This window comes from Micromys minutus (assembly GCF_963924665.1).
Source record: "Micromys minutus genome assembly, chromosome: 22".
Classification (NCBI taxonomy): domain Eukaryota; kingdom Metazoa; phylum Chordata; class Mammalia; order Rodentia; family Muridae; genus Micromys; species Micromys minutus.
In genome coordinates this window covers 40,226,163-40,298,251 of record NC_137957.1, presented here as the reverse complement: position 1 = coordinate 40,298,251, position 72,089 = coordinate 40,226,163, and the positions used below count along the sequence as shown (strand labels likewise).

The 72,089-nt window shown below is 42.4% G+C and overlaps 2 protein-coding genes and 1 pseudogene across 8 annotated transcripts in view; 1 reads left to right on the top strand and 2 right to left on the bottom strand.

Moving 5' to 3' along the window:
• SLC25A3 (solute carrier family 25 member 3) overlaps positions 1–532 on the bottom strand; it is a 7,152-nt gene extending 6,620 nt beyond the window's left edge. For both annotated transcript variants that reach the window (XM_080934956.1, XM_080934957.1), the window contains exons 1-2: positions 387–532; positions 18–166 (exon numbers count right to left, since the gene is read on the bottom strand). In XM_080934956.1, coding sequence (XP_080791082.1) covers positions 18–162 — 145 coding nt within the window. In that variant the 5' untranslated portion in view covers positions 163–166; positions 387–532. The remainder of the gene's footprint in view (positions 1–17; positions 167–386) is intronic.
• Positions 533–20,684: 20,152 nt separating this feature from the next.
• Positions 20,685–43,530, bottom strand: TMPO (thymopoietin). 5 transcript variants are annotated; one of them, XM_080935630.1, is made up of 9 exons: positions 42,997–43,530; positions 37,550–37,676; positions 35,915–36,073; positions 30,797–30,894; positions 26,105–26,224; positions 25,912–26,007; positions 25,445–25,555; positions 24,580–24,668; positions 20,685–22,845 (listed from the first exon to the last, which is right to left on the bottom strand). In XM_080935630.1, exons 1-9 carry the CDS (start codon positions 43,270–43,272, stop codon positions 22,563–22,565), a joined length of 1,359 nt encoding a protein of 452 aa, XP_080791756.1. In that variant the 5' UTR covers positions 43,273–43,530; the 3' UTR covers positions 20,685–22,562. The 5 variants fall into 5 exon arrangements, with proteins under 5 accessions (XP_080791756.1, XP_080791757.1, XP_080791758.1 ...); XM_080935631.1 differs by lacking the exon at positions 26,105–26,224; XM_080935632.1 differs by lacking the exons at positions 25,912–26,007; positions 26,105–26,224.
• A 3,252-nt stretch (positions 43,531–46,782) lies between these two features.
• LOC308434872 (serine palmitoyltransferase small subunit A-like) lies at positions 46,783–46,995 on the top strand (annotated as a pseudogene). Its single transcript has one exon. The product of its transcript is annotated as a serine palmitoyltransferase small subunit A-like (transcript).
• Positions 46,996–72,089: the final 25,094 nt, after the last annotated feature.

Sequence of the window (72,089 nt, the reverse complement as noted above, 5' to 3'; positions counted from 1 at the left end):
GCAGGGTGTGACCTCACCTTCCACGGCGGCGGCGGCCAGGTGGCGGGAACGCCGGGGTGGCCCCGGGGGGCTGCGGGGACCCGACAGGCCATCGTGCACCAGCTGCAGGTGTGGCGCGTTGAAGGGGTTCGCTCGCGCCAGGTGCGCCACGGACGAGAACATCCTCCTGCGGGAAGAGACAGAGGGTGGAGGTGAGAGAGACCCGGCGCCGGGAAGTGTCACAGGAGCCCCGCGAGCATGCGGGGCTCTGCGTCCTTGAGGAGGTCACAGTTTTTTCCCCAGGGACGCAGAACCCGGCCGGGCCCACGGCCAAGGCGGCGGCCACAAGGGACTCAAGGCTCCGCGCCCCGCACCCTCCGCGGCGAGGCCCGGCCGCCTCCACTTGCCTAAGATGGCGAACACCCAACCGCTCGCTGGGCAAGGTTGCGGCTCACAGAGGCCGAATGTCCTCCCCGCCCGAAGATCCGTGCCCTTCGAGCGGCGTCACCGTGAAGCGTCACTGCGCCACGGGCTGCTCATTTGCGGAGAGGAGCACGGAGCCCGGACGTCATCGCGTCCTCCTAGCAACCTTATCCCCGCCCCCGTCCACCCCCAGCTCTTCCGACCGGGCTAGTGCGCAGGAAGATTCCTACTGCGCAGGCGTACATTCAGAAGCTTTTTTTTTTTTTTTTTTCTTTTTTATTATCTCTTCTTTTAAATGTGGAGTCTTGGCCTTGTACGGGCAGGCGACCTACTCAATCTGTCCCTTCACCTTCAGGTGTTTCTCCTTGGCGCCAGGAAGTTTTACAAGTCTTTAAGTGGTTGCCCGCATAAACTTTTAAAGACCGGAATGCTTAAGTGACGTTATTCAGGTACTGAAGCTAGGATATCACTACAAGGTCTTATGTCGGAATTCCTGCCATCATCGGACTTTTTAGAAAAAAATTCCACTCACTGACTTTACACACAGGCATGCCTAAATTTTCCACCAGGTTCTGGTGGAAAGGATATACAGGAAGAACTCAAACCATACATTAAAAACTGCATCTGCCTTACAGCAATGTCCATGGCCCCTGAACTCCATCCATGCCTCCTTCCTGGAGGCACAGGGCATGCGCAGAAATGCAGGTAACCGATTGATTGATTGTGCTTAAGACATTTAGAAGATCTTTACTCTCATGTCAACAAGCGGGGACCCAGTTCCATGAGGGAGAGTTTAAAAGGAATCAAACCTGTTATAATTCTTGTTTTTAACATTTTCCTGGGAATAAATTTTGCCTCATCTTTATTAATCCTTTTTATGTAACCCAAGACACTTAGTAGAGCTGGCTTGTATACTGACCACTGTAGTTACACTAGGTCAACCTCTGCATTCAGTGCTCTGCTGTGTCATTTAAAAATTCTTACCGTTTACAAACAAAAGGCTCCACATTTATTTTCATCTTGCCCTCGGTCCTCCAAATTTAGTTGGTCCTGGATGGAAGAAATACTTTCAGGGTTTATAAAACATCAAAAACATATCTAAAAGTTTACAAAACAAGGTTAGAGACAGTGCTTGCTACTCTTTCGGAGGTCTGGTACTCGATTCCTGGTACCCACCTTGAACAGCACACAACAGCCCGTGTGATTCTAGCTCCAGGGAATCTGACACCATCTTCCGGCTTCAATAGGCACCTGCACTCACATACACATACTCCTACACACATACACACACACACACACACACACACACAATAGTTTTTTTTAAAAAAAACCTTTGAAAATCAAATGTATAAGATATTTCTCATAAAAACTTAAGAGGTATATTAGTGATATTTCTGCCGCTATGATAAAACATCATGACCAAGGGAACTTAAAGGAAGTTTTTCTTTTGGCTTCCACCTCCAGAGGGATAAAAGTCTATCATGCTGGGGAGGCATAACAGCACACAACAGACTAGAAGGAGCAGGAAGTTGAGACCTCACAGATTCAATGACAGACAGGAAGCAGAGAGCAAACTGGAGGCAGGCAAGGCTTTTATATCTCAAAGCCCGCTCTCCCCAGGTAAATAATGCTGGAAACCTTCCCAAAGGGGCACCATGAAGGGACCAAGTGCTGGGGACTGACTACACCGGCATTTCTCATTCAAACCACCCCAGGGCTGTAGACATAGCTTCGTGATACAAGAGGCTGTGTGTTCCGTTCCCAGCACCAAAACAGGAAAACAAGGTGAGCATCCAGCCAGCTCAGAGAAGGTGCCTGCACCAAGCCTACAAAGACGATTAGATTCCCCAGGCCCACAGACTACAAAGTCATCCTCTGGTTTCTATATGTGCAGCAGCACCATGGTTCACATGCACCTACCACACACACACACACACACACACACACACACACACATACACATACACCGTGTACACGTAGAGTTTAAAATGCAACTTCCCACTGAATTTTTCCCTCTACCATATAAAACCTGGGGCTAAAACGTAGGCATGTACTGCTTGGTGGCAAATGCCGTTACTTGCTGAATCATCTCGATAGTCTCCTGAACTTTCTCATTTATCATGCTAGCACCTAAATACTATAGGTGGGTATATATTAAGGGAAAGTTAATCCTTATTAGTAAGGCCCACCAACACATGCAAAAATGACAAGAATGGGGAAGATAAACTTAAGAAAACTCAGATGAATTTTCATTTACTTGGGAAGAAGGACTCAAAGGAGCATTGAAAGAACGTGTTTCTTCAAGACTGGTATACTTACACAATGGAGTACTACTCAGCTATCATAAACAATGACTATAAAATTCTTAAGAAAATGGCTGCATCTAGACAATATCATCCTGAGTGAGATAACACAGTCACAAAAGAACAGACATAATATGCAGTCACTGATAATTGGATACTAACCCCAGAAAGCTCTGAACACCCCAGAAACAACTCACAGACTGTGTGAAGTTCAAGAAAAGAAAAAAAAGAAAGAAAGAAAAGAAAAGAAAAAACCATTATGTTTACTTCTTACACACCAAGCAAAACTTTGACTAATTCCAGGTTACATCCTGTTTTACATGTACTTTATGTTCATTGTAACTTGTAAGATCTTAATTTACAATATCAAACATTAAAAAAAAAAAAAAGAGTGGTCGACCTCTTGTCAGTCAAGTTCTACCACTGAACAGATGTATGGTGTCTGTCTCTCTGCAGGTGACAGCAACCCGACCGAAGTCCTGACACACAGGTAGAACTCAGATATCAGAAGTGTAAGGCTAGAGCTGGCTTTGCTGTAAGATGGAGTTAATTAACAGACTAGCAACTTCCACTGGCCAAAGAAAGGTCACAGATTCACTGCTGTCTCCTAGCAACCTGTTACACTCCCTCCTTCCAGACTGGCAAAAGTCTCAGGAAGAATTCATCAATAGAAAATATAGGAAGGGAAGTAATGACAGATAAGGTAATAAATACCCCAACACCTGTTTGTCTTAGGCCCTCACTTGCCTGGCTCACCCACATAATTTGATCTCGTGTAGACAAGCAAGTCTCAAAGGTTTATACGGTGATTCTTAGACTATAGTAACTGCTTTTTAATCCACTCCTGCCTCTGCCCTCCTCTCCCAACACCAGATAACCTGTTACAGTTCGTTAATTCCGGTGCCCTTCACCTCGGTATAATAAATGCATCTGGCCCTAAAGCTGGTAGGCAAGATCCAGGGCTGGCTGAGAGAGCTGTGTTTATCTGTTCTGGCAACAAGGTGACCTTCATGTGGTAAAGGCTGCTGTTTCACTCCTGCTCCCCTTGTGTTATATAGGTTTTTCTTATACATCACCCCAAATCAAAGCCACACAGGGAAAGGAAACCTGAGTTACAGCTTTACCAAAGAGGACAAAAGTCACAGGACTGGTCTGATAGAGCAGCAGGTAAAGGTGCTTACTGTGAGAATTTGAAGACCCAAGTTCAATTCCTCTGACTTCTACACACACACACACACACACACACACACACACACACACATACACACATACATGCCAGCACAGGGAGGAAGTAGTCAAGGTCATTGATGACTATAACTGGAGAGCGATTAGCTCTTAGGAGAGGTGGTGATAAGACGTGGAAGCTCTACAGGGCGAAAGTACAGTGCTTTTAAAGGTCCTTCCTAGCAGGAGGAAGGAGAAGCATTCACCATCTCAATATCGGCAAACCAGAAACCAAAGAAAACTCCACATTATTAACTTTGCAATAAGCCACAGAACACAGTCCAGCTGAACTGGAAATCATGGGAGTCATCAGCCCCAAATCTTTAGTATTTTGTTCTTTGTCTGCTTTGTATTTTGAGACAAGGTCATCCTATATAGCCTTGGGCATCCTGAAACTTATTATGTAGACCAGGTTGGCCTCAGCAGAGATTCATCTGCCTCTGCCTCTAGAGTGCTGGGATTTAAGGCATGTGCCACCAGGCTTGGCTATCCCTGCATCTTTAAAGCCCTTGAAATGGCTAGATTAGATGGCTTAGTGGTTAAAACCACTTGCTGCTCTTGCAGAGGGCCGAGGTTCAGTTCTCAGTACTCACACGGGGTCTTATAACCATTAGTAACTTCAGTTCCTGGAATCTAGTGCCCTCTTCTGGCCTCTGTGAGCATCAGAAATGCACAAAGTGTACTTAAAATTGATGCATGCAAAGTGCTCATATACATTTACATATAGAATTACAAATAAGTAGATCTTAAAAAAAAAAAGTTCTTAGCCAGGCGCATACCTTTAATCCCAGCACTCAGGAGCAGAGGCAGGCAGATCTCTGAGTTCAAATTCAGCCAGGTCTACAGAGTGAGTTTAAGGACCACCAGAGCTACACAGAGAAACTTTGTCTCACAAATAAATAAATAAAAATTCCTTGACCATGGCATTGATCTCAGTGATCTCTGTAAGAATGTAGCACTGCTTTAGTATAATATTTTGGGATTTCTAGTAAGTTCCTCTGGGACTTTCAGATGATAACAGCCCTTGTCCCACAGAGCAGAGGCTCAGCTAAGGGACAGTGCTGGTGCTGAGTTCAGACATTCTAAATGTGTATTTTAGAACTGGAGAAATGCCACAAGGTTAGTGGGGTGAGACCCAGTGAGATAGATTTAATCCACAAACTACTGATTTCCAGACTTCCGAATTCTCCATTTAGGATGCTCATCTATATGGCTTTGTAAGAGTCTAGGAATTGATGTCAATTTAGAGATAGCATCTGATAATTCATTTGGAGGGTTTTTTTTTTTTTTCTTCTCTTCTTCATTGAATAGCCAAACTTGGAAATGAATCCAAGTCAATTTGAGAAGCACCAGGTGTGTATTAACCAAGGTTATATATCATAACAGAACCAACATAATAAATATATTTACAAATGAGATTTTTAGATTGGTTTACTCTACATGGGCTGGGGAGGCCAACAAGGGCTGTGTGTGTAATGGAGAGGAGATACTGAGACTGGATGCCTCAACAATCCCAGGCTGGCACTGAAAATCTGGACAATTCCGGGCGAATTTCTGTTCCTTCATCAACTGAAACCCAGAGAAACTACATCACCATGTCAGTGAGGGATGGCGACAGCAGCAACAGTGTAGATGCACTCAACAGCAAGGAATGGCAGAGCTTAGGCAAAAGCAACACTGCTTTCCCCTCAGACCTCTTTGTATCTAGCTCCTGCTAGAAGTTTCTATCTACTCTGAGGGATGATCTTCCCTACACAGTGTACCCTCCCAGGAGGCACCCTAAAAGATTCTTAAAATAGTGCATCCCATAGGTGATTCCAGTCAAATTGAGAGCCAAGAATTTACCATTACAAAGTAGAAACTCTATATCAAAATTTTGGGCTATATAGCAGGATATTCCTTGAGGAAGTATCTGTGCCTTCAAAATTTGCATGTTGTAATTTGATACACACTCCCAAGGCGATGGTATTAATGGGTGGAGATCTAGGCTGGGAAGTGGTGTTGAATTTCTTTAATTCCAAAACTCGGAGGGTAGAGGCTGTAGTATCTCTGTGAGTTCAAGGCTAGCTTGGTCTACAGGATGAGTTTCAGGACAGCCAGAGCTACAGAGAAACCTGTGGTGTTTTGAATAGGAATGGCCCCAATAGGCTCGTATATTTGAATGCTTGTTCACTAGGGAGTAGAATTACTTGAGAGGGATTAAGAGGTGTGGCCTTGTTGGAGTGGGTGTGGCCTTGTGGGAGGAAGTGTGGTGGGAGCTTTGGGGTTTTAGAAACTTAAACCAGACCCAGTGGGTCTCTCTCTTTTTGCTACCTGTTGATCTGGATGAAGAACTCTCAGATACTGCTCCAGCACCGTGTCTCCTGCATGCTGCTATGCTTCCTGCCATGATGATAATGAACTAAACCTCTGAACCTGTAAGCCGGCCTTAACTAAATGTTTTATTAGGGTTCCCATGGCCATTGTATCTCTTCACAGCAATAGAACATAGACTAAGGCAAGCTCCTTGAGGTGATTATGTGGCAGAAGAATAGAGAGAGAAAAACAAAAAGATAAAAATACAAAAGCTAAATAATAGAAAGACTGGAGCCCTTCCCCACTATGGCTACAAGTAAGAGGAAGAGCAATAAAAGCTGCAATATCCAAATTCGGAGGCTGGTACTTGCAAGTGACCCATGAAGGGTGTGGTGGTTTGAATAGGGAGTTTCGTTATTAGGAGGCATGGCCTTGCTGGAGTAGGTGTGGCCTTGCTGGAGTAGGTGTGGCCTTGCTGGAGTAGGTGTGGCCTTGCTGGAGTAGGTGTGGCCTTGTTGGAGTAGGTGTGGCCTTGCTGGAGTAGGTGTGGCCTTGCTGGAGTAGGTGTGGCCTTGTTGGAGAAATGTGTTACTATGGGGCAGACTTTCAAGTCTCCTATGCTCAAGCTACATCATGTGTGAAACGCCGTCTTCTGCTGCTGCCATCAGAGTAATGTGTAGAATTCTCAGCTCCTTCTCCAGCACCAAGTATGCTTGCACAATGCCATGCTTCCGACCATGACAATAGTGGACTAAACCTCTGAACCAGCCCCAATTAAATCTTTTCCTTTATTAGAGTTGTCATATCATGGTGTCTCTTCACAGCAATGGAAACCCTAAGACAAAGGGTCCCACAGCTCCTGTGATTACAAGCCTCTTCTAAACATCTCAGCTGTCTGACCCACTTCCGTTCTCAGGAATATTTTTCTCTTTCTTAATAAGTGGTTCGTATTTCTGTCACTGTTCAGGTATCCCTGGGCCAATTCTTTGTTCTAGGACAAAAACCTGGAAATCTCAGCAGGTGCCCTCTAACCTTTGATCCATGTCTATAACAAGTAGGCTTCATGTATTGGTTAGGTGTGTTGGTCATAGGGTTTAGGGTGGCAACATTGTCCCATTTGCCTTTCTAGTTATGCCAGAAGATGCCATTCCATTTTAAAAGCAGAAAATACACCCTCTATCAGTCACTAAATCTGCTGGCTTTCCGGCCCCTAGGACTCTGAGAAGTAATTTGTATTATTTATAATTACTGTCTTAGGGTTTTACTGCAGTGAACAGACACCATGACCAAGGCAACTCTTATAAGGACAACATATAATTGGGGCTGGCTTACAGGTTCAGAGGTTCAGTCCATTATTATCAAGGAAGGAGCATGAATGTGCTGAGTGTTCTACACCTTGTTCTGAAGTCAAACAGAAGACTGGCTTCCAGGGAGCTGGGATGAGGGTCTTAAAGCCCACACCCACAGTAACACACTTCCTCCAACAGGGCCCCATTTACTTCAACAAGGCCACACCTCCTAATAGTGTCACTCCTGGGCCAAGCATATTTAAACCAACATGATTACCCATCCTAAGGTCTTTTCTAATAATACCAAAGCGTCTGGAAAAACTCAGCCTTAAAGAGCCTTCTGATGAGGAATGCTGGGATGTATCAGTTCAGAGTGTTAGGCTGGAACCCCTACTCATCCCTGCACAAGCTGGGGAATCCCCATCTCCCCCCCCACCCCACCTGCAGGGATAAAATTCCCAGGCTCACTTAGAGAAAACTTCTCCAGGATAATATGTCATCTCTCCAAGTTCCTGCCACCTTCCCAAGAGTGCCCACTAAGGAGCTCAGGTTTTGACTATGTGTGGATATAATCCAAGCTACTAATTGACCTAAACTCTATAAAACCCACTTGCTTTAACCTGGATGTGCACTCTCCACCTATGAGATCAGTGAACCCACACAAGAACTACCTCTTAATAGTCCTGCCTTCATCTACATTTAAGATGGGCAAATTTGGCCAATATCTGCATGACAGAAGGAAAGAAAAGGCCTATCACAGAGGTTTTTCTGTTCTTTCACAGGACTGAAGTTTGTTTCCCAGCACCTATGTGGCATGGCTCACGGTTGCTGGAACTTCAGTTCCATAGGATATGACCCTTCTGGCTTTGGCCTTGGCGGGTCCCTGCACTCATACACATAAACACACACATACACACACTACTTTGAATCTTTTTATGTGTATGAGTGTTTTGCTTGTATGCATGTTATGCATACCTGTGCACCACATGCATGCCTGGTGTCTGAGACAAGAAGATGCCAGATCCCTGAGCACCAGAATGATTATACACATGTGAGGCATAATATGAGCCCTCTGGAAGAGCAGCCAGTGCTCTGAATAGCTGCCGCGTCTCTAGCTGCAATCACATCTTTCAATTTTCGAAAAGAAAATGTTAAATAGTGAACACAAAATAAGACAATAAAGTTATCCCAAGGAGTAGGAATAGTTCTGTCCCTCCCCAAGCACAAGGGTCCATATCAACTTTTTGCTCCTGCTCTGGGCCACTATAAAGTAATGTGTATTATGCATTTGTCATAATTTGAACCCCTTACCACTTATGGTACCTTTTTTGTTGTAGATACTAAGGGGTCTACTACAGATGCAGCCAGTCATGGCAGCCAGCTGCTGCACATTTGTAATATGACAGACCCTCAAGAGAAATCCATTCACTTGGCTCTTGCATCTCTGTACTTAAGAGGCAGTTAGTTGGATGGAGTATCATCAGAGAATCCACATATTCCTTAGAAAACAGCAGCTTCAAACGTTGCTTGAGATGGACTAATGTGCCTTATTCTGTCGAGAGAAACTGAATACTGCTGACAGTTGCACAGTTACAACTAGCCCATATGCCACTAGCAATTATTTAATATTTCCATAATTTGTGCTGCTCTGAAACACTGTAAGAAAAAAAAAAAACCTTCCAGTATTTATCCTTTTGATTTCAAGATTTTCAGATTAAAAAAATATTTAAATTATTATTCATTTCAATTACAAAATAGAAGAACACAAAAATCAAAGTAGACCAGTTATCCAATTTATTTAAACAGGGTAGTTTATGCATTTGGATAATTTTTTTCCATGTTAGAATAATCAGATTGGAATTGGGAATTAAATGAACAAACTCTTATTAGATTTATTACTTAAACCATACAGCCACAAATCTAATGATGAATTTTCTATTTTATTTGTTTTTGAGACAGATCTCACACTATATATCCCTGATGGTCCTGTAGCTAGCTCACTATATAAACCAGGATTACCTTGAACTCACTGAAATCCATTTGCTTCTGTTCCCCTTCCCCTCCAAGTACTGGAATTAAAGACAAGCACCACCAAGCCCAGCATTGCATTTTCTACTTTTAAAAAATATATAACAACTTGGGCCTGATAGTGCATGCCTGTAATCCTAGCTATTTAAGAGGCTAAGACATGAGGATTACAAGTTTGAAAACAACCTATACAACTTAGAGATCGTATCCCAAAATAAAACAAAAGTGTGGCGGTGCATTTTAGTGGTAGAATGCTTGCCAAACCAGAGTAGCATCCTGGGTTTGATCCCTACTATTGGGCCAAGGACCAACCTCAGCTTGGAGAGGGATTCAGAAGAAAGGGTGTCTAGGAACTATGAAAGAACAAGTCATAGTGTAGGTAACCAGCCTATGTTCTGGTCCAGTCCGCTTTCCACACTGCTCTCAGTTTGAGACAGCTTTGTCTTACAATTCTAAAATAGACTCTCTAAACAGCTCAGCTCTTGGAGAACAAAAGCCCAGCCTTTTATTTACATATAAATCTAGTCATTACTCCAGGTTCCCTTTTGATTATCTCATAAACCAACATCCCAAGAGGTGAGCCCAGCCCCTTGAATCTTAGAAAGGCACAGCAAGCACACTTTTTTTTTAACATTGCAAATGAATTCAGAGATCCCTTTTGCCTTTATAAGCAGTACCAATAAACTAGTTGGGTGGGATCCCATTCTAAGATTTTCATTTCCACCATTTCTGGGCCAAACCTAGCTTTGTTCCAGGCTGAATTTAAACTCAGGAATCTGCCTGCCTTTGTTTTTTCTGACAAGCTGGTTCACAGTGCAGCAGCCTCTGTTCTTTTAGGTGTGAGGGCCATATACAATCCATATTGCGTCCTCATATTTTGCATAGTTGAAAATTATATACTTTTTTATTAGATACTCTGTATTTACAAAAATTATTTTTGAACTCAGGTTTTCAGAGTTCTTTCCCACAGCCTTACGAGCTGTCCTGAAGGTCTCAGCATTTATGAGTTTGCTGAGACATTAGCCACACCCTTTCAGTCTCTGACAATCATGGAGGCATTAATCTTGGCAGAGGGTACATTTCTCAAAGAAAGAACACGAATATGTACATTATTATACAAAGAAGCCTTAAGCCCACTGCAACCACCAATACTTGTAGAGCGCACAGGCTTTTTTACAGGGGTGGGAGCCATGTCAGGCCTTCCTTTGCATGGCCAAGGTGAACTTGGCACTACTGCAGATAAAATAAAATGTAAAAGTGTGTGTGTGTGTGTGTGTGTAAAACTGAACATCTGAAGGATATAAACATGGATATTATTTTTTAGGGTGTTCTAAGTTGCTATAAATTCCACGTTGTCCTAGTTACTTTTTCTGTTATTATAATAAACACTATGTGATGGCTTAAATGAGAATGTCCCCCATAGACTTACGTATTGGTCCCAGTTGGTGGCACTGTTTGAGGAGGTCTAGGAGGTGTGGCCTTACTAGAGGAAGTGTGTCATTGAGGCAGGCTTTGAGACTTTAGAGATTTGTGCCAGTTCTCGTTTTCTCTCTCTCTTTCTACTTTATGCTTAAGGTAAAAGATGTGAGCTCTCAGATTGTTGCTGCTCTATCCACCATGCCTCCCCACAACTAATACTAATATTCTCTTATCCCTCTGGTACCATAAGCCCAAATAAACCCTTTCTTCTATAAGGTGCCTTGATCATGGTATTTTACCTTAAAGTTTATCATCAAAGGAAGAAGCCAAGGCAGGAAATAAAGCAGAGTTCATGGAGAAATGAACCTGCACTCCTTGCTCATCATGTTCTTTTATGTAGCCCAGAACCATTTACTTGTCCAGGCGTGGCATCATCCAGAGTGGGCTGTGCCCTCTCATATCAATAATTAATCAAGAAAATGTCCCACAGGCATTTCCACAGGCCAAATATGATGGAGGCCATTCTGTTGTTTCCTCAGGTGACTAGTTTGTATCCAGTTGAGAAAAACTAGTCACCTCACTTGTATAGTGATAAAATCCAAGATTCCTTACACTGTGTGCTGCTTATACATTTGTGGCATTGCATGGACCAATTTTGATACTGACTTTTGAACAAAGCCATTTCCTGCAATTTGGATATGGCTTATATGGTCTGCAATGTTCTGTATGTGCTCAGCCAGCCCATGGAGTGGCACCATTAGAAGATGTGGCCTTGTTGGAGTAGGTGGTCACTATGGGTGTGGGCTATGAGACCACCCTACTCCTAGCTGTCTGGAAGCAAGTATTCTGCTAGCCTTCAGATGAAGATGTAAAACTCTCAGCTTTCCTGCATCATCCCTGCCTGGATGCCGCCTTGATGATGATGGACTGAACCTCTGGACCTGTAAGTCAGCCCCAATTAAATGTTGTCCTTATAGGAGTTGCCTTGGTCATGGTGTCTATTCACATCTGTAATACCTTCTTCTTCCTTCTTCTTTCTTTCTTTCTTCTTCTTCTTCTTCTTCTTCTTCTTCTTCTTCTTCTTCTTCTTCTTCTTCTTCTTCTTCTTCTTCTTCTTCTTCCTTCTTCTTTTTTTCTTTCTTCTTCTTCTTCTTCTTCTTCTTCTTCTTCTTCTTCTTCTTCTTCTTCTTCTTCTTCTTCCTTCTTCTTTCTTTCTTCTTCTTCTTCTTCTTCTTCTTCTTCTTCTTCTTCTTCTTCTTCTTCTTCTTTTTTTGGAGGAAAAAAGAGATTTAAATTACCACAGTGTGGTGATGAATGCCTTTAGTCCCAGTACTCAGGAAGGAGGAACAGATGTCCTTAGTTGAAGGACAGCATGGTCCAACCTAGAAAATTCCAGAAACAGCTAGGGATACTCATAGAAACCCTTGTCTTGAAATATCCAAGGATATTAAAATGACTGTTATGGAGCTTGCTGTGAAGACCAGGCTGGACTCAATCACCTTACCTCTGGCACCTGAGTGCTGGAATTAAGTCACCTCTTGAGTGTGGTGTCTGGCAATACAAGTCTGCAGCAGTGGAAAAAAATCTTTCAGAAGTCACGGGTTTTCGAAAACACAGCTTGGGCATTTAAATGCTGAAAGATGCCTGGCAACTTTCTACTAGACGTAGAACAATCTGAAGGACACCCTTAAGCATAGCAACCCTAAAACCGACACACACAAAAAAAAAAAAAAAAAAAAAAAAAAAAAAAACCCACATACACAAGTGGGTCTCTGCAAGTGGGAGGCCAGTCTGATTTATATTCAGAGTTCTATGTTCAGATTTATATTCAGATGGCCAAAGTAATATAGTGAGACTCAAAGCCCACAAGACACAAGTAAAAATGAATTTACTCCTTTGTTTATTGTTTACTTATTATTTTGGTTTTTTTTTTTTTTTTTTTTTTTTTTTTTTTTGAGATACGGTTTCTCTGTGTTGTCCTGGCTGTCCTGGAACTCATGTTTAGACCAGGCTAGCCACAAATTCAGAAATCTACCTGCTTCTGCCTCCTGAGTGCTGGGATTAAAGGAGAACGCCACCACTGCCTAGATAATTTTTTTTCTAAATGTTCTTCTTAAATTTATTTATTTGTTTTATGTATGTGAGTACACTATAGCTGTCTTCAGACACACCAGAAGAGAGCATCAGATCTCATTACAGATGGTTGTGAGCCACCATGTGGTTGCTGGGAATTGAACTCAGAACTTCTGGAAGAGCAGTCAGTGCTCTTAACTGCTGAGCCATCTCTCCAGCCCCCTAATTTTTTTTTTTTTTTTTTTTTTTTTTTTTTTTTTTTTTTTTTTTTTTTAATGCTCTACAATTCACTCTTAAATTCTGTGAAGGGAAAAAATAAATCAGGTCAAGGCAAGGTAAAATCTCATATGTAAAAGAATATGACTTGGGTATGGTGGAATCATCTCAGCACTTGAGACGCAGAGGCAGGCAGATTTTTTTTTAGTTCAAGGCCAGCCTAGTCTACAGAGCCAGTTCCAAATCAGCCAGGGCTACACAGTGAGACCTTTTTTCAAAGAAATAAACAAACATATAAGCAAAAACATATACTGGGCTGGGGATGTGGCTCTGTTGGTAGACTAGTTGTCCAGCATGCATGAAGGCCTGGGTTTGATCCCCCACACTATAAAATGTGGTGGCTCACATCATCAGTCCCAGTACTTGGGAGGTGAAGGTGACAGGATCAGATGTCCCACTTGTAAAAGAGTTGGAAGCTAGCCTGGGGTATCTGGTTTCTCTGTGTAGTCTTGGCTGTCCTGGAACATGCTCTGTAGACCAGGCTTGCCTAGAACTTAGAGATCCATCCTCCTCTGCCTCCCAAGTACTGGGACTAAAGAACCGTGCCTGGCCTAAGATCTTGTCTAAATAAATAAATAGATAGATAAATGAATAAATAAAAGACCAAACAGAGACAGGAAAGTTGCTTTTTCTTCCAGAAGCTACTCAGGAATTTAGCATTTACTTTCATGCTGTTTAGTTCCCCCTGGCCTGGAACAATTTTTTCTTCCTAGCTTATGGCCTTGGCATTTTGAAAAAACCCAGGCGCTCAGAGTAAGTACACTGTGAATAATGCTAGCTCACCCAGGTTTCTCTGACATTTCAGGACGAAGTAATTTAGATCGTGCTCGATGGCTGGGATGGCGCCTGGTTCTCGGTGACTTGCAAGGAGCCCTAGATCCTCATTGTTGCCTGTGAGGCGAACGCTGATGAAGAGTCCTCCGACAGGCCTTTTCATTGTGGTGTTCGGTTTTCCTCTGTAAGAGTAGGTAGTGTCTGGAGGAGGGGATTCTGGGACCACAAAATGTTCTGTTCATTAACCCTCCCCTCCCTAATTTTCACATCAATAGGTGATTCTGGTTCTGTTGTTTTGACACCAGCTGGCTTCTCAGTTATGGTAATTCCTGCCTTAGCTTCAGGAGTGCTGGGATTGAAGGCATCCTATGGCGGACTGCCCATACGACTCTTACCTCAATCAAAATCATTAACTGTCATCTTAGGGTTTCTATTGCTGCAAATAGACACCATGACCATGGCAACTCTTATTGGGAGTGGCTTACAGATTCAGAGGTTTAGTCCATTATTGTCATGGTGGGAAACATGGTGGCTCACAAACAGACATGATGCTGGAGAATTCTATATCTGGATGGGCAGGAAGCAGGTCTTCCTGTGACTGTGAGTCACTGACCCTGGGCTTGAGCTTCTGGGACCTCAAAAGCCTGCCTCCTAATGACATGACCCACTTCCTTCAACAAGACCACACTCCCTAACTGTGCTACTCCCTATTGTCCGATTGAGGTCATTTTTATTCAAATCACAACTGTAGACCTTTGAGTCTGATTCTTTTTTTTTTTTTTTTGACAAGTCCCTGTTATTTCTGAAGCACTTATTTTTGTGACACATCACAAAGTCACAGTCAGTTTACCATACAGAGCTTACCATACACCTGTCCTCCCCACATCTTCTCTGGAAACTCTTCCTCTGCCTGAACCTCTCTCAGAATTCTCTCTGCCTACCAGATGTCCCACCTTCTATTCTACCCATTCCTGTAGACCATAGTTTTGTTTTGTTTGGAATTGACAGGTGATATATCTCAATACAATACTCATAATGTTCTCTCTACAAAGGCTTTAACTCCAGGTCCAGGGACTCTGATGTCCTCTTCTGGCCTCTGTGGGCACCTGTACTGACTATAAATCCACATACAGGAACACACACACACACACACACACACACACACACACACACACACACACACACACACACACACGCATAATCTTTAAAAACAAAAACCACTCAGATCCTACAGGGGTTGGTTTTACGCCTCAGCATATGTATAGGAAATGTTCGGAAAATTCCGTCTGAATGGGTAATAAGCGCACCTCAGAGAGACTGGCGATATCAGTACAAGTCCAAGTTCAAGGATCACCGCAAAGCAGTTTCGGTCTCTGCATTCTTCTGTTGGAGCCACTTAATCACATGACTGACTCAGCTTAAAACAGATTTCTTTGCCCTGCAGTTTACTGATATTGGATTGGAACCAGGCTAAAAAGATTCTCGTTCGTGTCCCTTTTTGAATTTAAAGTTTTCATGACTGTACAAAGCACACACTCACGTGCACACACACACAAATGTAAAGGTCAGCAGATTTGTAGTAGCTGGCTTTCTCCTTCCACCATGTGGATCCTGGGGATCAAAGTCTGGCCATCAAGCTTGGTAGGAGTCACCTTTACCCACTGAGCCATCTCTCCAGTTCCAGCATTCCCTTTCAAGGTGCTTTTTTTTTTTTTTTTAAAGAAAAAAGATCTATTTATTTTATATATAGGACTACACTGCTGCTATCCCCAGACACACCAGAAGAGGACATCTGGATTCCATTACAGATGGTTGCGAACCACTATGTGGTTGCTGGGAACTGAACTCAGGACCTCTCAAGGATCAGTGTTCTTAACCACCGAGCCATCTCTCCAGCCCGGTGCTGCGTTTTCTAAGTGGTTAGAAAGTGAATTTTGTAATTGTGACTACTTTTACCACCACAGTACCGTCCGTAGAGTCTGGGACTCCCCTCCGGTCACTGTGAAGCTTCATGAACCCAGCATCTTCCCTAAGTGCCTTCTGCAGATTTTTGCAGCAGGGGCGTCAGCTGCTGTCCTGTTACTGCCTCTGAATTCTTTGACGGAATCCCCCAGTGTCTATTTAGCCGATTCCTTTACGAAACATTTTGTTTATAACCAGCATGATATACTTACTGCAAAGGAATTAAATAATTCAAAATGTGCAGTTAAGCAAAGCACCTTTTTATATTTTTATATGAAAAAAAATCTATTACAGTCAAGGTCAACCAAACACAGTCTTTGACATTGTCCTCAGTGGCGAGCCTCAGGTTGCATCTTCCTCAAATGAGGCTAATTTCTAGAGAGCAGAGCAGTCCTGTGAGTTTTGAACAAGACTAGGCAATAAGGGTTCCGGCTGACAGTTCAGGGGGTAAAAGACTTTGCCAGAAAGTCTGAATTTGCTACATGAAACCCATGTTAAGGTGGAGAGCTTGCTCTCTGGAGCCCATAAGGAAGTGCAAAGCAGTTCAATAAAGTTGTCCTCTGCCTTCCACACACAAGCAACCTCCACACATACAATAATACTTTTTTAAAAATGGAAGAACTAGCTGGGAGGTGACGGTTCTCACCTTCAATCCCAGCACTGGGGAGGCAGAGCAGGCAGACCCGAGTTTGAGGCCATCCTAGAATATGAAGAGTTCCAGGACAGCCAGGGCTACACAAAGAAACCCTGTCTCTAGGGAAAAAAACCAACACCCCACACACACACCAGGTGGGCTGAGGAAATTTGATGATGACAATCTTTTATATCTTATCCATTGCAAATATCCAATGCCAAGTGTTTCCCAGCTTTTCATGTGCACAGTCACAGGAACCCATGGGCATTTAGGTCCCCTAATGGTGATGGTACAGCCGCTTTGTACCTATCCTAAGCAGACCACTCCTCTGCAGCTCGGGGCCCTACCCCTCCTCTTCCTAGAATCTTTTCTTTGGATTCATTCTTCCTTAATCCTCTCAAGTGTAGCTGTGTTGTAGACTTTTTATTATTATGAATAGAAACGATATAATAAAAGGTTGATTAGTTAGTTTCAACTGATCTTCCTGGCTGTCCTGGATCTAGCTCTCTAGACCAGGCTGGCCTTGAACTCAGAGATCCACCTGTCTCTGCCTCCCAAGTACCATCACTGTTTGGGCTCAACTGACTTATTATTTTAGTTTTTATAAAAGATTTATTTACTTATTTTATGCATTAGTACACTGTTGCTGTCTTCAGACACACCAGAAAAGGGCATCAGATCCCATTACAGATGGTTGTGAGCCACCATGTGGTCGCTGTGAACTCAGGACCTCTGGAAGAGCAGTCAGTGCTCTAACCACTGAACCATCTCTCCAGCCCTCAACTGACCTTTATACTAATCTACCTGTGAAGCAACTTTATTGAAATGACAGACATATAACCATGTTGGCTTTTCGTTGTCGTTTGGTTCTGAAATAGAATTCAGCTACACAGCCCCAAATGGCTGGGAGCTTGCTATGGAGCTCAGACAGGATCCTTTTGCCTCAGCCTCCCAAGGTCTGATTTTTAATCGTATTTTTGACCTAGTACATAATGAAAACAAAATTAACAGGAACTCAATTCTTACTTACAACTGATAGGCCATATTTAACAAGGCTTCCCCTACAGTCACCAGAGGAATGCCTACCATGTAAGTTATACAGTGACACCTAGTGTACCCTTTTGGTAAAATCCTTTAGATCACAATCTTGCCTGAGCCTCCCAAGTGCTGGAATTACCACTTAGCTCTATATTTTGTTTGAGATAGGATCTCACTGTTTGTCCTAGAACTTATGTAGATCAGGCTGGCCCTGAGCTCACAGAAACCCATTTGCCTCTGCCTCCAGAGCAAACGGGATGAGAAGCACCTGCCACTACAGCTGGCACAAACTGTACTCTGAGATTCTGATGTGGAGTCTGGAGAGGTGGCTCAGTGGTTAGGAGCAATCAGTAGATTATGATGCATTTCCCCCAATGAATAATGATGTTGACACTCTTTCCATATGCCTCAGAGATATTGTGTACATTTAGGAAATGCAAACTCGGGTTCTATTTAATAAATCTTTTCCTTTAATCTTTAATCACCTATTTTGACAATTTGTTACCCATAGTGACCCTGAACTCTGGGTTCAAAGAACAGCTGGGACTACTGAAACTTGCCCCTGGTTCCCGGCTTTTGGTTTAAAATATTTTTAATGATTTATTCTCATCTCATATGTATTGGTGTTTTGCCTGCACATCTGTTTGAGGGGTAAGGTCCCCTGGAACTGGAGCTAGAAACAGTTACCACCGCCACCTATTACTTTCTACTTTGGCTTTAAGAATGTATTGTTTGGTTTGGAAATTAATACACCAGGAGAGATGGTTGGCTGGACTCAACAGCCCATAGAAGGTCTGCTGCATAGGTCTCATGTCACCAAATGAAAACAACTTCTGGAGACACATAATAGTCAGCGTCAGCGGATGCTTAACTTCCACCTCCTGCAGACAGTGCTATATACCATCTAGGTGGTCACTAGCAACTTCCTCATGCTTGTCTCCATGACCTACAGTGCTTGGTACAACAGCAGCATCAGGGAACCAGCTGTGTATGCCCTGGTGGGTACCAAGCACTGTTTCAGCAGGTACCAAGGTCACAATACTTTGAAAAAGTTTCAAAACCAAAGTCTGCTTTTTCTCCAAATTTGGTCTTCCTGTAGAATTCCTGCCATGACCAGCCTCCTCCCCACCCCCTCCCCCGCCAAGCAGAATAAGTTATTAAATTAACCACATAACCTCTAGGTCCAGCTCTAACCAAATCTACCAATTACCTTTGAAAGACTGAGTTTACATACCATCAACTAACTCAAATGACTGACTCAGATCAAAACAAACCCTTCAGACAACCATCTAGAGTAGTGCTGGTGCTCTACCGATATTCCAAAGGCTTGGGAGGGCATGGTGGGAGGATCCAACGTTTGAGGCTACCTCTCAAAAGTTTGTTCTAGGACAGGAGTGGTTGGTACATACTTCTAACTCCAACATTCCAGAACCCAAAGCAGGAAAGAGGAGGACCTTAAAGTTGAAGCTACTCTGGACTATACTGTTAGTACAGGGTCATTCAAGTTACAGACAAAAATGATCTGGAACAAACCCAGGGTCTTATTACATACTATAACCACTGAGGTACATACCCGGCCCGTCCACATAAAAAAGACATTTAAGACAGTCTCACTGTGTAGCCCTAACTGGTCATGAACCTACCGTGATCCTCCCATGTACTAGGACTACAGGCATGTGCCGATGCTTATTTCCTAAGAATACTATCCATGGCTTCTTAACTACTGTATAATACCTAAAACTTTTGAGGCAGTCAATTTACACAAGCACAGAGGATCCCACCTCCTGAGGCCATGGAGAGCTCAACGGGAGCAATTCAAGATTCCAGACTGATAACACCTGTCAATAGCCTTTCCCTGCTGAGACTCTATTACTAATAAAGGAAGAAAATATGTGTTAAAAAAAAAGGAAGAATGTGATAGCGAGATTTTTTTAAAAAGCTGTTTGGAAGACACAAAACACAAACAGAAAATAAATTGCAAAATTAAGGAAGGCTTAAATGTTCATAAAAAGAGTAAAACCAAATGTGATTACTCAAAACATACTTAGCCCTGAAAAGCACATAAGGGGCTTGGAACCTGAAGGACTATCAAAGGTAAAGAAGGAGCAGGGCAGAACAGGATCTGTAGCTGTGCAGACTATGTTATGCACGAGCACTAGCCTTGTCTTCAGACACCAGAAGAGGGCATCAGATCCCATTACAGATGGTGTGAGCCACCATGTGGTTTCTGGGAATCGAACTCAGGACCTCTGGAAGAGCAGTCGAGCTGAGCCATCTCTCCAACTCCCAAATCAACTTTCTAAACCCCTCTAGGCTTCCATTTTCCTCTTTGAACAAGTTAAAAAAAAAAAAAATACCCCACTGAATTTATCATGATGTTAGGGCCTAGAAGAGCTCTCTGAACATAGTTAAGAATCCGAAGAATACACTGAGATTCACAAACTTAAATAGTCACCACACAGGGACACATGAATGACAAAAACAGCACTCTCATCTCACAAACACAACAATCCAGAGTGTTACGCGAGAATACTTGAGGACTGTAAGCAGGAACCGGGTATGACTGCACTGAGGAGGCAGATCTCTGTGAGTTTGAAGCTAGCCAATGCCACATGATAATTTCCTGATCAAAAAAGGAGGGATGGGGTGGGGATCAACCATAAACAGAGAGGTATGATTGGAAAGGAAATATAGACTGGAGAAAGACTTATACTGTATTACAGGAAGGAACAGGTGCTGCGGGAGGTTCTGAATGCTGTTCTCTAACAGGACCCAACTACTACAATAATTAGAAAGCAGAATAGGTTACAATGAGAGCTAAAGCTTAATCTACAAATAAATACCACATGATAAGTGCTATATAGAAATCTTAATTCCATGCTATCTGAAAATCATTTATTCAACAACAAAACTAGAGGTTAATTACTTTATTATTGAATTATATTGTAAAGTCTACATCTACGAATTATTAAATGCTTTGCATTTACATCAAGGACACATTTATTCTAGTGGAATAAAACAGACACAGACAAAAGACCAAATACACAGTTTTTTAAAAATAATGGCATGTTTTACCTGGCCCACCTTTTGTTATACTGGACCATGCATCCCTATTCAGACTGACCTTACATATATGTGAAGTCTGATTAATCCCCTACATTTTTAAACACCAACTGGGGTTTCTCACAATTTTTAATTATAGACAAGAGACAGAAAGCAATATGAGAAGCTATGTTTGAAAAAAAAGGAAGGAAGATGGCTGTCGCTGTCGAGAGGAAAAGTTGAGTAAAACATGCCCCCGTGGCTCTTGTCTCAAAAGAGACAGTTTGACTCTGAGAGGCAAGCACTTCAGATCCAAGTTGGCTCCCCATGTGCCTCAAAGACCAGACCTACATGTTCTGGTCTCAACGGCATGTTTACTTAAAATGTCTATGAAATATCTAAAAGCTAAATACAGTAAATGTTAAGTCAAAATTGTGTGCTGGTCTACATATTCATATTCGGCTTCCTCTGTAAAAATTAAAACTGTCTTTACATTTTGGATGTTATTAAAAATAATTTACATTTTTAGTGTGCTTTATGGTCAATGACTAGAAAATTGCAACTTAAATGATTGAGTTAAAAATGTTTACACTTTACTTGATTTTTTTTTACTACAACTTAAATTGACTGAAACTTCATCTAAGCCATACATGAGGTAAATTTTAGCTAAAAAAGAAGACAACCATAAGGATATCATTAATCATTTCAGGAGTACACATAACAATAATGCCCACCTTATTTGAAATTACAAATTAAGCATTAGCTACTACATATGTGATTTAAAAGCAAGTTGTTTATACTTTTAAATCAAATTACATCGGGAATTATATGCCTAAAACAAACAAAAACCTCAACACCCCAATTCAGCCCCAAACAAAGCAAAACAAAACAAAAATCCCTGGCTGAAAATATATATATATATATATTTTTTTTTTTGGTTAAAAGAAGACAATGAAATCCAACTGAAACAGAGGAGACCAGTGTTCAGTTTCTAACTTCTAAACAAACACCCCCACACTTATTTACCTAAAGAATTATTTTGATAATAAGCTGGACTGGTGGGATAATGCTCTGCTGTAAATAAAAAGCCCAGGATCCCAATGGGAGCCTCATAGCTAGCCAACAGCTCGCAAACACGAGCAGCTAGCCGAAGGTCCCCTGAGCAGGTATCTGTGCTGCTCTACACGGTCCCTGTGGAAAGCCAAGTGTACTGAACGGTTTTAATGAAGCAGGACTTTCATGATATGAAAACTATTCTAGCGAGTAGTGTGGCAGGGCTGCGGCAGCAACGCCACACGGCAGGAGTCACAGAAGAGCTTATTGCTGTGCCTTCCATAGACAAGCCACTGTGTAAGGAGCACAACTGAGTGACCGTTTCTCACACTGAACTGCATTCACATTTGTAACATTTTTACTCGCAGAGAAAAAGTCATAAATCTTTTCTGTAAGAATTCCAAGTATTTAATGTGCAGCTTCACATTACATCACCATGTTTTGCCTTCTTCTCCAGATACACAACACAATGCATTTTCCCCAAAAGTGAAATAAGATCTCCACATTAAAAAAATAAAGCCTACAAAAAAGTTCTGGAGCTAAAAAAATTATTCATATGGCACAATGTGATCTCCAAAGTCCAAAATATTGAAATGAGATCCATGTAAGCATCCTGTTTGCTTTTCAATGTAGCTCTAACTTTTTACTGAGGTGAAATCACAACTTAGCTCTTCAGTCAACAAGTGGACACAATGTTTTCTACAGTTATTAAAAACAGGAGATCAAGCTGAATGTGCCGAAATGTTTTCTTCAGTTGGATATTTTAGAATCTTGAAGAAAATTAGTGAAGGGATTTCCTTGGTTGGTTTCCATAGCTTGATAGACCAAAAACAAAAAAACTGCCACAACAGCAAACAGCAACATTTTTATCCACATGGGAACGGAGCGTCCCTTCTTTGTCTTTTCCGACTTGATGTCTGCCAAGGGGACGTACTTAGGGACGTACTTGGATGAGAACGATTCTTCCATCCTGAAGTCACTGAGCTCCAGCGGCCGGCCTGCAGCACCTTTGATTGGTCTGCGGCAACTGGCACTATTCAGAGTGAAAGAGAGAATTCCAGGTGACTCAAGTAAACAACAAAACCGTAGTGTGAATTCTAAACACACTGAAAAACGCAGCAGCAGAAAGACCGACAAACAAAAGCAAAGGATCCGCTTATTACACGATTTTCAGTATTTTCTTCTGCTCTGTGGAGCTGGGAGGTGAGCTGGGGCCTTGCATGCTCAGTGGACATTCTTATTATGGAGCTACAGCCCCAGCTATGTTTTTAATCTTAAAAATTAATTTCGGGCTGGAGAGATGGCTCAGCTGCTTAAAAGCTAGACTTACAACCAAAAGGCTAAGAGTTTGGTTCCCAGTACCTACAGCTGTCTCTCCAGCTAACTTTAGCCAGACATGGTGATACACACCTTTGATCCTAGCACTTGGGAAACAGATGGGCAGATCTCAGTCTGAGGTTAACTATCTATAGAGCAGACTCCAGAACCGCCAAGGCTGTTATAAACCATGTTTCCAACACTCCAAAAACCATTAGCTGCACCATTTATTATTCTCTAAGCCTGTCTTAAAGGCTGAGCATTGTACTGTGTGCCTGTGATTGCAGCACTTGGGAAATGTGTCATGAGATCTGCCTCATATACATGGCAAATCCAAGATCAGCCTGGTGACTTGAGAACTTGTCTCAAAAAAGATAATAAAACTTAACAAAAACCAATATACTCAGATGGCTCAGTGGGGGCCACACACATGCCAGCAAGCCTAACAAACCGAGAAAACCAGCCCTGACCTTCAGGTGATGAAGCTTGTACCTGCCCACAAAAAAACACAAAAAAGGACTATCTAGATTTAGAGTGGGCGTTTGTGTGTGCAAAGACAAAACCAGGCTTACAGCATATACCTGTAATCTCAGGATTTAGGTGAAATCATGAGGATCAAGGTTCAAGGTTATCCTAAGCTACACAGTCAGTTTCACAGACAACCTGAACTATACAGGCAAGACTAGGACAACAGCTTTGTCAACCAAATGCTTGCTGTTTAACATGAGGACCTGAGTTCAATCCCCAGCGTACAGGAAGGAGCATGTGCACACATTTTTGGCTCCGCCAGTGAAAGCATTTACTGCTTGTCTAACAAGTTTGATGTCCTGATTTCAATTTTCAGAACCCAGGGTGAACTCCCAAGAGATGCCTTCCTACTCACACATTACTCATTAATAAGTTGGACAAGGCAGCTCTGGAGAGGCAGAAGACACAAGAATCGCTGGGGACTTGCTGTCCCCTCAATCTAGCTGAACTGTTATGATTCAGATTTAGTGAGTGAACGAGTCTCGAAATAGAAGAAGCAGCCCGGACAGGGCTCAGTGAATCAGTGAATGAACTCTTCTGGTCACATCAACAAGCATCAGGTTCAGTGAGAGATGCTGTCTTCAAATAGTAAGTGGGGAGTAAGTAACAGAGGAAGTTACGTGACACCCAAAGTCTACCTCTGGTTTCCACAAGTAAACATGAAAGTTAAAAATAAGCAAAGGAGTGTGTGCATGTATAATTTAGTGGCAGAGAGCTTGATGTATGTATGTGGCCCTAGGTTTGACCCTAAATACTAACAAACCCTGACCCCACTTTATCCCCAAGAGTTACATGTAATAAAAATAAATTTTGAATGACTCACAGATGTGAACCACTTGATTTGAGAACAAAGCTACAACAATGTTGTGATCAAGAACTAAAAGTTCCCTAGAATGTATTAAGACTCAATCTATCCAGGTACCTAATTCCCGTTGGAGTAGATGCTTCATAGGGGAACATTTCCTTAAGAATATCCCTCTCTACTCTTCTTTCCTCTGTTTTTTCTCCCACCTAGTAAGAAACAAAGAAACAAACACAAGTTAAAATTTAATATAAATATGCAGTAATTCAAATACCCAAAACATCGTTAGGGGAACAAAATGCCCTCTGGCCTAGTTTTGATATCATCTACGTATTCAGAAGCCTCCAAGACTCTTCACATTGCATCACTGGGATGGTATCTAAATGTGGTTACTAAAAGGAAATACCCAGCAACCCAACAAGGCTTGTAAATTCCCTCAAGGAATTTACTTGTTTTGCATTAAAAGTGCACTCTTCTTAGGAAGCTGTGATATGTAAAGGATAAAATATAGAATTTAATAAATAGACCTCTATCTTGTTTTAATAGTCAATTAAACCATTCCATCTTAAAAGAATGCTTAAGATTAAAATTATAATAAGCCATGCAGCCAGCATTTTAAAAATCGGTTATACAGGAGTCTACCGCACAAAGGTACTTGAAGGTCTTTTCAACAAAAGGGCAGCTTCCCTCACAGCCCAAGTAGCACTTTATTTTAAACTTGGATCCATGACAGAAAGAGCCTATGACAAGCAGCACACCAACACCCCGGCAACCAGGAACTGAAGAGCCACACAGCAGCAGGAATATAGTGTTGTTAGTATGCCATCTGTATTAATTTCTACTTTCACAACTAAATTTGTCTTTAAACCATATATGCACATATATACATTAAACCTCCCAGTAAAGTTCTGTCTCCTCCCACTTAAAAACAAAACAAAACTCTGAAAGATGAAAGATAGCATTGGGCTAAGTTGTATCCATTTACTTCCGCTCTTGTCAATGGTTTCTTTGGTGTTCTTCGGGTTATGTCTGAGAATTCAGTGATTGGCAGAATAGAAGATGCATGCTTGAAATTTCCAGTCAACCTATTGGCCACCTGCCAAGATTCAAATTATTCAGACTCAGAATCATCCAAATATAGCAAAGACACAAAATAAAAAAAAGATAATTCACTTCTGTAATATTTGATTTTCCCCTAATAAAAATTTAGGTAGTGGGATCTAGAAACACATTTAGTGTTTCACATGTGAAACCTTAGAATTCTTCAAATATTTAGTAAAAAATAAAATTATCCTCATGGTATTTAGGATTCTTGTGTAATTAATTACACTTATTTGTAAAATGACTACTTCGAATATTCAAAAATCCAGAAGCTTGGATTCACCACCTCCCAAATTCCAACTAAGGTAATTACAAAGAACAGCACTTAGATAGGTTATGAAACATATTTACTAAGGATTCGTTGCTTGAAGCCTTTATAGTTTCAGCTATGGGAGTACTCTCTGAAATTACTGCACCATCTATACGAAAATGCTGTGAAGTTTCCACCTGTTAGTTTGAAAACAGAACAAAAACAATCAATGTGAAGCAATCACTAAGGCCCTACCAATCTGCAAACCCGACTCAGCGGCAAGCCCTGCTTCACCCTTTTCCTTGGAGTTCTTCTTGACCCTCTTGTGGACTCCCTAGTTAATGCCTGCAGAGGTCCGCCTTTTGAAGATCCACTTGTCCATTCAGTTTCAGTTATTCCAGCTTGAGAATAGCTCTAGTCAAGCATCGACACATTAAAAAGTCATACCCTAACACAAACCCCTTAACAATGACCATTTTTAGCACACCAAGAAACCAAGAACTCTCTAGACATCAGCAATTACAACAATACTACACCCTCAAAACATTTCTAACTAAAGGTACTGATTTTGCTGCCTTGTAACCACCAGAAAGTAAAAGGCAGTAAAACACTCTAGTCTGCGGAGAGTATTAATAGCTTACACTGGCTTCTCCTGTGACATACTGCTTGGTATGTCAGCCTAGGAGCTGACTCTGGCTTCCAACAAAAAGCAGACCAATCTTCATCTATATACATGGCATTTGTTATGATTGGTTTCCAGGAAGAAAAGGAAGAAAGAAGGAAGGAAATAGAAAGAAACTAGTTTTGATGGCAGTACTTAGTGTGAGAGATCACCGTTTACCACGTGAGATCCTGGGAAAAAAACAACCAAAAACCAAAACCAGCAAACTTCTAGAGCTGTTCATAAATCAGACATTCTTTCCACATGATTTAATTATTTTAGTAGAATGTGTTAAACTGTAATTGTACTATCCCCTCCCTACAGAAAGCAGACAGCAGTTGCCTTCCAACCCCAGACCACTTTCCCTCATTTAAACAGTACTTTAGTGGCTAAGCGCAGTGGTACAACATATGTTACATTAGCTTTAAGAAAGCAGAAACAAGAGAACTGGTACATTTATAAGACAGCCTAGGGTACAATACTGAGACTGATTTAAAAAAGAAAAAGCAACTTAGAGATGGCTTGCCTTACTTATCATGGTTAATAGTACCAAACCAACCAACCAACCACAAACCAAAAACCCTTAGGTCTTTCACACTAGGTCAAGGGCACTCCAGCAACAGCATTTAAGCTAACAGTGCATGAACAGCAACTAAGTTGCTCTTCACTCAGATCCCGAGATAAGCTGATTTGCTAGCAGAACTACCATTCAAACTCTACAAAAGCACAAACAGCCCCCTAAGCCAAACTCATGTTTATTTAGACAGACTGACACTGTAAGAGTTTTTGTTTTCTTTTGTGGTGAGTTGTTTGCTTTTATTTTATTAGAGACATTGTTCCTTTATGCAGCCCTGGCTGTCCTTGAATTCATAGATTAGCCTGCCTGTCTTGAGTGCTAGGATTAAAGGTGTGTGCTAACACTGCCCAGCAAGAGTTTATTTAAAAAAAAAAAAAAATATATATATACATATATATATATTAATTGTATGCATAAGTTTGTATACATACACTTCAGAGGCCATTAAGAGGGTCCCCTGGGGCAGGAGACACAAGCAGCTGTAAGCCATGATGTGGGTTCCTTGCAAGAGCTCAACCACTAAGCCATTTCTCCAGCACCAGCATCCTAAGATTTCTGATTCACAATCAGAATCTCAGGGCTCTATTAGTTAGGGACTCTCTGTTGAATGTAAATTAATGTCAAAGACACATTATGTAAATTAAACACTATGTTAACCAAAATAAATTATAATCAACAGTCAAATAACCACATCTCTGCTCTCAATCCTGGTGACACCTGTCACCCTGCTCTGGCCTCCAGCTCACAATTCTGTGCCTGCTTTGCAGTGCTGCAGCTCAAAGCACACACTGCCACTCACAGCAAATGACTTTGAGAGTGTAAGTAAAAATTAATAAAATCATCATTCAGTGGCAGAATTTGGAAAGATGCACCAATCAATCACACAGAGGACTATCTCACTAGGAGGTACGTAATGTGAGATTCACAGTCAACCTATCAACAGCAACATGGTCCCTAGAAAAGTCCTGGTTTATCTTGGTTACAAATAGAAACAAGATCTTTTCTCACTGAGTTCTGATGAAGCTACTAAGTGAGGGAATCAGTCAGAAGACATTAAATTGCTGAGGCACATAAATCCAAACAAAAGCACACACTAAATACTTTACAAAGCGCCTTCACTTACACATCAACAAACCGAGACAAAATATTACCTGCAGAAAGCTGCTTGCCTTGGCATAAAGATCTCAGAGTGAAAACAACTCACATATTTGTCAAAAGGAAAGAAGCTGAATAAAGTGTAGCACATCCATGAATCTCAGCATTCAGGATGCAGTGTACTAGGAATGGGGACAGGGGATAGTATTTTCATTTGGGAATGAACTCTAGGACAGAGGAAAGGAAGGAATGTTTGATGCAATGGGCAAAGGAACAAATATAAACAATCTATGTAGAGTATTTCCTATGTAACAAAACTCCAGCAGTACATTAAACTATTGCCTAAAAAAGTAAATATTTTAAGCACAATATTTTACTTTATATCCTAGTAATATAAATGAAAAAAATTACATCGAATTGCATTTAGCAGCCTTAGTGTTATTCAGAAACATGTAAAATGTAAGAAAACTATTAGAAGGACCAAGATGCTCAACATGAGACACGGGTAAGAGCCAAAAGTTTACAACTTGTATTTGTAAGCTTGAAATGCTATCATGTGCTCACAAATTCTTAGGGACAGAGGAAAGACACAAAGGAATGACAGACTCTAGACCCCACCTACTTGTCTTCCAATGGAGCTCTGTAGTAAAGCGACTGTAGGGCCTGCAGGTTTGGGTATGCAGGGGATAATGACTTGTATTACACTTGATCAGGAATATAAAAATCATATATAAGTCGGGCAATAGTGGTGCATGCCTTTAATCCCAGTGCTCAGGAGATATGAGGCAAAGGCAGGTGGATTACTAGAAGTTTGAGGCTAGCCTGTTCTACAGAGTAAATTCTACAGCCAAGACTAAATAGAGAAATCCTGTTTCAAAAACATAGCTTAAAAATTCATTATCCAGTGTGGTTGTACACACCTTTAATCCCAGTATGAGGCCAGCCTGGTCTATAGAGCGTGTTCCGGGACAGCCAAAGCCACACAGAGAAACCCTGTCTTTAATCTGGCCCCTGAAGGGTATTTTTTTTTCCCCTAGTTGTCTTGTATAAACTTACTTTAAGGCAACAAAGAAACTCAGCAAGGAAAGTTTCTCATAGAGTACTTAGTTAGATATCAAATAACATGACTGAGAAGTCATCACTTCCTAATTGTAAAGTCATGGATTTAGGCAATATTATCCACAGCTATTAAAACCTTTAACTGAAAAGACCAACACCTGAACTATTTTTAATAATTTTAATATTTAAGGAAATTCATGTTTTCTGAAATGATCAAAAGCAAGGCTACAACATCATTTATGAGGTATTCTTGTCAAAGAAACTAAATCTAAATCCAGACCAACCCTTTAGGTCTATACTGTTAATATACTAGTCACCTGCTACATACTTCTATTTACTTAAATATTAGATATAATAGATATATCTATTTAGATAGCCCACTGTCCAATTATAATAGTTTAAAAAAAAGGCTACCTCAAAACTGACATTTTTATTGTGACTACAACAGCGGAAAAAAGGTCTCTGCACTGTCACATGTGGGTCTTGTCCCCAGTATACCAGATTACACAGGATATCAAGAAACAAAACACTTGAAGACTACCTACCACCTCCAGAAAGTAGGAAATACTGACATGGTCAACTATGGTCACCAAATAGAGGATGGAGAAGCAGCCACAGTGGGAATTAGTATAGACTTATTGTTCAGACTCATCAACTTAATTATGCAGTAAACCATTTTTTTGGCCAGGATCTGTGGAACATTCCTGTAATTGTAGCATTTGGGAGGTACAGACAGGAGGGTCAGGAGTACAGAGACCCTGCCTCTCTCCTCCGATCACGCAAAAGAAAGTAGGACCTGGTAGTGCACACCTGTAACCCCATCTCTCAGGAAGCAGAAAGCGTTAGGAGATCAGCCTGTTCCAGCAGGCCAGGGCTTCATTGTGAAACACTGTTTCAAAAGCACAGCAGAAACCAGAGGCAGACAGAATAAAGAAAAGAAACGAGTAACAAAGTAACACATTTTCAAGCTAAACAGTAAAGATGAGGAACTTAGGGTGTGAAGCCTAAATCAGAGCAATGATTTCAACAATTTTAACAAACAAGGTATCTATTAATGCCTTATGCTTATTCTCTCCCTGTTCCCTTTTGAAAACTCTACCTTGCCCCTTCCTGTCCCATCCCTCCAAAAGGAAATTGTCCTCTTAAATAATGTACCCTACTAGCTTCCAAGTGTAAGAAGTTACAAATAATCAAAGTAAATTCAACTGAGAAATCTGGACACAAAGACAAACAAAACTTTCCCGATTTTTTCAAAGTTGCATCAAAAAAAGGTTTATTTTATCTTCTAAAACAATCCTCTCAAGGGTGGAAAACACTGGCCTAGCACACCTGAGACTCCAGGTTCAAAACTGCTGCGCCCAAATTAGAAACCGGCAGCGTGACTAACCCTAGACAGCTTAGCACAATAAACACCAGAAGCTATGCTGATGACACATCTCAGAGATATGTCCCATATCACTCAACCATGAAACTGAGTCTGTGGAGGGAGCAAGCTGCTCTGTGAGCCAAGGGATGTATCAAAGGTCAAGACATGGGACGGATGATACTGGTCAGATGACACACCTGGACACAGTGATCATAAAACTACAAATACCTGATTATGCTCAATCCTTCTTTGCTTGAGTGTTACTGGCGTCTTTGCTCTGCCCTTTAGCGGCTCTCTCTTCTCAAGCTTGAGCTCTATTTTAGAGTCTGGAAATAATATTAAAGAATTATTATTTGCAGGGTTGCTTAAGTTACATCTTTCTAATATTACTTCGGAACCCCGGTTGTAGGCCGAGTACACGTGACAGTCTGTTTTAATACCTCAGAGAAAAACTGTTTACCTTAAAGCCCTTTTATAGAAAACATGACAGCCCAAACACTTTTGTAAGCTTAGTCCGTTTCTACCCTGTACCACTGTTAAATCTGGTTACTTCTCCCTACACTCTTTCCCACTACTCCTATCTCCAGAACAAGATTTTATCTAGAGGCGTTTCATTAAAAACCAATGCAAATGTGGAAGTGATTATTGTTTTGTCCTTGTAATACATTACTGCTATGTAATAAAGGCTACCTATTAAATATCAACAAAGGGTGAATTCTAAAAAACGAGTGATTGAATAAATAAATGGTAATTTTCAACGATGTGACTGCAATGCTTTAATGTCAACCAAGTCTCTCCTTAATTAGGGGTTGTAGCTCAGTAACAGACCATATGACTGGGGTGCTAGGCTCAATCCCCAGCACCAAAATAAAATTATAAAGCCTCTTCAGTTATTAACAAAATAGCGTATACATTAAAAAAAAAAGCTTAGTATTCTAATTTTTTAACCTTGGTTTTATCGTAATTTGAAGACCTACATGCTCTTTAAAAAAGCTGAACTTCCCAGCAGCCATGGTAGCCAACATCTGTAATCCCAGGACTTGGGGCTGTAGGTATAGCAGGATCTCTAGTCCAAGGTTAGCACGTGCTACACAGTGAGACTGTCTCAAAATAAAACAGGAACTTTTCTACTACTGTGGCCATTTACTATAGCAAAACAGGTCTAAAAATTGGCTTTCTTAACAAAGAAACTAGAATCAACTCTTAAAGCTTAGTTTTAATACAAGCTTAATGCAGCCATGATTCAAACTGATCAAGATAACTTTGTGCTTGCTGGCTTCCAGTCTAACCCTAGTTATATATACCTGCCATTCTCCCTCCCCCACGATAGTGATAATAACTCAAGCAGGTCAATTAAGACCAACCAACTCTATCCCCAGTGCTGTCACCAGATCTATCAACATTATATTTGGTACACTCCTCAGTATTATAAAATCTACTTTTGTCCTTTCTTAACTCAGAAGAATCAAAGAAACCTTAGACAGCAGAGATAAATAAGATACCTATCAGCAAGCAGAAACTGATGAGACAAATAAGCTATGTGGTTACAAATCAAGTTCTTGCTCAAATCTCAATCTTAACAGCCTATTAAGTACACTGTCCTCAAATAGTGAAAAGGACATATGACAACTAGAATATTTTTGGTCACTACTGGAATGTTTCAATGATGAAACGGAAAAGGCATGTTCATTCACTTATATGCAACTTGTTCAAACTCCGAGAATAAGGCACACATAAAACATGTTTCTGGAGACCACACAAAACTGTTCAAATTTAACATCTTTATTGAATTTGTAGAAGCATTCTACAGGAATACATGGCTTTAAAGAAATCACACAGCACTTAACAGGTACATGTATACATGTACATTTTAGAAGACAAGTAACAAAGCTGCAGCGATGGGATGTGTAGTCTAAGAACATGGTAGTAGTAGACATGTACACCAAGACTGTATCTGATTGTGCTTGAACTATTTTCCATGACATCTCTACAACTAGGACACCTTACCTTATAGCCATACAAATGAAAACAGGGCAATACATTGCTTCACACAGACACAGACATTGGGGTGTAGTAAAAATTCTTAGGGTTTTTAAAAATATACCTTTTAGGTTTTAGCATCCAGATCTGAAATTTAACTATGCAGGACATACAAAATACCTTTAAATACATGTAAAAAAAAGCCCCATCTTGTAGTGTCTAGTTCTTCTAACAAAACAGTCATGTTGAGTGAACATGAGGAATACCAGAATCTACTTTTCATCCCCTAGCTGTGTTCCTCCAATGTGGTCCACGTACTTGTATAACCAGGAATTGTTGGCTACCTCTTCTATCAGACATAAAACTGTACGTTGCTTTTTCTATTCATTTACTAAAAATGTGCATAAACGTGTTTATACATAAATATAGGTATGCAGTACGCCTCATCAATTGTTAACAAAGGATCTCTAGATTTAAATTCTCATTAAACTTTAAGTGGCTGTGAACTGAGCTCAGGGTCATATGCACGCTAAGCGTATGCATTTTACCACTGATACCCACACACTCTTGTCTGCGACTCAATCACTAAGTCTGTGCACTGGCACTTAAAGAGTTACCCTGACTTAGAATTAAGTTTGTTGCAGACAGAAGTATGAACAAGAGTGTGGACAGATGTTAGAGTGTATAGACGCTTAGCTAAGAATTATGATACAAAGGTCACCTGTAAGATGTCTTGCTATGTAATGAGGGGACAACAAAAGGACTCTTAGCAAAATAGATTTATATAATGAAAGTAAGCAGCAGAAAGAGCAGACTAAAATCTCAAGAGCTGTGAGACTTGGCATGCTTACACACTGGATTTCTCAAAACTAAACTCCTATGAGCAGGGAGGGTAGGGAAAAAAAAAAAATCAGTGTTCCAAGTGAGTAATAGTGTTTAACTCGGACCTATTCTCGTAAGGCAAATAAGCTTTCTTAAGCTTCAACTGCACTAGGTGGCTATGGATGGCTATGGATATAGGCATACTGTAACTCAGTGAGTGGGAGCTTAACACCTGCAAATTAACTATCAGGAGTCTAAATCCTTAGGAAGGTTCAAACTCTCCAAGTCAAAGTTTCTCTTTGTTCTTAATCTTATTACTGTTTATTTCCACGCTTTTTAATAACTTTGTGTACTTCCCCTCCAAATAGTGTTCCACCTTTAAAGGGGGCAACAGTTAGTTTATTCTTAGAAGCTGGATTAATCTTACAGTCCTTTAACCACAGATAGCGCCGACCCATAGTGGAAGACCCCATGGCATGGGCAGACACCCTCACTTCATCAAACGCAGCATCACAAAGATACGAAGCCGCATCATAGGTTCTGTTCAGAATCTCGAGTGCCTGCTGTGCATCACTAGCATCTGAATTAATAATCTGTGCAGCCTGACTTATGTCAGCTTGCAGAGACTTAGCCACGAAGGCAGTGTGGGCTGCCATCTGCAATGCTGATGCTGCAGCTTCGTAAGATCTACAGAGAGCTAAGTCCAAATGTTTATCACAAGACTCAGTGGAGGACGCCTGAGTGGCTGCTCGTGGGGTGGCTTCAGAAATAAGCCCCAGGATTTCATCATCTACTTTTGGAACTGATAGTATCCGAGCTGCCTCGCTGGAAGAAACTGGGTATCTGCAAGCCAATGACGGCAGCTGCCTATCAATTTGCCGCCACTCCTCCTCGATGACTTTTAAGATAGATTCGTGGAGAGGAAAGGATGGTTCTGAGGCATCTATTTTATCATGTTGTACTTGCTTAGACACTTCTATTCCTAAAGCAGTAAGAGAATGAGAGACAACACTTTTGGCAAAAGAAGACCTATGTCCGGATCCAGGTGGATTCTGAAAAGCCACATGAGAGCCCGAATCCCCTTCCTTTACTGCCTTCTCACTGAGTCTAGGGACTTTTCGGGGAGGAGATAGGGATTCAGATTCTTGATGGCTGGACTGGCTAAGTCTCTTACATATGTTTTCTACATCCAGGGTGGGTACAGAATTAGAAGTCCCAGGCAAACTGCCGAGCCCACCCTGGACTAACAGAGAATTGACATAATCTCGGATTGCCTGAGCAAGTGGTGGGGAAATGACCTGTGACCTCTCTGACTCCTGCAGTACTTCTCTTTCACTAGAGAAAACTGACTGATCTGAAACACCAGGCTCTTCAGCACTCGATGGCTGAGTTCTTCTAGTCTTCCCTCCACGGCAAATATTTTCTACTATGTCCTGACAGTAAGTAGTAGTGGTTTCTCTTATCAGTGAAGGAGAAGCTGCAGCAGAGACCAGCCTGGCAGCAAATTCACGCTGAGAAGATGGTGAAGCGCTTTTCTCTACACATCTATCATAGCTAGACTCTGAAGGAATAAATAAACTCCGTCCAGGGGCTAACTTCTGCGTCTCTCCCTTCCCGGACAAGGCTGCACAAGTCTCCCTAGGTGGGTCTCTCTCAGCAGTATGTACTCTCTTAGCTGCCTGCAGTTCAGTCCTGCCCAAAGGAGGGCGGGTGGAGATTTCAGGGAAAGAAATACCCTGAAAAAATGCACCAGAGGGAGTAGATGCAAGTTCAGAAAAAGGAACACAATCCCTAGCGGACTTCACTTTCTTGTGTTCTTTCTTCTTTCCTGTAGAGGCAAAAGAGGCAGGAAGTTTAAGCATGACTGGTTTGGGCTGGTCTTATTTGCCTCCTTGCTAAAATAGTGTTGTTGAAGAAAAGAGCCCTATACTTCACTCTCAGCAATTAATCTGGTATACAGTGCCTTGGAAGGCAGAGCCAAACTAAGTATTTATAAGCTCAGCAAATTATGAGTTAAACCTTTTTAAGTATGAAATTCTGCATTATTCTAACTTTAAAAAGAAATATCCTTCCTATTCTAGTCCCAAAAATATTTAAGAGATCTTTTAAATAACTCATGTGTATTAATAGAAATGATATATTTAAATGTCAGCACTGTATATTAATCATAAGGAATAAACACATAATCATGTAATATGGAAAAAAATTACATGAAACAAAAGTGGCACATAGAAGACTCAACCTATTATTTATATAGAATTAAAATAAAGTAGCATGTATCAAACTGACCATTAAATATAAAAATGGATTAGTAAGATAAATATCTATTTAATGATTTCTTCTGTAGATGTGATAATGGAGAAAAAGGAGAACTTTGCCTTTACAAACATATCATTTTGAAGCAAAAGTTATTAAATAACTATTTAAACAGCAAGTTAAATTATGTATACCTGATCAATACTGCTTTAAATAATACCTTTTCCATGGTCAACACTACATTAGGAAAAAGTCCCACACGTTTTTTAAGAGCATTTGAAATGTTACCTTCATCATTGTCACTGTATCTGTCAGAGTCGTTACTTCCGTTCTGTCTTGTGTTTTCTGCAGAGGAAGAAACTGTTGGAAGAGGAGTAGAGGATCTTGATTCTGTTCCCTGCTCCCTCAGTTTCAACAGCTTTTTCTCATACAGCTTCCTGGTTGTTCCTGTGTTAAGGGAAAAGTTCTATTATATTGGCATCAGACTATCTTTTAAAGATTAAAAGGAACAAACAAAAATTGGTGTGTTGCAGACACCTAGAGAACAGACACTGGATCCCTCATCCCTCAGAGCTGGAGTTACAGGCCCGTGAGCCACCCAATGTGGGTTCTCGGAATAAAGCACTGGTCCTCAGCAAAAACAGTCCAAATTCTTAACTGGGACCATCTTTCCAGCCCCCACAGAAAAGTAGTTCTTAAACAACACACTTTCTGTTTCAAAGTAAGTAATTAAAAAATAGTACATAATGTACTCTTTTTCAAAATAGTCGTTTCTCTGGGACGTCAACACAAGATTATATTGTTTATGTGAGTAGGTGTTTTGTTGGCATGCATGTCTGCACACCATGTGCCTGTATAGGCCAGAAAGCAGTGTTGTACTAGTGCTCTTAAATGCTGAGCCAGCCCTACAGCTCCCCGAAGAGCTTATATCAGATGGAAACCTTGATCAGAAAGACTATACCTCACAACACTGAGATCAAAATGCTTATAAACAGTCACTGAACTAGGGGTGTCAAATTCTATAAATCTTACTTGAATATCTTTAATTTCTACTTTACCTTAGGTATATATAACATTTGGATAAGAGGTCTTTAAGACAGACATCTGACATATTAACATGTAATTTAGCACATTTTCATGTAATACATATCCTAAGTGCACACTTTTAGCAGGCTACACAGTGAGATCTAGACTTGACAGACAAAACCAACTCACTGTCTCCAACTATAACGGCTACAAAACTCACCCAATCTCTATACCGTGTTCAAATTTTCACACAGCCCTCAAGTTCTGTGTGGATCTCTCAGTCTTGACGTTACTGCCTAAACCCTGTAGGAAAGGCATCACCAACCTGGCAAACACACTGCTACCCAGAAAGTCAATGATGGACCTAGTGTATTTAGTTCTTCAGTCAGACTTCGATCCGGGTATTACACTCTACATTACTCTCACTCACTGATGCAGATGACCTGGCCAGATAAGATCCATAGGCTGACAGAACAGCCCAATATGAACCCTGAATCAGTATCAGAATCAGTATCAGCAATTGGTAACTTTTCATATTATCTACCAAAACTCTTCCTTCCTTACTGAGAGTTAAGGAAACTAAAGTGTTGATTAGTTAAATAAATAATGACAAACGGCCACAGAAGATCCACATTCTAACCATTAATAAGAGTAAAAAAATGATTTGTGGGCTGGAGAGATGGCTCAGCAGTTAAAAGCACTGACTGCTCTTCCAGAGGTCCTGAGTTCAATTCCCAGCAACCACATGGTGGTTCACAACCATCTGTAATGGGATCTGATGCCCTCTTCTGGTGTCTAAAGAGAACAATGTAATCATATAAAGAAAATAAATGAATCTTAAAAAAAAATGATTTGGGGCTTACTTCTTGGCAAAAGTATTTGACTCGATCAACTTACCCACAATGGGACCAGGATTCACTCCATATCTCACAAGCTGATCCAGAAGTTCTTCATTAGAGAGCTCAGTCACATCCAGATCTTCTTTATCTTCTAGCCTGGGCTTATCAGTTTTCTTTGTGGCTTTCTGTAAAGCAAGTACAATTATATCCTCTATAAAGTACTCATTTCCACAACACTCTCTATGCAATCAACAAGGTGACTTATTATCACATTAGCCACAGTAATCTGATTAAAGTAAAACCCAGTATTTGGGGCGAGAGATGGCTTAGCGATTAAAGCATTGGCTGGTCTTCTAAAGGATCCAAGTTCAATTCCCAGCAACCACTTGGCAGCTTGCAACTGCCTGTAACTCATACTCCAAGGGGTCTGACACCTTCAAACAGGCATGCATGCAGTTAAAACACCAATGTACAAAAAGATAAAAATAAAACCACTGCTCTTGGGGGTTGAGGCAGCTCAGTGATAGGGTGCTAAATACCTAACTGAAGAGACAGTAATGGCACCCAGTGTCCAAAAGCAAATTAAAGCGGAATAAAATAAATTAACTTTTGACAATACATCTAATATGAACCTTACTGACACACTCTTAGAAGTCCTAGAATTAAAGCCATGCTACCATGTCTGGCCCAATCTGATTCAAGTGTCAGGGGACCTGAATGGCTTCCTAGGGCACTGGACACAAGTGGTACATAAACATACACGCAGGCAAAACACCTACATTTAAGTCATTAAAAAACAAAACAAGGGCTGGAGAGATGCCTCAGAGGTTAAGAGCACTGACTGCTCTTCCAGAGGTCCTGAGTTCAATTCCCAGCAACCACATGGTGGCTCACAACCATCTGTAATGGGATCTGATGCCCTCTTCTAGTGTGTCCGAAGACAGCTACAGTGTACTTAAAAAAACTTCAAGTAAACAAGAAAAACATTTTGAAGCAGGCAATATACTTGCAAAAAGTGAACTGGAAAGTTGGGGTCCACCAACAGCCTACTTGATATTAAAACTTAATATATAGGGGGAAAGTTCCAGGAAAGTAAACCACCCAACAAATGTTAAATTTATTAAGAACAAATATTGGGAAGTGGGCAGTTTGGTATATACTGTTAACAAAGCTGTTTCAACCAAGAAGTATTAATTGTGTGGAATTACCATCCTTAAGGTAGCTTTAACTATGTGTATGCTGTCAGTACCTGTGGAGACCACAAGAGGGTATCAGATCCCCCGAACAAGGAGTTACAGATTGTGAGCAACCTAGACAGTGCTGAGAAACAAAACCTAAGTTCTCTGGAAGAGCACTCAGAGCTCTTAAAGACTGTAATCCAGGGTGGACTCCCAGCAATCCCCCGGCTTTGATCTCCTGAGTTCTAGGACTAGGCATGAGCCAGCATATCCAGCTATAAAATATTGCATTGGACATGTTATGTATGTAGTTGTATTTCATTCTTCTGTACTAGTCAAGTTAGGCCCAGTCTGAACTGTGGGAAGGAAACCCTGTCGTAAAACAACCCAAAACAAAAGAACCACCCACCCATCTGTCATCAGCACAGGCACAGTGGGGCATACCTGAGCTCAGCACAAGGAGCCTGAGAAGAGGATAAGTTTAATGCCAGTCTGAGCTATATAGCAAGAATTCCTGTAAGTAAGTAACCGAATATGCATGCCTGAAGTGCTAGATTCAACCCCCCAGAACAGAACAACCTCCCTTGACAGGCTCACCGAGATTGTTACAATGCTCCACTGGACCCCACAGCCACACCTGCATGCTTGGCAGGCTCTGACAAAAAGGCAGATTGCCAAGTGCACAAATGTTTACTTTTGTGCCCACTATCTAGGTGATTTTAACACCTAAAAATACTGGTATCAAGACAAACAATTAAAAAAAAAAAATCACACACACAAAATCACAGCACCCATTGTATGCATCCAAGGTAAAATTCTATGATTGTAATACATATATAAAACAATCTTATGATTTCATGACATTATCCTTAATTTAGAAATATTCAGGAAGGCTGGGATGATGGAACATGCCTGCAATCTAGTTTATAGCCTACCAAGGCAGGAAAAAAACCCGTAACTTTTATACATGTAATCTTAAGTGTTCTACATTTCTTCTGAAATCCAAGATACCTTCCCTAAGCTGGACTTCAAAGTGGCAATTCCTAAACCACAACTCACTTAATTCATGTACTAATTGCCAATATTAACATCTCAATTATCAGAGTCCAATCAAAGTTATACATTTAAAAATATTTAAATAGTGCAGGTGGAGAATACAAACCTATGGTTATGAGACCCACTGAGAGAAAGGTCCCCAACCACAGAGCTAGTTTGAAAATAGCATCCACGAGTCTCTTCTCCACCAGGTGCTGGGCATCAATGCTACGTCTAGAGCACTCTGAACTGCACTCTTGATGCAAAGTCTAGCCCCAGAGTATGTATTCACAAAAAGGTAGGATCTTTCATGTAAAGGTGAGCTGAGCTGGGAAGAGGAAACACGAGTGAGCACTCAGGAGGCTGAGACGGGACTGCACCACTGAAACTCAATGTCAGAAATGAAATCCGCACACACCAGAACTCAAACTAGAACAGAACTGGTTTTGTTTTGAGTGGAAGTCTCATGTGTGAAACCATGAAAGCATCATCCCACTATGTGACAGATGACTTTGAACTCCTGATCCTCCGGCCTCCACCAGGTGATCTGGGATTTAGTTTTTACACACAACCAAAAGCTTTGTGGCTTAATACACTTGAACAAACACTTGGATGATTTAATAGAAAACCTATCCCATCATGTGCCATTTGAACTGGAAAATGTACTAAGGTAGTTTTAAAGACTTGACAAGGGTCTGGAGAAATGGCTCAGTGACTAAAAGCACTGGCTGCTTTTCCAGGACCCAGGTTTGATTCCCAGCACCTACCAGAAAGCTCACAACCACCTAACTTCAAAGGATCTGTTGCCCTCTCTAGTCCTCTCGGGGAGTGAGAGCTCACATACATATGACGGGCATACATCCATACATGCAGGCAACACATCCATACGCAGATAAATAACAAAGAGATACTGGAGAAAAACCGGTAAGGGAGGGAGGGATACACTTCAGCAGAGTGTGGTGACCCATGCTTTTAGTCCCAGCATTTAGGGAACAAAACCAGGCAGATCTCTTGAGTTCAAGGCTGGCCTGTCTACAAAATTGAGTTCCAGGACAGCCAGGACAGTTCCATAGAGAAATCATGCTTCAAAACAATTTCTCATTCCCCACCCCCTTTAGGCTCTTGTTTAGAAACTGTCTCATCAGGCAGCTAAGATCAAATCCTTATGATCTATCTGGTCTCCACATCTTGAATGCTGGGATCACAGAATTGAGCCACCAAGCTCAGCTAATAAATTTTACTTAAAGTGATTGTGTGTGTGCTCACATTCCAGCACAGATGTGTGTCTTCCAGATCTAAGACACGCCACTGCTGTGCCCAGCTTTTTATGTGGGTGCTGGAGGTCAGGTTCTTGTGTTTGCACAGCAGGTCATTTCCCTAGCCCCCTGAATGGCTTTAAGCCCACAAAAAGCATGGAATCTGTCCAGAGATCCACCAAAAAAAATCACTAAAGAAAAAAAAAAATATATATATATATACACACACATAAAGGAGTTTTATTCAGCTAAAGAATAAAATGTCATGTACAAAAATGAATGAAACTGGAGATTATGTTAAGTGAAAGTTGCCACTCAGAGCCAAGCATGGTGGTACACACGCATAATCCCAGTACAATGTCATTCGGGGCTACAGTGAATTCAGTATCAGCCAAGGTTACATGACCTCCTATCTCACCCCCCCTTCCAAAGACAAATATTCTACACACTCCACATACATATCTACATAATATGTGGACTCGAGATTAAAAAAATACATGTGACATGTAAAGCTGAAGGGAGTAAAAACGGACTAATGTGGGAGAAAAGGGTGGGTAGCAATGGGAGAACTTGATACACATGTAAATTAGAAAGTTAGGGTGAAACCCATTATTTTTGTATAAATAAAAATTAGAATTACAGTAACATGGGGACTCCAGAGATGGCCTAGAGGTTAAGAACGCTGGCTACTCTTCCAGAGGACAGTGATTCAATTCCCAGAATCCACAAGGATGCTCACAACTGCCTACAACTCCCGTTCCAGGGGATATAGCACCCTGAGACACACACAGGAGAAACACCGGTGAACATCCCACACTTTTATTCATGGACTAGTGCTTACCAGACACTAGTTTGTGCCAATCTTAAGACACTTAGGGAAATGAAAGCTCAGGGTAGAAGTTTTCTCAACTAAATTCACACCTGCGTTTGGCTTAGCTTTCATTCTTGTTCGAGCAATCAGGGAAAAAAAAAAAAACCCACAGAAAGCAAAATTAACGCTAAACAATACTTTGGAAGAAGTTCCACCCTAGTACATGCTAAGCAAAGAAGAGGCTTTGAGTTCAATTCCCAGCACCAAAACGAGGCAAGCCACGAAACCAGTAAGCAGTAGTGACACCAATCAAAGCATTCACGTGTCTTTCAAAGATTTTAAGTTACACCAAATCAATGGTCTTAACTAATTTTTAATGACTTAAAATTCTGTTAACGAAATATAAACCCACAAAATATTATTTAAAACGCACCCAAAAAGCCAACAACGACAAAAAAAGCAAAGCAAAAAAGGTACACACTGCCGGGAACCCATCATACGCTTCACTGGTCTGAGACATCAAACTGTAATTGATACACGATAAACTTTTTCTCTCTTTGCTTCCGGATCTTTACTTTCTCCAGCAAAATACTGAAACGGTACACAAACACTTATTAGCTGGGAATCTCCAGTATGTCTACGAAAACTAACTTTTCCAAATGCAGCGTAAGGCGTTCCATTTACAGCACAGCTAACCCACTTACAGCAAGGCATACTGACTGGAAGAAGAGTAAGACAAACGAGGGAACAAACGGTTCAAAAAGCCCTCCATCTGTTTTTAAAAAAAAAAAAAAAAAAAAAAAAAGGCGGGAATGCCTTTATTTAAAAAAAAAAAAGGGGGCCAGAAATGACATGTCGCAAACTGCCCTCCAGGGTGCGCTCTGACACTGTTGCGAGTCACTTCGGCGCTAAAGCGGGAAAACGCTAGAACTTCACCTCGCGTGCTGGGGCCAAGCCTGTCGGGCTTTAGAAAACGGCTCGGAAGGCCGCGTCTACACCCACTTCGGACCGAGCACGCGGGCCCGGAGCCTGGCGGTGCACCGGACCGAGCAGCAAAGCCGCGGCGGCTCGCCCCAAGGACTCCCCGCTCCGCGTCCTCCCAGGCAGCCTCGCGACCGGGGCGCGGGGGACACGGGGACCCCGCGCGGGGCCAGCCCCGCTGCCGAGCACGCGCCGCGGCCGCCAAACGCCCGTCTCCGTGGCCCCGATCGGGGGCTCGCCTTACCCTGCCGACGGCGCCGCGGCCGCGACCCACGGAGGCCCCGGAGCCGAGCACTGGGGTGGGCTCGCGCTCCTCGTCGCTGGAGAAGTCGGGCGGCCCTTTGCTGTTGGCTCCCGCGGCGAGCGGCGGCCGGTTGCGCGCCGTGAGGTGCTGCAGGTAGAGCTGCACGTACACGTCCTTGCGCTGCTCGCCGGCCGGGAGCGTCACGTTGTTGGCGACCAGCTCGCTCTTCAACTTGTCTTTGGTCAGGACCGAAGGGTCCTCCAGGAACTCCGGCATCTCGTCCCCCTCCCTCTCTCCTCCTCGGCCCCTCACAGTCGCCGCCGCCGCCGCTCACGCCGGCGCGCTCGCTCTCTGGTCCCGGGGGCTGCGGCCGCCGCCTCGGGGAATCCCTGACCGGGAGCAGCGCCGCGAACACGCCGCGGAACTCGGACACAAAGCCCAGGCCGGCCCCGCCACAAAAGCCCCGGGCGCGCCACTGGTGAGCGAGTGCGGCCAAGCCTGGAGCCCGCAGCGAGCAGAGCCCACACACAAGCTAGTGCGTGGGGTGGGAGGGGGTGGGGGAAGAGCCCGTCTCGCGCACGCCCCAACAACGCGCGCCGCCATTGGCGGGCGCCGGGAGGAAGCGCGGCGCCGATTGGCTGGGCGGCTCGCGCGGGTTCCAGCGGCCGCGGCGCAGGGCGAGAGGTGCAGAAACGCAGTTTAAAAGGCGCTCGGGCGGGAGATCGGGCGAGGGGCCCGCTGTTTGCTCGGCTCTCCACCCTTCCCCTCGGACGCTGATAAGGGATGGGCGGTACTGGGTTTGCGCGGTGTTTCCTCTCCCGCCCCCTGCGCTGGTGAAGCCTCGCACGGACCTCGGTCGCCTTCGGACGGGCGGAGTTCTGCGCCAGCTTTTGAGGACCCTTTGCCGGGGCCCTGGCTCCCTCTCGGGACACAGAGCCCCCCGAAGAATGGCGGCGGCCTGGCCTTCCCCCCGAATTCTGCCCCTTCAGGGGAAGCCTGGAAACCTGGCAGACTGTGAAGCGGGGATCGCAGGAAGTCAAATCCCCTCGGTTCGCAAACGCTTCTTTTGTCTGGAATCCAGGGAAAGCCAGACTTCCCCAGCTGAAGGTTTTCGTACTGCTGGAATTTGTTACAAAATTGCATTTTAAGTCTCCCATTCGCTTCTTATTGCATTACTAAAGGCTTTGGTTTCAATAGTTTTCGGGTCTTAAAACAAATCCTTTTGTATTTTTAAATGGTCTAGGTTAAGACCAGCACCCCACCCCCAAACACCAAGGATCTCACCGTAACTTTATCAAACCTGATGTTTGGTAATGGAACAAGACGAAATGCAACACTTAGAAACTCCATAATAGTCAACTTTATATGCACGCAGTGGTGAATACTAGGTTTTTTTAATTCAGAGGAGGTCTATAAAGCTCATGATATTGATTCAAGTTAGAATATGCCACATTTCTGTTTTCTAGAACACAATGGTGACAAATTTTATATATGGGCGAACATGATCGGGATTTGTATATGTAAAACGTCTCAATAAGACTTGTAGTTAATAAATGCTAGTGAAAACGTATAACGAATGCTTCAATGTATATACGTTTTTGAACAATGTAAATGTATACCCACACAGGAATTGTTTCAGGGTACTTCTCAGGAGAGGAAGTAGCTGACCGCAGATTCAGAGTATCTTAACCATTTCCTCGGTGTCTAAGCTCTAGATTATGTTCTATAAAAAGTTAAATTTTAAACATGAACAAAATTAATACGAACTGAAAAATATTTAAGCAGTGTTTACCTATTTCTACCTGGTTAAATGGGAAGAAACTGAAAAGCATAACCTTTAGTAAAAATGGACCTATAAAGTTGAAGATAAGTTTTATTTGGTGATTTCAAGGCAGGGTTTCTCTGTGTAGTCCTGGCTGTCCTAGAGTTCACTATGTAGACCAGACCCGAACTCAGATCTTTCTGCCTCCTCCTGAGAGTAGGCGTGTGCCACCACTGCCTGGCAGAATATTATTTTAATGATAGATTATTTTCTTAGAGGGAATTTTATTGTGTTAGTTTTCCTTTTAAAAAACTCAGCATTGTAGGTCCTGGGCTATGTCGACAATACAGAGAGCCCAGCACCCGGGAGGCAGAGGCAGGTAGGCCTCTGAGTTCCAGGCTAGCCTGGTCTACAGAATGAGTTAGTTCAAGGATAGCCACAGGGCTACACAGAGAAACCCTGTCTCAAAAACAAAGCAAAAACCCAGAACACAGTATTCACATGTGTCTAAGCAACAGTATTATTAAGCTCAGTAATGTAAACTAAAAGTAGTGTTCTAACAAGTTTTTTAATATACTTTTTTTTTATACCTTATAAAAGATCCTTCACTCATACACAGCATTACTGGGTACACAGAGAAGTGTTTTATTTTCCTGTGGAATTGAGCTAATCATCAAAAGCCTGGTATTGCAGACTATTAACCTCAATCAATCCATATGGATTGACCCAATGTGCAGTATATCTTAGTTTTTTTTCCCAGTAAAAGTCTAAAATTAAAACCAGAGAACTGACATAGAACGTACAAAGTCCAGAACTTTTTTCTCTGTGCCAGACCACAGAATCAACAAGTGTATTTTATGATCTTTGAAATTATCCTGCAATCTTTGTAACTGAAGAATTTGACTGTGATCTGCTTGTACTGTAGGAAACATTGGTGTTCTGAAATGGTTCAGTCACCAGGGCTAGAGAGTTCAGGATAACCGTTGTCCTGTTGGGTGAGACTACCAGGGTAAGCTAGGTTGATGGAGAAGGAGGTATCAAACTCTGATTTTATTTTTTAGTTCCCCCCCCTTTGGGCTTTTGCAGCAGAAAATTTCCAGGGAGTTTAACCCTTAGAGACAATAACACATTCTGTTTTTCCCACCATTCCACACACAAAGACTAAAACAGGGATTCACCTTTTCAATCTGATTTTTTTAATTTACAATTTATTTTTAAATTTAATTGATTTTTCTTCTTTATATTTTTGAGACAGATTTCTTTGTGTAGCCTTGGCTCTGCTAGAACTCATTCAGTAGACCAGAATGCCTGAACTCACAGAGATCTGCCTGCCTCTGCTTCCTGGGGGCTGGGATTGAAGGTGTGCCACCACATTCATTCTCATTCTTATATTTTAGTTTTTTCAAACAGGCTTTCTCTGTGTAATCGCCTTGGCTGTCCTGGAACTTGTTTTGCAGACCAGGCTGGCCTCAAACTCTCAGATACCTGCCTGTCTCTGCCTCCTGAGTGCTGTTTTTATTTTTGGTAGTTTTATTTGTGTGTGTCTTCTTGACATGTGTAGGTATGTGCTGGTTCCTGAGGAGCACAGGGGTACTCGAAGCTCCTCAATCTGGATCCACACGCAATTGTGAACAGCCTGACATGTGTGCTGGGAAGTGAATTTAGATCCTAGAATAGAAATGCACACTGCTCTCAACCACTGAGCCACCTTTCCAGTCCCAGAGGTGGTTTTAAACCCAGTAGCAATCTGTGATTCCCACAGAACTGCACTGCGGATATCTGAAATCGTTCCCTAAGCCAAAGCTTCACTTAGTCTGTTGGGTTGCCTCCCCCAACTTTTTTTTTTTTTTTTAAGTTCCCTAGACACTAGCAATAGGGGAATTCTTGAAGAAGCTAAATTTCTTAAGATTCCTGATTGTTAGGAGCAATGGGCGAAGGGTGGTGGCGGGCGGGTCCCAAGGCCTGGGGCTTTAGGAAGTGAGCGGCCTTGTCCCTGCCTGGCGCTGCTGCATCGCGGGAGGCGCATGGCCGGCATGGCGCTGGAGCGAGCATGGAAGCAGATCCTTGGTTCTACTTCCAGTACCTGCTGGTCACTGCGCTGTACATGCTGGAGCCCTGGGAGCGAACCGTGTTCAGTTCGATGCTGGTCTCTGTTGTGCGGATGGCGCTGTACCGGCTACGTCTGTATGCCCCAGCACATCAGGGCAATACTGCATTACTTTGAAATTGGACAGTGACGAGGATGTGACCAGGATCCAGAGGTTCCTGGGGAAGATCCACCTTGTGAAGTTGGGATGAGACCTCGCCAGATGTGAGATGTCTACGGATGTCAACATAACCAACCTTATAAATACAAAGACTGAACTTCATGAGTAGAACAGGAAACATCATCCTGACTCATGTGCTGTGTTCTTGCTTTGTGATTATAAAAGAGGCTCTTATAACAGTAGCTTTTATCTGTTTTAACATTGTAGCCATTTGTACTCTGATATCAGTATTTTCTTAACCTTTGTGACTGTTTCAATATTATCCAGTGAAAGCTTTTCCTAATGTAACTTTGAGTACATCTTAATTGCCTTCTATCTTTAAAACCTAAGGTCATTAGTTGGGCTTTACTGTTCTTGCTATGTATGGCATATACATCTGCCTGGATATATTTCTACTCTTGACCAAAGTTTTGTAAGAAACAATGTAGAATTTGGGGATGGAAGGGAGGATACTTTGAGAACTTACTTATGTAAGTATCTGCAAGCTTGACCTCGGAGGACCGGAGGACCGGAGGAAGCTCCCTAGACTCTTAAGAGCTTTTGCTCTAAAACTATTAAAGTGTTTCTTAGTAATGAAAAAGTAACGATCTTGCTAACATTAATACAAGGAACATTTCACCTTTTAGATATTAAATTCTCATGTGAACTTATTTCCAATCAACTTTGGCGGTTCCTGTGAGGATGGATGATCGGTCGTGATCTCGTGTGATGTTGAGGTATACAGTGGAGCTTTTCAGAGAAGGCATATCTGTTTCCTCTGAGGCGATATTGACAGTGTATAGGCTTAAGAGTTAATTTGATGATTGTCACAGGTGCTGTGATAAGATACAATGAGATGAATAATTCAGAGCATTGCCAAAAGAAATGTACACTTGATTAAAAACCCCTACACTTTGTATTTTTTAAAATGGTTTTTACTCCTTAGATGTAAAATGACTATTTTTTATGTAAACTCATTAAATTCGAAGAAAAATGAAAAAAAAAAAAAGAGACATGATTGTTGTCATCAGCTATCAAAACTTCTGCGTTTCTAGACTTTTCTCACCAAATGGTAATTGGAGATGCCCATGGGTATGCCTCCGGAACCTATCTTAGTGAGGAAAGTAAGTTTTGTTTTGAACTCTGTTGTAGAATTCCAAAGGAGAGATCACCTATCTTTCATATTCTATATAAGGTAAGGGCAGGAGGTTAGCCTAGTAAATCTGTTTCTAATTAGGACTTCCAAACCTACCTCTAAAAGCCATATGTTCAGCCCTGGTTATCCTGGAACTTGATTTATAGACTAAGCTGTCCTAGAACTCACAGAGATCCACCTGTCTCCTGAGTGCAGGGACTAAAGGTAAGCACCGCCACTACAGACACCCCTGCCCACCCCCATACTTCCAGCTTTTTCCTTCCTTCCTCCCTCCCTCCCTCCCTCCCTCCCTCCAGTTTTTCAAGATATAGTTTGTCTTTTGATGCCCTGGATGTCTGGGAACTTGTGCTGTAGAACAGGGACCTCTCTTTTAGAGACTGGGAGCTCCTGGCTTTCAGTTTCCCTGGAGCTTCCTATTAGTCTGTGCAAAGCCAGCATGAGTGATTTCAGAAGCCCCAGTGACTGTGTCTTACCACCAGCCTGCCCTGTATTCGGCCTCATCGCTTCAGTGGTTAGACTCTCAAGCTTCATCAATAATTGCTGCCCTTCTCAGTCTCTCTGTTTCAGGATCCCAATTGTTAACTACTAAACATTTGCTGTTTCCTAATTAAAACTTCAGCACATCTGGGAGGGGGTCACCTGTAATTCCAGCACTGAGGAGCCTGAGGCAGGAGGATGACAACTTAGATGTCAATTAGAGCTACATAGCGAGACCATGATGATGTAACAACAAAAGACTTAATATCTTATTACCTAAAATAGTAATATATATAAATGTAACAAATGATACCTAAAGCCTTGAGAATCAGTAGAAAAAATATTTTAATGAAAAGGTTTTTTAAAAAAAGCCAACGAGGTGGGTGAAGGGGATAACATTTCAAATGTAAATACAGAGAGTATCTAATAAAAATAAAATAAAATAAAAGCCAAGATCTGGTGCAATTATTTTGCCAGAAAACTTTTACTTATTTTCTGTTGATGTTGGTTGAACTGGTTCTGTGAATTCCATTTAACCATATTCCCATTTCTGATTCTTTATTTTTTCAATCATTTGGTTAACTGTCCCCTTTCTCATTAACTTGTGAATCCCTGTTTTACATGGGGTTGGTTGCAGATTTAAGGATATTACATTACTATCTCTAAGGGCTTATTTCTGCAACCAGGTTCCATCTCCCACCACCTTGAGAGCCTTCAGAGTCACCACAGACAGGCCCAAGCCTCAAAACTAGCCTGTGGGGACTTCCCATATTTAAACCATAACAAATACCTGTGACAACGTATCCATACGAGAAAATGCTTGCATGGCCATAAAAACATTGACATTTTATTTGAGAATATGTGCTAGGCAGTGGTGGGGCACATCTTTGGAAGGCAGAGTTAGGTGGATCTCTGTGAGTTTGAGGCCAGCCTGGTCGACAAGTGAGTTAGGATAGCCAAAGCTATACAAAGAGAAATTTTGCCTCAAAAAAACCAACCAAAACACACTCACACATACACACACAGAGGGGTGTGTGTGCGCGCCTGGTATAGCACTTCATGCCTTTAATATCAGCAGTAGGGAAAGAGAAGCTAGTGGATCTCTGTGAGCTTAAGGCCAGACTGAACTACATATTGAGTTCCAGGATAGCCAGAGCTACACAGTAAAACCCTGTCTCAGGAAAGGGAATGATAGCACTTTTGTTTATGTGTTTGTAATTTTCACACTTGGAAGACTAATTGTGAGTTCAAGGCCAGTCTAGGCTACATAGCCTGTATCAAGAGAATCAAGGGCTGGAGAGATGTCTCAGTGGTTAAGAACACTAACTGCTCTTCCAAAGGTCCTGAGTTCAATTCCCAGCAACTAGATGGTGGCTCACAACCATCTGTAATGTGATACCTTCAGTGGGTCAGTGTCTTTGCTCCCCATGCAGAACCAACATAAGTAAAGGTGGTAGCAGAGAACTGACTCCACAGAGTTTTCTCTGACCTCTCTGTGTCCTCCCACATCAGGCATGTGCATACACACAATATAAAACTATTCACGGACTGGAGGGACGGTTTGGCAATTAAGCCTGGAGTTCAGTTCCCAGCATCTATATCCAGCAGCTCACAACTGCCTGTCCCTGATTCATAGGGACCCGGTGGCCTCTTCTGGCCTCTCATGCACAAATCCACACAGACACACATTTAAAAAAATTAACATACATATGAAAACTTGATAGGCATTCTCTGAGGAAATGAGCCAGTTCAAGACAAATTAAAGTATGACAGCAGGTTCACTGGGGGCAGCAAGTTCACATAGATCAGTGAAGTCAACGTGCAGGGGGAGACGGGGAAGAGAGAGAAAGCACACAAGTGCAGAGAGAGAAAGAGGAGAGAGGGAGACAGACAGACAGACAGGAAGAGAGACAGGGAGGGCAGCCCCTGGGCTGGGAGATTCAGGGAAGAGGGCAGGTATGCAGGCCATGTCCTGTAACAGGTGGGGACTGAGGGACACTGGGAGAGCCTGGAGCCAGGTCTGGTTTGGTATGTCAAATATGCACTGTGGCTGCTTGTCCCTGTCTGAAACCCAGCATTAGTCATTTGCTGTCTGTCACCTTGACCTTAAACTGAGCAAACCAGCTTACGACTTGAACGGTTTGTGCTGGTTCCCACTTTCAGAGATTTCTCTCTCTGACTGGCTGGCGCCATCTCTCTTAGGCCTGTGATGAGGCAGAAACTTCACAGAAACACAGAGTGGAGGAAAACTCACTTCATGGCAGCCAAAAGCAGAGAGAGGAAGTCGGGAGGGACAACATACACCCTTCAGAGGGCTGGAGAGGGTTCACTGGCTAAGTGTATTTGCTGTTTTTGCAGAGGGCCTGGGCTCAATTCCCACCACCGGCACGGTAGCTTACAACTGTTCTTAACTGCAGTTTCAGGGCACCTCTTTTGATCTGAGGGTACCAGGAACAAATGTAACTCAAGGGTCTATATGCAAGCAAAGCATTCTTACACAAAATTTAAGAAACCACAAATCTAATATATATCAGTCTGCTAGGCCCTGCCACCTACTAACTCATTCAGTATGCTCCATGGATCAATCCCACTGACGAAGTTAGTGCTTTCAGTGGGGCCAGCAGTGGTGGACAGAGCTTCAAGCATATGGACCTTTGGAGAACACGTTGTCTCAGCACCGCAAGAAATACTAGATTAGGACTGACCCTAACATCCGCAGTACTTCCACTGAGGGAGCACCAAGATGGCCTGGCATGCTGCTGGGCAGTAGCGGTGCACGCCTTTAATCCCAGCACTCTGGAGGCAGAGGCAGGCAGATCTCTGTGAGTCCAAGGCCAGCCTGGTCTACAGAATGAGTTCCAGGGCAGTCCGAGCCTCAGAGACCCTGTCTTAAAAAGCAAAAACAAACAGACAAAAAAAGATAGCTTAGCAGGCTCCTGAGGACCTGCTTTTGATGCCTAGAACCCTCGAGATGGAAGGAGAGAGCTGCCTCAGCCCACGTCCTCTGACCTACACATATTCGCTCATGCACCTAAAAAAGTTCTACTGGGCAGTGAGACACAGGTGAACTATTTTCTTCCTTTTCTATATTTTCCAAGATTTCTGTGATCAACACATATGGATCTATATCATAAATAGTTTTCTTCTAAACTACTGTGAGAGGGCTGGTCAGCCGTCTTAAGGGGTACAGCACTTGCTGCCAAGCTGACAGCCCAAATTCGATCCCTGGGACTCCCATGGTACAAGGAGAGAACGGGTTTCCATAGGTTGCTTTTCACTTCCACACAGATGATGGGGCAAGCATGCCTCCCACCCTCAAACAAACAGTGAGATGTTAGTTAAGAAACACTAGTATGAGAGCTGAGTGTGGTAAAAGACATAATGGAGGATCAGCAGGAGGCTGAGTCGGGCAGAGGAAAACCAACCAACAAAATCTAATTTCCCCTCCAAAATAAAACCTGAGAAAATGAAGGACAACAATCAGTATTCAAAGTCTGTCTTCCATGTTGCATGTTTAAAAAAAAATTCCCTCTAATCAGCTCATTCAGAGAGTATGTTTTAGGTAATTGACTTAAAAGTAATCTCAGAAGAAAGGTTATTAATTAGGTGAATACATAACCAGATTATACTGTATTAGTAGATAAATCCCTTTTTAGGATAAATAATACTAGACTTTTTTTTTTTTTAATGAACAAGCACAAAGCCAGAGAGCTATTATGTGAAAATTCAGGGGTTGGGGAGATGGCTCAGTGGATAAGAGTGTTTGATGTTCTTCCAGAGGTCCTGAACTATTTCCAGAATCCATGTGAGGCAATGTACCACCTGCAACTCCAGATTGAGGAAGCCTGAAGCCCTCTATGACCTCCAAAGGCACACTTCCCCAAACACACACTCACACACACATACACACTCACACACATCTTTTAAATAAATATAAGTAAATATACAAGTGTGACTGAAGATTCAAATATGGAACTTTGAATTTAGTGTTCTTGAGTTTCTCACCACATGTCATTCCTATATAATAATAAAATGCAGTGTTAGAAGTGTTAATGCTTCTAAATTATACTAATCCACCCAATTAGCCATCCTAAGAAACTACACAGATTCAGCTTTGGTAAAAGAGCTAGGACCTTTGGGTGGAAATTTGGGAATGTGGGGGGTAATTGGCCAAGCGTGACAATCCTTTAATCCCAACATTTAGGAGGCAGAGGCAGGAGGATATGTGAGCTTGAGGCCAGCCTGATCTACATAGAGAGGACCAACTCATCCAGTGAGACTATGTCTCAAACAAACAAAAATAGCCAAGCCAGGTACATGTATTTGGCCTAGTTAGCTTTGTCAATTCCACAGAGCTTAGAGTCATCTGAGAAGAGAGTCTCACCCAGGGAGGAACTGCTCAAATCAGATTAGCCTATGGAACTGTCTGGGAGGAACTGCCTTGTTAAGGGATGGAGGGCAGCCCAGGCCCACTGTTGGTGGTTCCATTCCCTAGGTTGTCCTGGGCTGTGTAAGAAATGATATAGCTAAGCATGAGCCTGAGGACTCCAGCAAGCATTGTTTCTCTGTAGTTTTGCTTCAAGTTCCTCCCTGGAGTTACTGTCCTGATTTCCCTCAGTGACCAACTAAGGGTTGTAAGTTGAAATAAACCCTTGCCTTCCCCAAATTGCTTTGGTCAGTGTCTTATTACAGCAACACAACCAGAACAGAAAGCAGAATGCTTACTGCTTTACGGCCTAGATAGCATTTTGCTATTTTTGGCTTTATTTGGTCCTCTTTACTTGTATGGTAAACAAGACCTCTAGTTTTATCTTCTATTATTGTCAGGTGCAGTCCAGATGAAGTCTAGACCATGTTTTATGTTCTTTGTGATCTTGTCAAAGTCATGACTAATAGAAGCCATGAATTATGGTAAGAGCTCTGCATTTCCCTCAGAGTGATTGGAAGGAAGGTCCTGTATGACCCGCCTCTCTCTTCCTTTCTCTCTAGAAGTCGGCATCCCGGTTTTCATTTGTGGGTGGCTGCCTTCTTGTTCTATCTGAACACCAACTTTATATGTGTTCATGTCCTGAACTTGTGTCCAAAAGCATGAGGCCAGTCAGACTGCATCTGATAGGAGCAGTCTTACTTAATCAACTCTTTAAAAGGCCTGCCTCCTAACAGCCACAATCCGAGTTACCAAGGATGGGGGTGGGAGTGGACTAGGACTCCAACATGAAAATTTTGAATATATAATTCAGTGTTTAACCTTTTCCCCATTTTGCATCCGGAGTCACAACATTTCTACATCTTAGCTCGAACCAAACATATTTCCTTTGAACAAAATCTCACCTTTTTGATGAAAACAGAGCACACGGTATTATCTTGTGACGTACAGGGCAGAACCTTTTCTCTGTTCTGTAACTCCATTCCGGTTTATGGTATTTCACAGCACTTACTCCAATATTTGGCACCCAGTGGCTTAAAATATATGTTTTCTGCTGTTCAAAACCGGTCTTGTTTTACAAATTGTACGGGATCTTACTTTCAAAAGGCAAATAATGAGCTAAAATTTTTTGTTTTAATAAAGTCAGTACCCTAATATCGTGTAATTGCCTTGAAAAAAATCACAGCGGGTTCAGAAGCTTAATGCAGAACAGAAAGACTAGTTCTCAAACAAAACAGCACAAGCCACTTTATTTCACAAGACCTAAACCTAGCCTTCAGACGCTACAGTATTTGATAAGCCTTATTTTTCAGCAGTTAATGTTTTACCGCAACTTTTGAATGAAGCTTTAGAGCACAAAAAGCATTTTTTGAAAGTGGCGGGAACACACCACGGTTCACAGTAGACTAGTGAATTTAAAAGTTAAAAGTAAAAAAAAGTCGTGACCCCGACGTGATTCGAACACGCAGCCTTCTGATCTGGAGTCAGACGCGCTACCGTTGCGCCACGAGGTCCTGCTGGGCTGTGGCTCGCGCGGTTTCTTAGGAGTCCAAACACATGGCGGCTGAAGCACGCACCCTACACTTCTTGCCTGCCTCTCACTCGGGAGCTGACAGAACCGAAGCGGATTCACTCGGTGCCCGACTTTCGCTCTCTGCCTAGGTTAGGAAGCAAAAGTCGGCGTCCAGTCGGGCGGCCGAGCCGAAGGAAACCCGCGCTTCCTCTCTTTTCCGGAAGCCACTTCCGCCCCGGCCGCCCCGCCCCCGCCCGTTAGGGGCGGAGACGCCGTCTCCCCTCCCCCACGCGAGCTGCGCGCGGAGCCAGCGACCTCCCTTTGTAATCTGGCGGGATTTCACTGCGCACGCGCGGGCCTGTGCCAAATGGCGCCGGCGTTGCTCCCCGCTGAGCGTCCGCGCTGCCTGTGCCAAAAGCACTGGGCGTTTTCTCTGGAGGAGACGGGATTTTCGTCTCACAGGGAACGCTGAAACTTAAAAGTACTTGTTTTGAAAAAGACAGGTTTTGGTTTACAAAAGATTCCTTAGCACTTTTGACGGTGATGTCCAATCGTTGATACCGGCCAACAAAAAGAGGAAGTAAAAAGCCACAATCTCCCCGTCGGGGAATTGAACCCCGGTCTCCCGCGTGACAGGCGGGGATACTAACCACTATACTAACGAGGAGGTGTGAACAGCTTGCCTTCCAGATAGTACTTAAAGGAGAAATAGGTTGGCCTTTTTCCTCCCCTGAGTTGTAGTTTCTCGCGAATAGAAGATTCAAAATTCGATTTCTTGGAACGGGTTGTTGAATTTGTTTATCTGGGCAAGTCGCTCGTTTTGTCTCTGTAGAACAAACTACACTTCCAAGCCAACGTTAGTGAACTATGTGAAAATAGAGCTCTAAGCTTTCCAGATATTTCAGTCTTTTGTGTTTGAATTAATCGCGACGAAGGGCAAATCCTCACAATTTCGTCTTTTTGATCGGAAGTTGAAGTTTGAGTGTATCAGGTGTGTGTATGGTGCCAGATCTTTAGTACGGTCAGAGACGTTCTGAAGCTCTGTGTGTCTTCAAAGGACTCCTCAGTGTTCATGACACAAAACGATCTGTGCTCTTGATGAGCTATCTTAAAATGAACAATTTACTGACCACCTGATTTTTCCTCTATCCCAGTCTAAAGGTCTCTACAACTTAAAACACACACACAAACAAACAAAAAAACCAGAGGAAAGTTTTAAATGCATTGTTAAATAATTCATCATTTAAAGAATTAAAAATAAAAGATGTGCCATCGATTAACACAGAGCTGTGAAAATCCAGTAACAGGAGCATTTGTGATACATTAAGCCGTTTCCTAAACAAGATCCAGCCATTTCCCTGGGGGGAACAAGGAAGACCTCGCATAGAAACTTTATAACTTCGTCACCAAGATCATTTATACAGCCATAAGTAAACACACGTCACTGAGAAGGATTCAGAAGGTATTTGGAACGTACAGTGTACCAGACCTCGTATTAGATGCAATGGGAGACCTTCTTGGGTAAATCCTGATCTTATTATGTTAGAGTAGGAGCCAGACAGTTCCAATATCAACATTAGAACGTTCTCTCGTGTATCTCAAGGGGACCTGTTCTTGCAGTGTGTTAAGAACTACTGCATTGTTATAGATCATAAGTTGCATGGTGACTAAAAAAATCTGATGGCAGGGCTATTTGTTTAATATAGACAGAAATGTCAATTTCAGAGGTGTGTTTTGGCCTCCCCCCCCACCTCTAACTCATTAACTTTCTCCACCCCCACGGCCTATATCCTGTAGCTTCTGATAACTTCTTACTCTCCAGTAACTCTTCTGAGGTCCAGAAGGCCCTGTGGTAACTATGGTGATGCCCTTTTCTGGGTGCGTTTTAAAGGACTTGCCCTTGGTCTTTGAGTTGGCTGAGCTACAAGGAAGCCAGAAGCCAGGATGAATCACCTGTTTGCCCTGTTCTGCATACGGGAGAAGAGCCTCCCTGCTTCACCCTGTCTTGGCAAACCTCTGCCTGTGTTCCGACACATACGTTGCTACTTATTCCCTGGGGACGGCAGCAGGAGCCCGAGTCAGCTCCCAGCCTGAGTCAGCTAGGATCAGGGAGCACGCAGCTCAGCACCTGCTGTCTGTCTTCCTAAAATGGAAAGGGAAAGCTGGTAATTAACCTGAACCGGGTGTGGGCGATTCCTCGCGGTCAGCATTGGAGAAAGCGTAGGTTACAAATGCAGTACAGAGGACACTTGGTGCTCGACCGAGGCACATAGCAGAATGGCAGTTGAATCTGGAAGCTTCAAATCTTGGTTAGTCAGGTCTCAAAAGAGGATTCATGCTCATCTCAACAGCCTGTGAGGTGACTAGGGCTGAAATAGAGCCGATTACCGTCTTAGGGTTTCTATTCTATTGCTGTGATGGAACACCGAGACCAAACCAAACCAAACCAAACCAAACCAAACCAAACCAAACCAAACCAAACCAAACCAAACCAAACCAAACCAAACCAAACCAAAAAAAAAAAAAAAAAAAAGTTGGGGAGGAGAGGTTCTGGTCAGCTTACACTTCCATATTGCAGTTCATCTTCAAGGAAGTCAAGATAGGGACTCAAACGGAAGCCGTGGAGAAATGCTGCTAAGAGGCTTGCTCAGCCAGCTTTGAGGTCCTGAGTTCAAATCCCAGCAACCACATGGTGGTTCACAACCATCTGTAATGGGACCTGATGCCCTCTTCTGGTGTGTCTGAAAACAGCTACAGTGTACTTATCAATAAATAAATCTAACAACAACAATGGAAAAAAAAAACTAAAAAGGAAAAATTTACAGCTAGATCTTATGGAGTTGTTTTTCTCAATTAAATTCCCCTCTTTTCAGATACCTTTAGCTTCTGTGTCTAGCCAGCAGAGAGCGAGGAAAAGCTGGGAATCAAACAAGCGTAGGCAGAAAGTCCTCTGCGGCTTTCCTTTGATGCTTAGACCCATGTGCTCATACATTAAAAATTAACTACCAGCTACCAGGGGAAAATTTATTGCTAGTATAAGTGTTTATATGACGCATGTGACACGCTTGCTTTTACCTTACTGTTGGCTAATCAGCTATCTTAGTTGACAGGCACTGTATGATTACTCATTCACGTACTGAACTGACAGTGTGCCAGACATTGTATTTGATGCACTGGGATATTCCAATGGGTAAGTCCTGTTCTTATGGTGCTTATACTGTATTGCCAGGACAGTAAACAATATAACATGTTAGATATCAGTAAGAGCAGAAACTGGAAGGAATAGTTAGAGAGCGGCTAGTTGAGCAGGTGTTATGGTGAGCTTGGTTACCAAGTGAGTTCTGGAGCTGGTGAAACGACTCTGTGGCTGAGAGCAGGCATTGCTGTAGCAAGGACCCAAGTTTGCTTCCCAGCACCCACATCAGGCAGCTCAGAGTCATCTGTAACTCCAGCTCCAAGGGGTCCATCAGCCTCTTCTGGCCTCTGTCCGTACTTCTGGCCTCTGTGCCTCTGTTACGCACACGCACACAAGCACATAGTTTAAAAGAGACAAGCATATCTTAACAAGATGCGAATATTTCCCAAGGTTCAGGGAGCATCCCAGAACATGGAGGAAAAGAACGTGAAGGTTGTCATGAAATGCTGTGTTTAAATGGGAAATGAACTCATGAGACTACCTGCCGGGAGCTGGTACAGACAGAGGCCATTGTGTGTGTCATCATTGGATCAGGGAGGGGCTCATAAGGCCCCACCTGTCTGGGAAGGTGATTCATATTCCTCAGTGCTATAGCCACGGGGTAGTGGTCCCTGTCCAAGTAAATATCCCTCCACCCATGCTTATGAAAACAACCCTAAATCAGTGTGTAGGTTGTGGTGGGGTATAAATGGGAAAGGAAGGAAGGAAGAAGAGTTTTTGGTGGGATAATAGAGGGAGATACTATCAAAGTATGTTATATATGTGTGCATGACATTGAATGGAGTTGAGAAAGAAAGATTAAAAGCTGATTATTCGCACAGAAGTAAAGGAAGTGTGTCTTGTCATCATGACTCTTTCAAGGGCATAAGAGCCTTGGAAGAAGCTGTCCTAGGATTTGGGTTTTCATCCCGAGTGAAATGAAAAGATCAAATAGGGGTTTTTAAAATTTGTTTGTTTGTTTTTTGAGACAGGGTCTCTCTACCTAGCCCTGGCTGTCCTGCAACTCAGGAGAGTTCAGCTCCAGAGGTTGGCCAGTGTAGAGCAGGCCAGCCTTCAACCTACGGAATATATCTGTCTGTTCTTTCCCTCACCTCTAATTCTGGGATTAAAGACTAGTGTCACAGTGTTCTGAGTAGAGAATGGCTTAGCCTGGTTCCCGATTTCGAGTCTTTGAGCCAGGCTTAGTAGTGCAAGCCTGCACTCCTAGGCAGGAGGCAGGAGGATTACAAGCTTGGGGCATAGTGAGATTGTGCCAACAAAGAAGAAGACAGACAAACCAGAGAAAGAGGCAAAGGGTCAAAGGGGGTTGAGAGGAGACTGGAGGGAGATTAGAACGAAAGCAAGATCATTAATGAAGAAGCCTATTGCAACTGATCTGCTTTTGTGGTCCTGTGATAAGACACTTTGATCAGAATGCAGTGTTTTATCTTACGTGTCCAAATGATTGTTCCTCGTTGAAGAAAATCAGGGCAGAAGCTCAAGGCAGGAACCTTGGCTCTAAAGGACAAACCTAGGATAAATACTGCTCACTGGATTGCTTTCTGTCTCCCTGCATAGCTGATTTTTTTTTTTTTTTTTTAAAGTACATCCCTGGCCCACCTATCTAGGGATGGCGCCACCCACAGTGGGCCGGGCCTTCCCACATCAATTATTAACCCAAATCTCTCCTAGTCAGGGCCGTAGGACAATCTGATTGAGGTATGTTTTCAACTGGGATTCCCTCTTCCCAGATAACTCAGGTCTGTTAGGTTGACGGTAAAACTAGCATCGCAATGTAACATGACGACTTATATATTTATCTTTTAAAGACGTTTCATTGTTTTACTTGGGCTTGTTCTCCCTGAGGGCCTGGGTTCTATTCCCAGAGCCCACACGGTGGCTCATAACTGTCTGAACTCTAGTTCCGGGGATCTGGTGCCCTCTTTTCTTGTCTTGTGTCCAGTCCTAGGCAAACCCAACCCTGATGCCAAATGAATGAATGAATGAATGAATGAATGAATGAATGAATGAACAAATCACTTTACCCTCTACCATGACACACCACATGAAGATTAGATACCCTGGGGACTCACACTCTCTCCCCTGACAGATTGGGGGTGGTGGTGTCAGTTTTCAAGTTGTTGGGAAAGACAGATTCGTTTTGGGTATGTGCTGGTGGGATGGAACAGTTTCTACTTTTCTCTGCTCTCTAACTGTCTGTTTTAAAAGCAAAGCAAGAGGAGGTAAAACAAAACAAAACAAAACAAACAAACAAAAACAAACAAACAAACAAACAAAAACCCAAAACCAACCAACCACAACAAGCAGCAATAAAACCAACCCTGCTTTATTCCTTCTTCTGGTGCAAAGCTCAAGTATGGTTTGTGGGTCTAAGGGAAAAAAAAGCTGTCTGTGAGCACTTTTGAGATTTTTGTCCTTGTTTATCAGCAAAGTGTTGTCTTAAGAGTTTACCCATGATCAGCCAGTATGGTGGCTCACATCTTTAATCCCAGCATTTCAAGAGGCTAAAGCAGGAGAATCATCTGAATTTCAGGCCGCCTTGGCTACAAGGAGAGCCCATCAGACAAAGATAAAGCAATGCACACGACCTAGTGAGAAAATACCACGCAGCCTTACTCTTTATGCATTATGCATTTATAAATACCGAGAGAAGTTGGAAAGAAAGAAAGAATTAAAAAAAAAAAAAAAACTGTTAGAATGTGCCGATCTGGAAGACAGTGGAAGTGGTGTGCACACCTTTAGCCTGGTGGACATTGTGAATTCTAGGGCAGCCGGGGCTGCACAGAGAAACGCTGTCTCGAAGTGGCTGAGGAGGCGTTAAAGAAAAGAAAAAGACCAATAATGTTGAATGAAAAAAGAAGAGGCGTGGGGAAGGACATGACTGCTCCAAGGTATGGCTGACCAGGAGGCATCTGGAAGGGTCCGGACTGAATTGGGTCAGCAGAATGAACCGGGTTATGAGAGGAATGAGAAGGGAACGAGAGAGGGAGAAAAAGAGAAGAGAGAGCAGGAGAGGGGACCAGGAGCCAAGAGAGCCAAGCGCACCAAGAGGGCAAGTAAAGCCTGGGGTGCCCAAGGAAGAGGAGCTGGGGGAAGGGAAGCGAGGCTCAGGTACTGGAGGTGTTTAGGTCCCGGGTAGGGGTGAGAAATGCTGAGAAGAGCCAGGCCCAGCCTCTGCAACAGGTAACGGAGATGCTTCGAGGTGCTGGGTGGCCAGCATCCGCTCCGATACGTTAATAGGCACCTCAGCCGTTTGCCCAGCGTTTCTTTGAGATCTTAAGGGGAGAAAAGGCGCCGATCTGTATTTCCGAATTTTCTATTAGATGCCTGTTATTATCCTGAACTGAACAGTTTAAGGTTACTAGTATTAGGCAAAACAAACAGCTCAGGTGTCCTTGCTTAGCTCTCTGGTTTTGTTTTTTTTGTTTTTTTTGTTTTTTTTAATTCTACTGTGATTCTTGTTTCCTCATTATTGCGCAGCTTAAGCTGTTTTTCTAGTTCTCAGTCTGGCAAAGGAGTTGGGCTCGCAGAGTGAGGGATTGAATCCAACCCTGGGCGGGCGGCTTTTCCCGGTGTCCCTTTGTCTCCAAGCCCAGTGTTCCCGGTCTTTTGTTCTCCGCAGGCAGCGGGATTTGAGATTTAAAGAAAAACAAGGGCCGAGTCTCCTTGCGCCCTCTGGTGTCCCAACGAAGTATAATCAGATAAAATCCACAAACACCGCGGCCATTTCACAGAGCGGAGACGTCCGGAGAGAGAACGTTTGGAATCTTGGATGAATCACATACCAACGGAATTTATGAGTGTGAATTTATGAGTGCCTGTGATGCAGATATTTAGGAGGATTGTAGAAGCTGGGATCGTAGCTTTTGCCTTGCATGTGCCAAGCAGCTCTGCGTTTGATTCCCACTAACATTAAATACAAAACAAAACCCCAAACAACTCAGTTCTCAAAGCATTTGGCAAAGGCTTATGGTACGAGAACCAAGAAAGTCAAGAAAATAACACATAATCTCTAATTTAGCTTTTTGTTTTCTCCTTTTGTCCCTCCCCGCAAACCCCCCCCCCCCCCCCAGTTTTTCTGTGTAGCCTTGGCTGGTTTTTTAAGATTTATTTATTTTATATATGAGTACACTGTAGCTGTCTTCAGACACACCAGAAGAGGGCATCAGATCACATTACAGATGGTTGTGAGCCACCATGTGGTTGCTGGGAATTGAATTCAACACCTCTGGAAGAGCAGCCAGTGCTCTTAAAACTGAGTCATCCCTCCAGCCCCCAACATTTTTTTCCCTTAAACTGGAAACATCTCTGAACTATGCATTTGGAGTAGACATAGAAGCAGGACTTTTTTCTCTTGTTTAAATTTTATTCGGGGGTGAGGGTGGGGGTCTAGAGAGAGAGCTCAGTGGTTAAGAGCACTGACTACCCTTCTAGAGGGTCCAGGATCAATCCCTGTCCCCACATGGTGAAAAAAAATACTGGAACGGTCTGTTCTCCATTTTTAACAGATGTACACACTGGCCAACACTAGGTTACACATCATATGAAAATAAATCTAAAAAGCTTTTTAAAGTTTGGCTGTCCTGGAATTTGGTCTCTAGACCGGGCCAGCGGTGAATTCAGAGATCTGCTTGCGTCTGCCTCCTGAGTGCTGGGATCAGAAAGTCTACCATCACTCCTGACTGACAAATGTTTGGTTTAAATGTTTGGTAGGTAAAATTATAGTAATTAAGTGGTACTGTAGTTGTATTTGGATAAGCAACACAGCACGAAAGGATGAAGATTTAAAAGTACTGAAAGTATGTAGATAAAACTTTTCTCCTACGGTTCTCTCAGCTGACAACAGGGTTGGCTTGGCGGCTCACCAAGGTCTTCAGAAGATTACAGTTTGTCTTGGTTCGCTTCTTTGTCGCTGCGATAAAACGCTGACCAAAAGCAACTTGGGAAGAAAAGGGTTTACTGGGCTTGAAATTAAGCTCTCCATGGCTTGCTCAACCTGCTTTCTTACGTAACCCAAGACCTCTAACCCAGGGTGGCATCATCTACAATGGGCAGGTCCCTTTCATGTTAGTCATTTGTCAAAGAAAAAGAAATGCCTGATAGGAATGCTCAATTGGTGGAGTCTGTTCTTGACTCTAGTTTCTGTGACACCAACAAGAACTAACCAGGAGGCTTCTTCTTATTCTTCTGGCTCTTTTCTTTTAAATCTTTATTATATATAAGAGTACACTGAAGCTGTTTTCAGACATACCAGACCCCATTATAGATGGCTGTATGTGGCTGGGATTTGAACTCAGGACCTCTGGAAGAGTAGTCAGTACTCTTAGCCACTGAACCATCTCTCCAGCCTCCTGGCTCTTCTTTTCAACCTTTAGCCTATCAACTTCTCCTTTTTACAAATGTCACTCCATGGTCACAATATAATTCCTGCAGGCAATGAAGCCACTCTTTTCAAGGTTGGCACTTGAGTGGAGAGCTGGCCCCAGCAAACTTTCCAAATTTGTCCATTTAGCAGCAAGGAGCCTTACTCCAGAGTCCTGGCAGGTGTTTCCTTGTTTGGCCAGCCTGTTACTGGGTTCCAAAGAGATTCAGTAGGTGAGAATGAAGCAAAAAACCCCCAAGAGATTCTAGTATTTTTTTCATACTCTAGAGCAACAGTTCTCAATCTCTGTGTAGAGGCCCCTTTGGGGTCACGTATCAAATAATCCATTTATCAGATATTTACATCATGATTTATAACAGCAGCAAAATTACGGTTATGAGGTAGCACCAGAATAGTTTTATGGTTGCGGGTCACCACAACATGAACTATATCAAAGGGTCGCAACATTAGAAAGACTGAGAACCATTGATTTAGAGCTCTGTGTTATTTTTAAGAACCCAAACCTATAGTATGGTCCATTTTCCCTTTGAGCCAATGAAAATGATTTAATCATTTTGTGTTGGGGGATATGCCCAGAGAAGTAAACATCATGTAACTATCTCAGTTGCCCAAACTTTACGAAGGAGTCTGTTTATATTCTTACTCTTTTTCAAGCTTCTCCAAGGATTTAGATCTTTTTAGTGACCTTATTCCAAGTTTCTTCGTCTTTTAAAATAGTTGGATTTATTTCCTCTTATTGAAAATAGATTTTTTCCTATGTAATATATCCTGATTATCCCCCATCTCCCGACTCTTCCCGGTGCCGCCCCACCTGCCCTCCAATCCAGATCAACCTTTTCTGTCTCTCAGAAAACAACCAGGCACTTGGGAAGCAGAGGCAGGCAAATCTCTGTGAATTAGAGGCCAGCCTGGTTTATAGAGCAGGACTCAGAGAGACTTCCAGGACTACAAGGGAGATCCTGTCTCGAAAAACCATAAACACAGGCTGGAGAGATGGCTCAGTGGTTAAGAGCACTGCTTTTCCAGAGGTCCTGAGTTCAATTCCCAGCAATCACATCTGTAATGGGATCTGATGCCCTCTTCTGGTGTGTATTCACATACATAAAATAAATAAAATCTTAAAAAAAAGAAAAAGAAAAAGAAAAACTGTAAACAAACCAACAAACAGGCTTCTAAGGGATTATATTACAATAAAATATATTAATAGAATAGGAAGGAAACAAACAAAACAGAAGGAAAAAGAGCCCAGGAAAAGGAACAAGACCGATATAGACGCAGGGACCCACTGATTTGTACACTCAGGAATCACATAAAAACACTAAACTAGAAGCCATAATATATACGTGAAGGACCTGCTTCTCTGGCCAGAATGCAACTTTCTTCATTTTAAAAGAGGTTCAGCATAGTTTCACATTTATCTGTAGAACGGATTTTCTCTGGAGCTAGTTCAGACACAGGTTCCCTTCCCGGGCTCCCTGGTGGAGTGGTTTTAGCACGGAAGGCATTGTTCACAACAGCAGTCGAGCTGGTGTTTTTGTTTTATGATTCTGAAGGAGAACTCATATTTTCTACTTTGGACTAAACCTAGTATATGATGTGTTGCCTGTTCTTATTACAGTAGCATTCACTCAACTCCCTCTCAAAAGCATTAGTCCAGAGGAAAAAAAATGATCTTGCCACTTATTATTTGAAATATATCCTAAAATACCTTTGGTACCGTTTGTCCACCTCTCAGCCAGTATGTGGTGGTTTGTCATGAAGCTTGGCTTCAGTGCCTTTCCTTGGGTGTCTTCTCAGAGCACAGGAGAGCCTCCAGTAAACTCGTTAGAAGTGTAACTAATCGATACACAGACTCATTGCTGTGCACTTGGCTCAGAACCGAGCAACTGGGTTCTGTTAGCAACAAATTCGAAGGAATGGTTTTGGGGTATACAACTCATGGTGCCTGCCAAAACACACATTTGAGGCTTAGATAGATGTTGTCAAGTTGTTCCCCACAGGGGATGAGGCGGTTTACACTCCCACCAGCAATATGTCTGAGCATCTGTCTCTCTAACCTTCATCCACATGGTGTTATCAAAATTTCTCTCTGTGCCAATCTGGAATGATTTAATTTGCATCTCCCTTATTATAGAGGACTCTGAGCATATTTCCATGTTTTAAAGCAATACGCAGTTTATTTCCTGAGAACTGTTTATTTTTATCCTTCGCCCATTCCCTTTTGAGCCAAATATTGGTCTTTTTCTTATCATTTTGTGGGAACAGAAACAGTTACCAGATTTTCCTGTATTTTGGGTTGGTGATTGGTGGTGTTTCTAAGCAGAATTAAAAAAAATAATTTATATTTAGCTTTTTTTCCCCTTTTATAGCCTCTAGATCTTGTAACATGCCTAAAAGTGATATTCCTGTTTCCATCTACCAGAATAATTCTCCCCCATTTTCCTTTTTTACTTTCAGTTTTCAGTTTTCCTTGTGAATCTTGATCCGTATGGAGTTTTTGTGATTATTTCCATATTTGTCTGTGGTGCTGGGGACTAAGTCTTGCGGGAACATCTCTAGCCCTTCATCTTGAATTAATTTTGGTGTGTTACTATGATGCTTACCGAATATTTCATCTTTTCTCCACTGAGAAAAAACTCTTAACATGTTCCTGATTTTCAAAGATTGCTTACTATGGAACTTTTAACACGTCAAAGGGTTAAAAAGAGCATCATTCAAACCGAGAGGTGGTGGCACAGGCCTTTAATTCACGCACTCTGGAGGCAGAGGCAGGGAGATCTCTGATCTGAGGCCAGCCTGGTCTACAGAGTGAGTTCTAGGACAGAGAACCATACACAGAGTTCCACACAGAAAAACCCCGTGTTTAAAAACAAATTAAAAAAAAAAAGAAAAAAAAAAAAGAATGGCATTCAATGGTTAAGAAGCCAGAAGAAAAATTTAATTTGTAATTTCATGCCTTAAACATCCTTACTTGAATTATTTATTATTTTTTTTAAAGATCTATTTACTTTTTTATATATGTGAGTACACTGTCACTGTCCTCAGACACACCAGAAGAGGACATCAGATCCCATTATAGATGGTTGTGAGCCACCCTGTGGTTGCTGGGAATTGAACTCAGGGCCTCTGGAAAAGCTGTCAGTGCTCTTAACCATTGAGCCATCTTTCCAGCGGAAGTTTTATTTTTATTGGCTTGTTTGTATATATGTCTGTAGGTGGATATGTGATCATGCATACAATGCCGGAGGAGACCAGGGTGATCGGATCCCTTCCCTGGAGCTTCAAGTGGTTGCGATTTGCCTAAAGTGGGTGCTGGGAACCAAACTCAGGTCCTTTGGAAGAGCAACAGATGCTCCTATCCACCAAACCATGTAGCAGCGCCTACATCCTTCTTTTATAAGAACACTAGCTTTTGTTAAAAACATGTTGAATATAATATACAGGAGGAATTGTATCGGGAGTAGGCAGCACTTAAGGGCTGTTGTTAAAATGAACGCTCATGAGCTTGTTGCTCTGGAGACCCAGATTACTGCATCAATAACTTGAAAGATCTCCGTGTGCCCTCCTGAAATCTTCTTCTTCTTCCTCTTCTTCCTCTTCTTCCTCTTCCTCTTCCTCCTCCTCCTCCTCCTCTTCTTCTTCTTCCTCTTCTTCCTCTTATCCTTTTTCTTCTCCTTCTCCTCCTTCTTCTTCTCCTTCTCCTTCTTTTCTGTCTCCTCCTCCTCCTTCTTCCTCAGTGTGTAACCCCTGATTTCTTTAATAATTATTTACAACCTATATAACTCCTTAAAAACTGTATTGTTTGCTTTATGAAATAGGTTTTCTCTGCGTAGCTCTCGCTGTCCAGGAACTCGCTCTGTAGACCAGGTCAGCCTCAAACTCACATATCCATCTGCCTCTGCCTCCTGAGTGTGGGATTAAAGGATTGTGCCACCGCTGCCCCAGTTACAGTAGACACATTTTTTTTACAGTAGACTCTTAAAAGATAAGTTCAGCACATCTCTGCATCAAGTTAATAAATATCACTAAGTCTGTATGAAGACACTCGTCCCGCTTGGGAAAACGGGGGTTGGACTTACCGGTGAGTCTGGAAAACACAGAATATCCTGTTTTGACATCTGGCCAGTGTGAAGCTTGAGTTGTGTAGTAGACATCTGTAAAACTCTAAGAGCATGGGGTGGGGAGCTGTGGGCCCAGGAGACACTGACAAGACCATAGGAGCTTCCCCTGCTTCAGGTACCAGACTCCTGTCACCTAGCCACAGTCCCCCAGAGAGAAATTCGTGGCCATAAGTCACGTAAGGGCAGCGCCCCCAAACCCTTCCACAAGTAGGTAGGCATCCTTAACATCTCAGAACAACACAATAGGAAAAGAGATGTGACTCAAAGCAGAGTTCTCCATGTCAGTGAGGCACCTAGAGGCCTAGAGGTATTAGCCAATAGGCTTCCCTTGCCAGACACTCCTCCCTACAAAAGATATTTAATCTCAGGCCCACCCTGAGAAGGAGGATATGGTTTTACCCATCCATTTTTCACTACGACAATAAATTGCTTAGAACCATGGTCTGCCTGCCTCTTTCCATCAAGATCTACTGTGGGAGCCACGAAGAAAACCTTCCCCTACAGAGCTGCAGCCCAGTCTCCCATAGAAGGCCTCTCTGCGCTCCCAGGCACAACTGCCACCACGCCTGCCAAGATAATGACAATCATCCCTTGAAACAAGCTGGAACTCCGCCAGTCCCAGGCTAGATGTTGCCCCCAGCCCGTGGACCCCGACTTCATTTTCTGCTCTTCCTCAACTCCTGGTGGTGCCTGGGTGTCCAAGAGTCTGAGAACCCCGCGCCACTGGCCTCCTCACAGGCCCAAACCAGCTCCGAACCAGCTCCGGCTTTCCCACAGCTCAGTCAGCACTCCCCTCCCTGCCCCCTCCCTCTCCCCCTCCCCCTCCCCCGGCCCCCCCCAGTGCTGCCGGAGGGCTTCCCTACAGCCCAGCATCTACCCTGACAGGGGTGTGGGGTGAGCACAAACTCTGCAGCTGCTTGGGGAGTGTTCCGTCTGAGAGTTGGAGCAGACACAGGACTACAGCCCTACAGTGGGGCTCTTTCCCTGCTCCTTTCAAGCTCTGTGTGATGTGTGTGTACCTATGGTGTGTGTGTGTGTAAGTCGGATGTCTACCTCAGTTGCTTTCCAGTTTTTCCACTTATTTATTGATTCACTTGTTTTATTACTGAGTCAGGGTTCCTACCTGAAGCTGGTGCTCTCTGCTTTGGCAGGGGTCAATCAGCCTTAGCTTGATTTTCATGTTGTGCTTTTGAGCGCTTTCTGCACGTTTATATCCCAGCTTTTATTTTGATTTTTAAATTCTGTTTTCACGTCGTAGAAATTCATAAGCTCATTCTCGCATTTAGAGCCTACTTTTAGCATCGTATTTGGTTTTTGTTTTACAGAAACAAAAATACTGTCTGGTCTTTTCTTGGGGAGAACGTTAGAGGGTGTGATTCGGGGCATCTTCTCTCCTTTACAGTTGCCTTTCAGTTAATCTTGCCATCCTCTCCCACCTACTCTTCTTTTTCTTGAAGGTAGGGTTTTACCATGTAGCCTAGGCTGGTCTTGAACCTATGACCCTTCCTGAGTATTTGGATTGCTGGTATGTAGCATTATACCCAATGAGGATTCTATTTTCTTTCTTCTATTAGTTTTTTTTCTTTGGCTCTTGTAAAAATATTTTTTTTTCTTTTGTCGGCAGGGTCTCATTATGTAGCACTGGCTACTCAGGCTGTAGACCAGGCTAGCCTCAAGCTCAGAGGTCCTCCTGCCTCTGACCAGGCTAGCCTCAAGCTCAGAGGTCCTCCTGCCTCTGCCTCTTCAGTGCTGGGATTAAAGTCATGTGCTGCCACACCTGACACTTGTGAGATTTTAAAAAAGTCCTTCATGGTCACAAAATGCTCTCTGTAACATCCCACTCACCCATGATCCCATACAGAACAAGAAAAGAAGGAGTAATACTGACCTTAGCCCCCTTTATCAGGGACTCATAGAAGAGTTTAACTAGGCATGCATCTGACTGGTCAGATATTTATGCCAGCCATATTCCCATGAAATCAGTTACAGAAAAAGGGAGAAAACACCACTAGAAGGTAAAAGATGAGGTTGTGGGGAAGGACTCACAACCCACAGTGTGTTTCTGCTTTATGCATGCACAAATGTGGGCTTAGTGAGCAAGAAATACAGTGGAAGTGATTGTCAATGAGGCAGCTAACAATGCCCGCTTTGCTCTTCACAAAAGTATCTCACACAGTATATTGTCTCGTTGACAATTTGATAACCGGCAGACAAAATCAGACAGAAAATGTCCTGAACATTTCACAATTATGTAATGCTAAATATTGATTTGAATTTTTAAATTTTGTACATTATGTGTGTGGGTCTGTGCATATGTGAGTGTAGGTAACCAAGGAGGCCGGAAGAGGGAGCCAGAGTCCCTGGAGCTGGAGTTAGAGGTGGTTGTGAGCTGCCCAGTGTGGATGCTAGGAACTGAACTTTGGTTCTCTGAGACAGCAGCCTGTGCAAGTAACCACTGAGACATCTCTCTGGATTCACCAAATGTCATTTAAGGAACAATGGTCAGTCTATCTGAACAATGGTACAGAATTCGGAGATTTTGTAAGAATAAAACAGCTGAACAGAATTAGCAATAGTTTTAGGACTTGGCTTGAGAAATTAAGATAATTGAACAAAAATTTGATTAGATTCACAGTAATAACAAGATATAGCACATTAGTATTAACATTTCTTTCTATGTTTTTTGGGGTTGTTTCACTCAGGTACTTAGTAGGACATAACAAAACGGTCAGCTGGCTTAAGCAGAAACCAAATCTATTATGGTTTGACAGGTATGAGAAAAATCGGGGAGAATCAGAGTAGGTTTGATGGCTTCACAGCCAGAAAGAAGTCACTTTAAGACTACAGCAAAGACTCCACAACATCAGCTGGTGAGGACTTTGCTAGAGCGTCCCTGAGGTTCAGTTGACATAAAACCAACCTAGATGTCTGGAAGGCTGGAGAGATGGCTCAGTGATTAAGGGTACTGGCTGCTCTTTTCAGAGGATCCAGGTTCAATTCCCAGCATCCACATGGCAGCTTACAACTGTCTCTAACTCCTGTTTCAGGGATAGCTGACACCCTCATTCATACAGACATTCATACATACAGGCAAAACACCAATGTACATAAAAAACAAGAATAGAAGAACCAGGCAAGAATAATGCCCTCTCTGCAATGGACCAGTATTTGTTTGATCCTTTCTCACAAGATTTTCATGTGGAAGTGGTCAATTAGTAGAGTATCATATGTTTCATTTGCTTCCCACATATTAGGGAGTGGCCAAGTGTAGAGAATCTTCTAAGCATAGAAATTATGTATAAAGATGCTTGGTGGGCTGGAGAGATGGCTCAGTGGTTAAGAGCACTGGCTGCTCTTCCAGAGGTCTTGAGTTCAAATCCCAGCAACCACATAGTGGCTCATAACCATCTGTAATGGGATCTGATGCTCTCTTCTGGTGTGTCAGAAGACAGCTACAGTATATTCATATATAACAAATAAAACTAAAAAAGATCCTGGGCAATGTTAATAGGACACACAGAAAATGGACAGAGAGACCAGGTTAAAACCACCTTAGTACAACCCCCTTGCTTATCTACTAGAGAACTCCCTTGCTCTGCTACTTTTGTAAACCTCTATTTTCCATCTACAGAACAAGTGTGATTCTTGGGGCTGCCACTAAAATTAAGCAAGGTAGCATAAAAGACATTTAACCTGCTGCCTGGTGATTATTCACAAATCACAGACTCATTTTACTCCTGATCTTGTTTGTCTTTTTGATGCAGGATCTTCAAGCCTGGTGACAATGAACTTAGCTAAGTTCAGGACATTAGATATATCTTGTCCCAGGTAGGAACAATACAAATATTAAATTCCCTTCCTGGTTAAAAGGAAACCAAGAGAGGTTGTTTCCTGAATTCTTTTTTTTTTTAAAGAGACCTTTTGTTTATTTATTTATTTATTTTTATTTATTTATTTTTTAATTGAACAACTTTATTTTAAAAAACAAAGATAAATGTACAGATTTTAAAAGGATTTTTGCAAAACAGTATATGAATACATTTTTGTCAGTACTTGATATTTTTAAAAGTTTGATAGTATGCATTAAAATCTTATTAGTTACAGTGAGCATAAAGTACATGTAAAACAAGATGTAATCTGGAAATAGTCAAGTTTTCTTGGTGTGTAAAGATTAAGCATAATAATTTTTTATTTTTTTGGTTTATTTTGTCCTTTGTTTTTCTTGAACTTCATATAGTCTGTAAGTTGTTTCTGGGGTGTTCAGAGATTTTTGGGGTTAGTATCCAATTATCAGTGACTGCATATTATGTCTGTTCTTTTGTGACTGGGTTACCTCACTCAGGATGATATTCTCTAGATGCATCCATTTTCTTAAGAATTTTATGAAGTTATTGTTTCTGATAGCTGAGTAGTACTCCATTGTGTAAATGTACCGAAATTTTTGTATCCATTCATCTACTGAAGGACATCTGGGTTCTTTCCAGCTTCTGGCTATTATAAATAAGGCTGCTATGAACATTGTGGTGCATGTGTCTTTGTTGTATGTTGGAGCTTCTCTGGGGTATTATGCCCAGAAGTGGAAAAACTGGGTCTTCAGGTAGTACTATGTCCAATTTTCTGAGGAACTGCCAGACTAATTTCCAGAGTGGTTGTACCAGTTTACAACCCCACCAACTGTGAAGAAGTGTTCCTCTTTCTCTGCATCCTCGCCAGCATCTGCTGTCATCTGAATTTTTGATCTTAGCCATTCTGACTGGTGTGAGGTGGAATCTCAGGGTTGTTTTGATTTGCATTTCTCTGATGGCTAAGGGTG

Excerpts from the sequence above, each read along its gene's own strand:
- TMPO (XM_080935629.1), bottom strand. The coding sequence starts at position 43,272 with ATGCCGGAGTTCCTGGAGGACCCTTCGGTCCTGACCAAAGACAAGTTG. Across the intron at positions 37,677-42,996 it reads GCCGCGGCGCCGTCGGCAGG|AAAGCCACAAAGAAAACTGA; the intron begins GTAAGGCGAGCC and ends CTTGCTTTACAG. Across the intron at positions 36,074-37,549 it reads GAATCCTGGTCCCATTGTGG|GAACAACCAGGAAGCTGTAT; the intron begins GTAAGTTGATCG and ends CCCTTAACACAG.